The sequence below is a fragment of the Rattus rattus genome, chromosome 10 (assembly GCF_011064425.1).
Source record: "Rattus rattus isolate New Zealand chromosome 10, Rrattus_CSIRO_v1, whole genome shotgun sequence".
In the NCBI taxonomy this organism is placed as follows: Eukaryota; Metazoa; Chordata; class Mammalia; order Rodentia; family Muridae; genus Rattus; species Rattus rattus.
Genome location: NC_046163.1, coordinates 24,356,411 through 24,428,499, shown reverse-complemented (window position 1 = coordinate 24,428,499; position 72,089 = coordinate 24,356,411). Strand labels below are relative to the sequence as shown.

The 72,089-nt window shown below is 35.5% G+C and overlaps 1 protein-coding gene across 1 annotated transcript; it reads left to right on the top strand.

The window, feature by feature from the left end:
• The first annotated feature begins 23,500 nt into the window (after positions 1 to 23,500).
• On the top strand, positions 23,501 to 47,433 carry Rgs21 (regulator of G protein signaling 21). The gene is made up of 4 exons (XM_032915542.1): positions 23,501 to 23,519; positions 27,434 to 27,510; positions 30,684 to 30,850; positions 47,230 to 47,433. The coding sequence occupies exons 1-4, from the start codon at positions 23,509 to 23,511 to the stop codon at positions 47,431 to 47,433; spliced, it is 459 nt and encodes a 152-aa protein (XP_032771433.1). The 5' UTR covers positions 23,501 to 23,508.
• The last annotated feature ends 24,656 nt before the right edge of the window (positions 47,434 to 72,089 follow it).

The following is a 72,089-nucleotide window of genomic DNA, read 5'->3' as shown; positions in this document are numbered from 1 at the left end:
CCTCGCCTTTCTCCACCATAGATTTTGAGATCATATCTCTCACTGAACCTAAAACTTACCAATTTGTCTAGACTGGCTGGCCAGAAAACCTAGAGACCTTTCTGTCTCTACACATTCAGGAATGGAGTATACAGTTCTACCTCAGAGGCCTCTAGACTATTTGTGTGGTTGGTAGAGATCCAAACTCAGGTCCTTATATATTTATATCAAATGATTTACTGTTTAACACATTTTATTAATTCTTGATTTCATAGTTTTACTAACAATAAAACCTGTTGAAAATTAAAAAAATAAATATTCTAGGTTTGTTTGATAATCAAACTGTATTATATTTATTTACTTGTTCATTTGTGTGGACAAAAAAAAATCAACTTGCTAGAGTCAGATCTCTTGTACCTCAATTAAAATTGAGGTTATCAGGCTTAGGAGCAGGTGTCTTTACCCACTGAGCCATCTCACCATCTCATCAGCTGGTTTGTTATGTAGCAGTAACTCGTGCCATAGTGAACCCATTTTGATTTAGTTTGATTTGTCTTCAGTTCATACATAAGACAGTCATTAATGATGATATCACTATAGTAACTGGTATACTGTTGTGTGTGTGTGTGTGTGTGTGTGTGTGTGTGTGTGTGTATCCTTCAAATGGCCTTAGTACTTTGTGTGATAGTATACTTCTATTTTGTATTTCATAATTTCCTATTATGCTAAAACTTATTAGTTTGACAATTTTCTCCAATGTCTTCTCTTAATAAAGATTTAGTTTATATACTGAAAGCCTTTTCAGTATTTTAAGTGTCGTCCAGATGCACTTTGATTGACTGAAACTAAAGAATAAGGTACGCAGATGTAAAATAAAAGACGAATTTCCCATGCAAACATTAGACCATACGAAGCCATGCAAATACAACCTTGAGAAGGAAAAAGTTTGGTCATTATTTTTTTTTCAAATTGATCTCTGTCGTCAGAGTACAATTGCAAAATAAAGATTTACATTTTTTTGACTGAAAAAATAATTTACATACCACAGGGTAAATGATTTCACAGTGTGAAAATTCCAGGATATACATTGAAGCGATAGGTCATTAAACAGAGACCAGAGCAGTTGGGGGTAATGAGTGGATTTGATTTATTACGACTTAATAGAAGCAACAAAATCCTTCAAACTATAATTTAAATATCTTGAGTATGAAATGGGTTCAGTGGTATTCAGAAACTAAGCTAAAGAATAATGTGATTGAAGAGTGTTTAGAAAATAAATATACATGGTAGGGAGCATGTTATAGAAAAGTTACTTGTTGGAAGAGAAACCCATTAAAGAAACAGGATCTTTGCATCAGCCCTCAGATCAAGGACCACATCAAGGGAACAAGAAGTGACTTCCCCTGCAGCACATCTCTGTGAGTATAAAGTCATTTCAACTTTGTTATTTAAAAAAAATGAACCTACTACAAAGAGGAAACTGATATCATTTAAAGATAAAACTTCCATATATTACATCATATTCTTCAAACGTAGCAAGCTGAGAATCATAAAATGAAAGACTCTTACTAGCTAATCATTTGCTAACATTCACACAAAATAATATATTGTCACAGACTGTCAGAGCACTGACAATCTGCCAAATAGTTTGATTCAAATTTGAAAGGGAAAATTGAACAGAAAATAATATCAGACTTCATAGGAGGAAAGAAGAGGCAAGATACAGAATCGTCAAGTCCAGAGAATTATAGAGCAAGGATGAAAGGAAAATATCTTCTTCTCTCTCTTTATTTTGCAAAGACTAGGATGAGTAATAAAACCTTCATCAAGTACATAGGAAAATAATTACCAAACCCCAAAATAATGTATTTTTCAATGTGAAGATGGGGTTACAAATAGGATATAGCATACACTTAGTATTAAATTTTATATATTTATAGATTTTTGTTATTTAGTTGATTTAGACAAAGCTTAAGATGGCAACCATAGTCCTTCTAAAATTTATATATATTTATATTATATTAATATATATATTCTTTTCACCATTTTTTCAGTTTTGTCTTTATTTCACACAAACTAAAATTAAAAACCCAACAGAGTCTAGGTTTTTCTAAATGAGTCAATATATGTTGAATTCTCAGATTATTAAGATTCTGATAGTCAATAAAAGCATTCCTGGCAAAAGATGAAATGGTTTCCGTATCTTTGTCTCTCTTCCTCCATGAATCACATTAGTATTTATGTGCACACAATTACATGTTAGAAGTTTATATCATGTGCCAAATTTCTGACAGTTCATTGAATCTTTTACTAATTTTGTTGTATTCTAAAGTAATAAATATTAATAGCTCTACCATTTACAGTCTGTTTTTAAGATATCAATAGAAAATATTAAGGTATTATATTATCTGAAAAAGAAATACATTCAATAATTAGAAATATAATTATGACTTCAGATATGCCGAGGAGATGCTAACGTTGTCCATATGATTTGAAAATAAAATCAAGCAGCCAAAGTATTCACAAGGTAACAGTATTAATTACGTCTGTTAATTGCTTTTGAGGAATTGGGAAAGGAGTAAAACTTAAGCCTTGGTTTGCTGAGGGACATCAGAAGCTCTCACCCCATCAGCTCACTTATAACTTCCTGTCTCCTGAAGTTGGGCCATGGGTCTCTCAGAGCATAGGAATCTGTCAAAACTTTTATGTGGAGCTCTGCTCTTTGTTTGGGCTGTGCCATGACACTATTCTCTCCTAAGACTTTTCTTCTATGCGAAACAAAGGGACAAAGATGTGACTTAGAGAAACACTCCCAAGTCAGGTATAATTTAGTTCGTAATTAAGCTACTTTGATCTAGGTTATTTCTTTCAAAGGTCATTCCAGTGCTTTATCAGAAATGGATTCATCACTGTTCACACTCATGGAAAAGACTGCCTATTTAAAAGTAAGACTTTTTAAAAATTAAACATTGTTTTGAAAGAGTATTTTATTCAAGAGCTCTTACAGATTTCCAATAATTATATCATCATCATATCATCATCATCATCATCATCATCATCATCATCATCATCTGCCATTACACTTAACATTAACCTGAGGGCAGAAGTAAATTTTGGGTATCTATCTGTATCCAATTAACAAAGAAAGAGAGAGAGAGTTAAATAACTTCTGGAGAAAAATAAACTTAAAATAAATTATGACAATTCATTTCAACTTTATTCATGTAGTTTCAAAATATTTTCCTAGGAAAATCAACTCATGCACAAAGTAAACGAGAAAAATATGTATTTCCACTTTTCTCAATTAATTATTAAAAATAAGAAAATAAACAAACAAAATTACTATTAAAGCTGGACTCCCCATGGAATTCTCACTAAGGCTATGTATACAAGTTAGAGTTAGAGTAACACCTGTGCGATGGGCCGTTCTTGCCTGTTTTTAAGTTTATCTGGTCATGAAAATGAAACACTGTAATTTAGTAACAGAAAAAAAAAATGGAGACAACCATGTTTAAGTAAACACTTAATCTGATTCTGTGACAATCATCACTCACCACTAGTCACATCTTTTTGTGATTTGTTAGAAAGGTGTCCCAGGGCACTTAGCTGGGTAAAAATACACCATTCTGCTACACCACATCATAGGGGTTGATATCTGCTAACTGCTGTTTTCTTCTACTTCAGTTTTGATCAGAAATTTTATCCTTTTATTCCATATTCTGTGGATTATTCTAAGACTAGTGGAATTTAGGTTTCATTCACTAAATTATCCTTCTTAAGCTGTAGACAATGGTCCAAATTGAAACTAGTACAGTTGTTTCAGATCACATCATTTTAATCATACCATGTATACATATATATTAAATTTATTTAATATATGCATTATTATATATTATATATTATATATTATATTATATATTATATATGATCAAACATGTAATGCAATATTATATATGTATATATCATATATTTACATGGACATATGATAAGAGGCATTACTGTGTCCATGGCTACCAAGTCAGAACTATACAGTATGGAAGCCGAAAGAGGGATGGAAACTCTCAGCAGACTCTCAGGCTTCTATCCATTGTTACATAATTACAGTAGGATAACTCATCTTCCCATTGCTTCTACTAAAGCGGTGAAGGAGTGTGTCCACATTTCTTATAGGTTAGGAGAAATGAAATTGTTTGGATAACCAAAAGGTAAAAAGGCATACTCAGCACATTTATATTATAAGACAAACACGGAACATGGATAAACATCATGAGATGCACAAGGGTAGTTGGGACATGCTAAGAAAGCACACTGAAGTTCTTTACATAACGTCACTTATTTAAATTAGTCTATGACCTACTAAACACTAACAAAACACATTTTGCAGAAATATATACATACACAGTACTGATTATTACAATACTGGCTTGGGAAGCCAAGAATCAAGAGTAGCCTATCTTAAAGAGGTTCGGACAATAAAAAATTAGATGGGACTCAGTTTATAAGGCAACGAATTGTATATCTTCATGATTTTCACATTAGAAAACACCTTTGTTTTAACAGAGCTACTGCACACAGACTAACACACTTTGGCACATCATTGTCATGATGCAATATACTGCTCATTTAATTTTCCGTAGAGGCATTAGCAATTCCAGAATAAAATAAAAATAATAAATAACACGAGAGGCAAGAAGACAAGTTTAGAATTAGCAAAATGAATAAAGATACTCAAGAATTCCTTTTCAATTTAGCTGACTTTAATCGTTTGTATTCTTTTGAGTCTGGAGAGAGAAAAAAACCATAAAGACTAATTATAACACTTAAGAATTTACAAAGATTTAATCTCCATGTCATTTTATAAAGCCTTCAATTAGCATATTCTCAAAGAATAGACTATAATATTAACATGACTACCTTTAATTCACCAAATTAAATACCTGTTTTGAAACTTAATTCACATACTAATGAAGAAAAATCCTAATATTTAAATTCTAAATCAAAAACTTCACATATTTAAATACATATTTTAATACTTATTAATAAAATCAAGTTGATATTCATGTTAAAATTACTGTATTCTGTTACAATTAGAATTTTGTCCAGCCCCACTTTTCCATTAACCACTTCTTTGGAAGATAAAAGAACAATATACCTTGATTTTCAAAGAGAAATAAACTCTTTGAAACTGTCCATCAACTAATAAAACCACCAATTTAATTACTTTTCCATTCTTGAGCCTATAAAATGATCTAATTTATAACTGGTATTATGACAAGGACCTAATAAACTTATAATGACTTGACATTCGGGCTGAATTTCCATTGGAAATAGATGGAAGGTTTATGACTTGGGGAATTTCTAATCCCAGGGCACATTGATGAAATACAACTCATGTAAAATTCCTCCTGATCCTCGCTGTTTTCTAATTATAACTTCAGGTACTAAACACTAAAAACACAAATAACTGAGGGAGTTATTAACACTTTATTATAAGAAACAAGTGCTTATTGATTTTATTTTATGCCTTTTAAATTGCTCTTATATAAATTATTTGCATATTCATATAAGGACATGGTGATGAGTAAAAGACTTATTAGTTGGATTTAGAGCAGAATAAATCAAACTACTTCCTAATGAACTCTTAAAAAAAACACCCTGCTTTTGTATCATAACAAGAGCCTGATCAGAAATTAATGAGCATCTGGGATGTAAGTTTTTCATTTCTAATAGTGAAGCTTTTTTTTTATTTCACACTATATCAAAGAGAGAAAGATGTACTTAAAAATAAAGCCAAAATCATAAATACACATTCACACACACCCCAGCCAATGAATTCTGTGTATATCTCATTTTTAAAGACATTTGATGCTGTTTTTTTTTCTTATAATGTACTCATTACTACTTAATATGTTCCCAGGAAATTAAAAGTGGACCTGCTAATCCAATATCCTGAATGTGCAGGGTTTATAGGACATTCTTCCAGGGAAATAGACAGATACACAGATTTTCCCCTCAGGGTGCTAGGGAAATGACTTAGATAAGTGTCCTATTGAAACCTGAGATCTATTTAAACATAGATACCCAGAATTTGAACTATTAAGGGTGAGTATAAATTGAGTATAATCAGAAACAAGACCCTATTGCAAGCCCTTAATCAAACTTAATTGCTCCAAAACTTTGAGTACCAAAGCTCATTCCTATATTAATATGTCACTGAAAAGCCACATAAAGAATCCTTTAAGAAGAAATTTGTAAATGTGGAGCCCTAGTCAATGGTGCATATTTTGTTGTTTTCAAATATTTTCAGAGGTTGGAATCATAGATGTGTTTTTCTTAAAAATAATTAAAAACCCTTCTGTTCTATTGCTCCTTACTTTTGAGATCCCCTAAGTAAAAATTAGCATTATCTATTCCTGGCTTTTCAGAATTCCCAAAAAGAATAAAACTTTCAGGCCAAGAACCCTTTACCCAGCAAATACTCCCACGTTTTAATTCCCAAATTCACCTGTGTTCTATTTCTCAACCTTCTTTTTCTTAACAAACCTTCTAAAGGGCATGTTGAGGTAAATTTTCACTTGCTACAGTCAGTTTTTCCTGCTTTAAAGAATAATACATTTAAACATTCTGGATTAAATATTGAGAGCAAGAAAAATATTATAAGCAAATCAAATGAAATACGGATAAAATATGGAGTAGAGAGTACAGTAATATGCCCCGAGGCTTTCATAACTTGGATAAAGTCCATGATAAAAGAATGCGAATGGAGGTACAGTCAGTACCAGCTTTGCAGATTATATGTGCAACCGAAATTATGCAATTATATTTTTTGTTTTAAAAACGTAAACGTCGTGTTTTGTTCATAGAGAATTCAATTTGTTTATATAAAATTTAGAGATGGAAATATTAGATATAATGGTTTTGGAAATTGAGACATTGGTTTTGGAGAAAAAGGATCTCCCTGCTTCACCTCACAGAGGCAGCTGCCTCTCTGTCTTTGCATAAACATTGGCCATGAAGGAAATTGCATTACTTTGCATGGCATCTGGTCAGGGAATGACATTATCTCAGATTTGTTTTTCAAAAGACGGAAACCTGTTGCATTATTGGGTGTGGTCTTCAGCAAGGGAAGAGAGGGTGCTGGATGCGCAGTTAAGGCTCCATTGTGAAAATGTCAGACAGGGATTTTTACACTGCTAAAGGCAAAGGCAAGGTTGAAATAAGCCATGAGATATGAAAATAAATAGAATATGTCAGAAGGGAGAAAGGGAAGAAAGTGACTCCAAGACCCTTGCTGAGAATACTGAGTAGATGGGGTAAAAACAATAGCTGAAAAGGGCTAAATAAAAAGATGCCATAGTCAAAAGGCACATAACAAAAAAGAAATTACCATTATAAAAGCCAACGCTGTGTTCAATAGATACATGCAAAGTTAACCTGGGGGAGCTACATCCATCGATGGCAAGCTTGATGAGGAAATTAAAGTGCAGAGCCAGTGAAAGTTTTGAAGAATGTGGTACAAAGAAAAAATTATCAAGAGGAACATTTGAGAAACACAGGAAGAACAATCAGCACTCAAGGGAACAAATTTAGTAAAATTAAGTAATTACTGAGACTACCCACAGGAAAAACATACATTCAAAGGGAAAAAAGATGAAGATGTGAGTCAGAAAAAAAACAGAACCAAGAGATTCTTCACTATAGTATTTATTGGAAAATTATAGCACTATATTAAAGAATTTATTAAAAAAACAGGCTCCTGTAAGCAGTAATGCTAGCATTTAATAACCAAAAAGAGGCCCTCAATTTGAGAAGGGATGAGTATGGAACATGGCAGGGGTTGGAGGAAGGACAGGGAAGTGAGAAAGTGATTAGTGTGTTCATATGATGCTGTGATCTTCATCCCCAACACAACTGTAATGGATGAAGCAAATATCTAGGTACAAAGGGAAACATACAGGCTGTTTATACGTGACTTATGCAGGCATGAGTATAGGAACTGAATAAATGGCTCAGTTGGTTAGTAGCATCGCGGTAAAGGCACAGAACCAGAGTTCTTATCCCCACACTCACATAGAAAGACAGGCATGACTATGCAAGCCTGTAGGCAAGCAATGGAGGCAGAGACAGACCCTTAGAGCTTGCTGGCCAGAAAGAGTAGGCAACAGAGCTAATTCTAGAACATTTCTCAAGACAATAAGGGATAGAGACAAAAAGAGCGACAATTTCCTCCTTACCTTCTGCATGTACACACACACACACACACACACACACACACACACACACACACACACACCACAAAAATGTCCAAGGGGAAAAATCTACATAGCTTTGTTTAAAATGAGATGATCACTTAGTCTTGCAAGGGATATCAATTATAGTCCTAATTAAGTCATGGAAACATGAAAAGTCCTATAAGATACTTACAGAATATTCTTATTATATGATATTTTATTTGGGGCTAATTATTGTTCTACAGTTGAGCATGATTTCTCCCTTTCTGAGGATTGTCGTGAAGATTTATTTCCCATAAGGAAATTTATCTCCTTGCTGCGCTTAACTGAGATTTTCTGTTACACTAGTTATAGAACTGAACTGAGAATCAGGAGCATGATTTTTTCCCTAAAGAATAGTATTTTACCTCAGTGCAAGTTTCTTGTGGGGAAAGATGAATAATAACTACATTGCACTCGGAAATCTAATCATAACAAAAGAGCAATATTATGTTTGTATACATACACCTATACACATATTGACATTGTACATAGAAAAAATCCATACCCATACAAGTGTATATTGGCTTACTGTACCTTTAAGTACTGCTCATCTTTTCTAATGCTAATATTAAAATAAACTAAATTATACCTTGCCAAAGGCAAGCATGCACAATCTATTATGTGCCAACAAATATCTCCATTGCACAGAAAATCATTCAAAAGTTAGATAGAAATAATAGGAAACTGATAGGTCTAAAATGGATAGGGAAGGTAAGGCCTCTTTAATGATGATAAAGAATTATTTAATGGTGATAAAAATGAACTTAGATCTTTGCATTTTTGTTTTGTTCTGAGGTAGTATTTTGCTATGTAGGTCTTGGCTGACCTAGATCTCCATGTGTAGTCCAGACTGACTTTCAACTCACAGAGAACTGCTTGCCTTTTCTAAAATTATGTACTTTCTGCCTTTAATTATCCTAATATAAGGATGAAAACAATATAGAATAAATATTTTCCTATTCAAATTTTAGTCTAGTTTGCTATGACTAACTTGGGCAAGCAGATCCTAAAGGAAGAATATGACTCTCTTAAAGTTATTATGTAAAAAGGAGTAGTGCTTTATATGAGACAGTGATAATATCTGATACATTACAGAGATAAAATATGGTGATCCTATGACTAATAATTAATACATCTAAATATGGATTCTGCAATTACTGTACCTGAGTACCAAGATGATGGAATGATTATTGACTTTATTGATTCGCAAGTCTGGATAGTCTTTTTGTTACTGGAATGTGAAAATGCTAAATATGGTATTAAAGTAATGAGATGTCTCTTGGTATTATATCACTTGGAGGAGTGGAATTATTTTAAAATATTTTAATGCTGATGAGTAAGACAAGGATGGACTACCCTGTGTTATTGAACACAACAGAAAAAGAGCAACTTCAGTATAGATTCTCCAGCTGATTAGAATGCTTACCTTCTAATTTTAAGTGCACGGCAGCTAGGTTGATAGCCTGAGTGTGTGACCATTATCACATGTACAGAACCATACGTAATGATGTTTACTTCAAAGTTATTTCACAGCTTTCAAGTAACGATGATAAATAATTTTACAAATTGGAAACCAATGTTCTGATGCTCTAGATACACTGATGTGCTTTGCATTTACAATATGCTCAGTATTCCCCCTGTGAGTCTTGTTCACGTTCTCGGTCATTCTACTCAGTGTAGGCTAGCCTACTGTGATCCTGTTGCTTTTGCTTCCCGTGTGTCAAGGTTACATGCATGCACTGCCACTTTACCTGCCCGCCCCTTAGGCTTTAGAAGTCATCTCTCCACGTATACCCAAACCCCATGTGTCGAGAGAGAGCTGAATTGTGTTAGCCACTTGCTTAGAGTAAGTGGATAATGCCAATCAACTAATGAATTTATCTACACATTTCAAACATAATTGTGAAGCCAAGATTCCTACAAAAAGCCCTCGCCTACTCTCAAAATTCCTCAGTTGCCTGTAGTTCTTTGTGTAAACACAAGGCTGTGTTGGCTTTCCCTCACTGATTTTGGCATGTCTGTTGGCATGACCAACAGTCTTGTTGATGAGGCTTTACATGGCTGTAGCTTTACATGACATGAATAGGAGACCCAACCCTACTGCCAACTCCCCGATCTTCTGGCTCTTACAAGAAGCCAGAATGATAAATGGGAAGAGAAACATGATGTAAGTATGGTGGATGAAAGGGAAGAGAAATATGATTGAATTACAGCATATTCTCAAAAAGATAAGAATAGCAAAGTCTTGGCCTGCTCCAATTCTAGCCTCTTTGGTCCTGCCTCATGTCATGTTTGGAGATGGGAGGAGGACACATTTTGTCTTCTGACAATTATCAGTCACTATATGATGATACATTCAAAACAATAGTCAACGATTTCTTCAAAAATAACAAGAGAATCTCATTACACATACACCTTTAAATGTGCATTTTTGAATCTAATTTAATTGTTGACTTTACTTAAGGTGTTAAGCCTATGGACCAGATTTCACAAAGCCTTAATGCAGAGCTGGATACAGGGATTAACAATTAGCAAAGCAAAACAATTACAAAAGAAAGGACAACATGAGCAGGGCTTAGGAAAAAAATACAAGATTACTATAAAAATTAACACAGATAGCAAAAATATTTCTGCAACCAATGGGATCTAAAATGCCACAGATCATATGAACTCAAGGAAGCAGGAAAATATAAGGACAAAAAATGCTGAGTTTAAATAAATATGTATGCAGTGAAAAATAAATACATTTTACAAAGGAAACAATAAGCATTCTTAAAATATTTTGCCATCTGGAAAGCAAAGGCCTATTAAATAATTAATCGAGCATTTGGTAAATACAGAAGGTTTGTTATACCCAATCACATGCATTAAAAGATTAGAGAAATAATTTATAATGATAAAAAATTGAGGATCTGCATAAACCATCTCTAGCACTTAACTAAGGATGTTTACTATTTTAATTTATATCCCCACTTTACCAATAAGGTTGCCTTTATTTCAAAAACTAAAATCCAAATAACTGCATTAGTAATTGTGCCCCATATCAAAAATCCATATAATAGACTCTATTTTAAAAAAGAAAGGCAGGCATATTTAATGCTACAACCTTATTGGCAATCACACTTAAGTCCTGCTATTTTCAAAACTGGAGGCATTAAAATTAGAAATATAAAAATTAGAGAAAAAACTTAGATAAAGATAAGATAGAATGAGTTGATTTTAAAATTTGTAGTTGAATGATAATTTGCTTTCACAGTTTATCGTCTTTTTCTAAATTAAAGGTATTTTAATTCCAAATAAGATTCTCAGTAAACCATAAAAGTATTATCTCATGGGGGTGTTTTGTCAATTAAAATCATTTTATAATAAAATATAATTGCTAGAAAATTTTAGAGACATGTTCCATATAACAGTACGTATCAATATGGTACTCCTAATGAACAAGTACCAAAGTGTGAATTGCACATAAATTTTACCTGGAAAACTTATTTCTAGGATTTATGTTGACAAAAATATGTGTGTACTATAGAATATCTACCACAATATTATATACAATGGTGAATTATGAGAAACATGTCAAAATTAAATACAGAATTAATAAATTATGAATTTATTTGTAGACATTTCTATCATAATTAAAACTCTATTTACTAGTATAAAACTTTAGAAGCCAATATTATCACTATCTTATGCCATTACATTATAAATATGATTAAAATAAATTAACTCACTTTGTAAAAACATTATGCAACTGGAAATTGTTTCTGACAGATCAACTCTTACAGTTTTATAGGCCATTCATTTTTCTCCTTTGAAATGACAAGGGAAAGTTGACTTCTGTCAAAGTAACACACATAACCTAATCTCATAAATCACAAGGTTAATGTTACTTGTTTTCAGTAGACTTTGAAAATCTTACCACTGTCACTTTCAACTAGAAATAAATTGACAACTCCTGACTAAATTCAGAGAAAATAAATACTGGTCTTCTAAAATATACAGGACTCACCTCTTTAATGTGAACATAAAATTCAAATACCTCTTCCATTTTCTCCCTTGAAGATATGTTAGCTTCACTCTGAGCATAAGAGAAACATCACTCCTTTGCGTTTCCCAAGGCCATTATGCTGAGACGCATCAGATTCCTATAACACTTGCTGAAGTTACCCATAAACATTTCTAGTTCTATAGTGACTATTTCTGAAAGAATGAAGTGTGGGATTTTTTTAAAAATTCATCTTATAATTAAGATAAAAATGCAAACTTCTGGCCGTAAAAAATAAAATTGTTAAACCAGTTATAATTGTGACTTAAAGAAATACCTTTAACATGAATTAAACTGTGATGGCAGTTTCCTAGATCTTATGAAGGAAAAGGATGCTTTCACATGAGGTGTATCATGCAATTAATGTACCCGAAATCTTTGTTCCTAATATCAATGCCTGCAGAAAAATACAGATGAGAAAAAAGAGGTCAGCACAGATAAGATACTGAAAAGTATTAAATCAGCCCCAAAAACCTCTAATGCACATAAAGCCATACATACATCTTTTTCCTTTTGTACATTATGAACAGGATTATGTATAAGAATTTCTCTGCTTAAACAATAATAAATTTTTATCTTGTAGCTCTTTTGTCTACTGAGGAAAATGAAAATATTTTCATTGTAATCTATTAAATTATTTTATGATGCATATTTTATTATGCATATTATTAATACTATATCTAAGCTGATAATATCATCATGTATGGAGTACTGTATTAGATGCGGAGGAGAACTGAACACTGAATGCTTACTTCACTAATCCACACGGACTGAGAAAATCAATAGCAGCAGCTGGATAGACATGTCAGTGGTTAGGAGCACATGCTGCTCTTGCAGAGGATATGAGTTCAGTTTGCAACACCCATATCACATGGATCCAAAGGAACCAAAGCCCTCCTGTGGTCTCCTTTGGCACCTGCATACCCACACATACAAACATGCATGCAGATAATTAAATGATAAATCTATCTTCTTAAGATCCGAATCTAATCTGAAAGACAAGAGAAGACATGGCCGTGGGATAGAAACACATGAGATGGAATGAATAGACATTGTACAGATAACGATAAAAGGTCAGAGGCTGGCGTTCATTCCAGCTCCTCTAGGAGAGTCACAAAAGCATTGAGACCAAAGTTTGAGCATGAGCAGAAATCAGAAGATTGTAGTTGGTCAGGATGAGACAAATACGGAGTGAAATCAGTGTGAGGACGAACGTACAGAATTCCTGTTAACTGTGTCCATCCTACCCTCAGTTGTTTGCCCTACGTGGGACCTACAGTGAAAAGACGAACTTTGAAGAAGAAAATAAAAAAAAGAAGGAACGTTCAAAGATGGTCTATAAAATCAGTTCAGAACCATGGATTGGAGAATGTGAGAAGTCATAAGAGGCTTACATTAAAATGGACAGTCTTAGCGCAGAAAGTGTTGGGATAATAACCCCCTTCAGTATGACTGTCTGAAAGTATGCTGATTGGACCCGAGTAAGAGACAGAGTGGACAGAGAACTTTAGCTACAATAAAATGATGGACAGAAGTGACACTGGTAGAATTCTGATGATAGACAAATACCAAGGATTTCTAAATACAACCTGACAAAGCACTGTTTTTCAGCGTTTTTATCGCTTTGATATTTTATATTAGAATGACTTAATACATACTTTAAACATAAGCGAGGAGAATGTTTGGAAGGAATGGAGGAAGAGAAAAAGAAGAAAGTGATAGAAAAAGGCAAATTCATTTTTAAACATGTTGGGTTTTATGAGCTGAGGAAACTCAGATATGAGTCCCTAGGAATAAAGCAGGGGTTCATGTTAGTGATTGATTGGGTGATTATAATATTATATTATATCTGTGTTCATGTATCCTTAATAGGACTTCATATTTACATCTGATGGGTGTGGCCTGTCTGTGTGTGTCCAGACCACCTTAAGAAAGAGTCTAAGGTACAGCACTCTTTTTTCAGATAGATCTGAATATAACCTTGAGAATTTTGAACACTTTTCTATCTTCTTTATATATGAATGAAAAAGACACTAATATGTCTAGTAAAACAGATTTCTGTTTCAAATATAAGTTTAACATACCATTTATATTTTACAGGATATATAAACATAAGTTTCATTAAATATGTAAACAAAATTGATAACCCAACTTCAAAAATGTTAACAGATTTAAAAGCCACAGAAATATTAAATGTTTAGTATTAATGTACATATTGGGAAAAGTTATGCATTACTGTAATCTCAGCTTTACTTTTGCTGGAAAAGCTAGCCTTGGCTACACTGAGTTTGAAGCAATCTGGGTTATGTAGTTATTTCCTGAATCAAAAACATTACAATAAAACAAAACAAACTAAATTAAAAGGTAGAGGCATTTGGTTAAAAATATCTTGAAATATTGAAATAATCCTGACAGCAGGATTAGAGAAGCATCATTGTAAATTATGAAAATTGTATCAAAACTGTTTTAGATATTGTTTTTTAAATTTTGGATTCAGGAATCTCTTTCTGCTAAATATATGATTGACAACACAGTTGCCTCTTTTCCCTAAAGTACACTTTAAAATAATGTTAAGCACTATATATTATTCAAATCCACAAATAATGAGTACATCTATATGAGAGTCTCAAGTTTTAAAAGTAGTTCTTTTCAAAAATATTTGATGAGACAAACTATATGACAAGGCAAACAGGCAAGACTGCAGCCCCAGGGCTCACTAAATGCTTAGAGTCAGTTTGGTGAAGGTGAGGCCCAGGGAGAAGAAAGAAGTAGAGGTTTAAACAGTAATTGCTGGAATTTTGAAAAGCAAATTCCCAGGTGAAAACACACAACAGTCGACTGAAAGGATATGTCTTGTGTTCAGATCAATAAATAAAAAGAGAGATATAAAAAGAAAATCTTTTTTAAAAACAAATCCATGATACCGACAATAAAGATAAAGAAAGAAAGGCTTGGATCATTCAGCACCATTGAGCACAATTACCAAGGGAGCAGTGTCATCTAAAGACGACAGGCAAGGAATTGCAGAAACACAGAAATAGGCACTGCAAAGGCCGTAGAAAGTAATGGTCTCTTCGTTACGTACTTACCCAGACTCTTAAATATATGTATAGAGAAATACAACAAAAGTTGTATCAAATGATTTAAGTATATATGCATGTATAGCATATACATCTACATCCATATAAGTCCATCAGCGGCTTTAATTTTAATAGATTAAAACTCTAAATAACAGGTGTTCTTCAAAAAAGTGCATGGTATGATGATAGTATAACCATGCTAATAGAACACTACACTGTGAAAAGTAAAAAGACCATCCATATAGAAAACAACACGAGTAATCTTCAGTGTCATGACAGTCAGACACTGTCACATTCTATGTGACACCACTTCCCAAAATTTCTTGAAATGACAAAGTTATATATATATATATATATATATATATATATATATATATATAAATTAATGATTTGAGATGATGTAAAGAGGTGTCTTTAAAGTCACAGCTTGAGGGATATGTTTTTAGCAATGCAATAATTCTCTGACTTGTTACTTTGTTGGCTAAATAAATGTACATGGTAACTGGAAAAACAGACACACATATATCAACATTTATTCTCTGTTTTTGCTACTGTGTATACACTTGGGTACAGAGTGAACCATTAGGAAAGACTGAAGACCCTTTTGTTCCATGCATCTTTCATCCTACAAATCTAGAGTCCTCCAAAAATAAATGTGATAGGGAACTTACCTAACTTCTATGCAACCCAGGGTTTGACCCTAGCACCACAAAATATAAATGAATAGGTATAAATCAAATGCACTGTTAGGGAATAACAGAAAAATATCAATCTGTGTGAGACTAACAAACAAATCTATATCTTTACAGAAATAATTTACAAAACACTGTACTAAGAACTTTGGACACAGCAAATAAACAGTAGGAAACCTGTGAATATATTGTTTAGTGATTGTTCAAGATACACATCATTATAATAGCATCTAGGGTAAGAAATCACACACTATCCTTTCCTGGGGAGCATATTTTTTAAAAACCAATTGATTGAAAATTAATGCATGTATGACATTTCTGAATTTCCTGTACCCAGTCTATAAGTCAAGCTTAAGCACCACTAGCCAGAAGATTAAAGGGCCCAATAGTCAGAGGATGATAGATTCAGTGGGAGACTCACTACTGTCTGCTTCCCGGCAGTGCACTTATTTGATGACTTCCTGCCTTCTTCATAATGCTGAAAAGGGAGTTCCTTCAGCAATAATCTACAAATTAAGAGAAACCCATTTAGCCTGTCAGAAAAGTTACATGATTGAGTGTCCCCAAGCAGCATGCCAGGTATTTAATCAGCTCTTTACAACAGAGGGAATAGTTCTTACTGCTTTTGCTACGCTAGAAAATTTAATTTTTATAATTTTAAACGATAAAAATGTGAATCAAAACTATTCTACGAAGGGAGATAGATAATTGGCTGTGAGCAAAATATGTGAAAATAATCTTCTGTGTTTGGGCAAACAGTAATTTTCTGAGGAAGAAGTTTGTGGACCACTCATTTTACATTAGGGTTACCTAATAAGTAGGATAGGATAAACTATCCATTTGGGAAATACGAATTTGGTTGAAATAAAATAAAATGAGCTGTAATGTATGTCATGGCTTATATATTTTTTAATATTTTATAACAAAGGAATTGGAGTTGCTATCTTATAAAGTAGCAGAACAGACTATATACAGTGCTCTAAGTATATTGGGATGTTATCCTGAGTGTTATTGTGTGTGTGTGTGTGTGTGTGTCTTTCTGTTTCTGTACATTTCAATATGTATCTGTTTCTTTAATGATGTTTTCAAATGAAAGAGAATTTAATCAGCTTTTCATTCATTAATAAATATATTATTAATAGTTTAGAGGGAGTTGCTCTTTTCAATTTATCAAATTTCATTGCAAAAAGTGGAACCAGGAGAAAGTTAACAAAGTAATTTTGGCCAAGTATTTGCACGTTCTAACTAGGAAACTTCTTCTAATATTATATTATTTAGCTTTGTGAATATTTCCCAGGACTATAACCTTGTTTTGCATATTTTTACATTGAATATTAAGCTCTTTACCACAGAGTTTAGAGAGAGGGAAAGTTACCTCAGGAGAAGAGTTAAACAGATGCTGCACATATAAAATGGCAATATAGATATATAAAACCTGCATGGGAGGGAGTCAATTAAGTGTGTGTGTGTGTGTGTGTGTGTGTGTGTGTGTGTGTGTGTGTGTGTGTGCATACTTAGAATATTTAGCAACAAGAAAAAAAATTTCGAATTTAGGGGCCCAATTAATAGCAGATATTATGGGACTTTATAAAATGAAGTTGAAAGTGCTTTCCTCTCCCCCAAAGTGTGAATAGATTGTTATATGAATAATCTTAGCTTTACTAATTTCTATCACTCCATCAATTAAGTTTAAATAATTTGTATCTTAGAATCTATTAAGATTCAAATGTCATTTAACTACTTTAAAAAGACAATGTTTTTATTTACATCAGAAATCTTCTTTCTCTTTTCTGAGGAATATGACTCTCAATGGTAGTACTTGGTACCCTAAGTAAACAATGGGAACATAGACCATGTTACCATGAGGTATGGGTAGATATAATGAAATCTGCGAACAACCTTACCACAATTATATATCAAAGTTAGCATCACATTTCTAATCAGCCAATGTAAGAGATATCTTTTAGCACTATTTTATTGCTTATAAAATTTCTAACGTTTAAGGACTGTTTCCCAAAACATTTGTGAGCCCAACCTGACACTGCCTTATTGTTTCATAAATTACAACTCAGGCAAAGCAGAACCAAAAAAATTTCTTAGTTCTCTATCTGTCTGTCTGTCTGTCTGTCTGTCTATCTATCTATCTCTTGTTTATAAAACAAATTTAAAATCCAAAGTATATAGTCCGAAACTAACTGCTTTGTAGCTCTGTGATAATTCTCTTGAGATCTTTGTGGAAACAATGACTCCTTCCCTCTGTAATTTAAAGAGAGCAAAATATAAACTTATAACCACTGCCAAGGTGCTAGCCACTCCCTCAACTTACTTCTGCTTGCCTTTTTCCTTTCTTTTTTCCTTTTTTTTTCTTTTCTTTTTTTTTTTGTATAATGATCACCTTGCCAATATCACATAATTTGTGGAGCTAATTCTATTTAATCCATCTTTGTCTTCTGACCTCTTTTTGATCCCCTCATCCCCAATCTATGAATCAGTATTAAACAAAATTCCACCAACTCTGTTACTTTGTCCTGCATTGACATTTTGCTAATCTCCTGTTACCCCTGGATCCCTGACTAGACTTTTTTTTTCTGACTAGACTTTTTAATTTGTATCTTTTTGTTCACTTTTCAAGAAGGAAGAAGTGTGATACTTATTAAAATAGGAATTTAAGTGGAGTTCAGTACCCTAAACCATGCCGCTGTGAAGCATGAACGTGGTCTCTGTGAGTGAAATTTGTCTGGTTAATCCATGAACCCAAACCCATAACTCTGACTCTGCTGATTCCTTATGAACTTTAAATTACTTTAATTGAATTTCAAGCCTTCCCTCAACCCTTCCATAAGAGTCCCTGACTTCCGGCCAATATTTGGCTGTGTATCTCTGCACCTGTTTCATTAGCTGCTGGGTAGCACTCCTCAGAGGACACTAGTAGGCTCCTGTCTGTAAGCATAACAGAGTATCATTAATAGTATCGGGGATTGGCCCCACCCTCTCAGAGGAGAAGGGAAAGCAGAATAGGGAGAGAGACTCTAGAAAGGAGGAACCAGAGGGCAGGCAGGGCTTCAGGTGTAACTAAGTGAGGGATAAATAAATCACTTTAATTGATAAATGTATCTATACTTACAGATGATGTTCACTCACTCTTGCCTTTACTATCACACTTTTCCCATTCATCCACATATAATGTAATCATGGAAATTTCCAAAATTATCAACTTCAAATTCGTCATATAAAATCTTGTGTCCCTAAGACATTTAGAGTGTTAAACACTAAAAATTTGTACAGTATGGTTTCTCCTCACAGAAGCTTTCCGTACTTGTGATACCCATATTCTTCCTTACTCTAGCATCTCAACAGTGGATCCATAAAAGTTTTTAAGTTTGGGGGAAAAGAATAAAACGATCATTCATAAATAGTAACATTAAAACACACTGATTTATTATATTTAACTCTCTTTATTCTCATATTAGAACCTTGTGATGTTGGTAGTATTTGATTTCACTGAAATGAGGTTCAAAGAAATCAAGATTAATGTGCCAAACTATTTTTGTATTTTTATAAATATAAATTATATACTTTATTTGTTTTTTGAAGCAAAGTTAGCTTTTATTAAGTTTTTTTTTTTATTTATTCTGAGACAGGCTTGCTCTGTGTTGGCCTGGCTGTCCTAGAATTCACTTATTTATTTTTACACTTCAGATTTAATTCCCCTCCATCCTCCCCCCTCCTCCCACAGTTCCACATCCCATACCTCCTCCCCGCCTTCCCCCGTTTCCACAAGCATGTCCACACCCCACCACCCCACAAGATCTCTAAACTTCCTCTGGCCTCCAGTCTCTTGAGGGTTAGGTGTATCTGCTCTGACTGAACCCAAAGCCGGGAGTCCGGGAGCCCTCTGCTGTATATGTGTTGGGGGCCTCATCTCAGCTGGTGTATGCTGTTTGGTTGGTGGTCCGGTGTCTGAGAGATCTCAGGGTTCCCAGGTCCTCCTACAGGGTTGCCCTCCTCCTCAGCTTCCTCCAGTGTTTCCCTAATACAACCAGAGGGGTAAGCAGATCCTGTTTATTGGTTGGGATATATATATATATATAATTTTCTCTTTCAGCATTGTTGGACCTTTCAGGGCCTTCCTGATAGACCCCTGTTCATAAGCACGACATAGCATCAGTAATAGTGTCAGGCCTTGGGGACTCCTCCTGGTCTGGATCTCAATTTGGGCCTGTAACTGGACCTCCTTTTCCTCTCCATTTCTATCCCTGCAGTTCTTTCAGACAGGAACAATTCTGGGTCAGAGTTTTTGACTGTGGGATGGCAATCCCAACCCTCCACTTGATGCCCTATCTTTCTGCTGGAGTTGGGTTCAATAAGTTCCCTCTCCCCACTGTAAGGCATTTCATCTAGGGTCCTCACCCCCAACTCCCCCGAGAGTCTCTCACTTCCCACGCCTCTGGTACATTCTAGAGCATCCTTCCAGCCTCCTTCTCCCAAGGTCGCCTGTTTCCATTCTTTCTGCTGGCCCTCAAGGCTTCAGTCATTTTTCCCCACCCAATACCAGATCATGTTTCCTCTCTCCCCCCTCCCCCATGCTCTTTCCCTCCCATGTCCCTCTTTCCCTCTCCCCTTGTGATTGTTTTCTTCTACCTCCCACTTGGGACTGAGGTGTCCGCACTTGGGCCCTTCAGCTTGTTGTGGACTGTATCTTGGGTATTCTGTACTATTTTATTTTTCAGCTAATATCCACTTAGTAGTAAGAACATACTGTGCATGTCCTTTGGGTCTGAGTTAACTCACTCAGGACCCAAATATTTTCTAGTTCTATCCATTTGCCTGCAAAACTCAGGATGTCCTCGTTCTTAATTGCTCAGTAGAAATTCATTGTGTAAACGAACCACATTTTCTGTATCCATTCTTCTGTAGTGGGACTTCTGGGTTGTTTCCAGCTTCTGGCTATCACAAATAAGGCCGCTATGAGCATAGTGGAGCATGTGCCCCTATGGAATGGTGGGGCATCTTTTGGATATATTCCCAAGAGTAGTATTTCTGGGTCTTTAGGTAGGTCTATTTCCAATTTTCTGAGAAAAGTCCAAATTGATTTCCAGAGTGGTTGTACCAGTTTGAAATCCCACCAGCAATGGAGGAGTGTTCCTTTTTCTCCACATCTTTGCCACCATGTGTTGTCACCTGAGATTTGACCTTAGTCATTTTGACTGGTGGGAGGTGGAATATCAGGGTCGTTTTGATTTGCATTTCTCTGATCACTAAGGACTTTGAACATTTCTTTAGGTGCTTCTGAGCCATTCACGATTCCTATGCTGTGAATTCTCAATTTAGTTCTATACCCCATTTTTTTTTGACTGGGTTTTTTGTGTGTGTGTGTGTGTGTGTGTGTGTGTGTGTGTGTGTGTGTGTGTGTTTAGCTTCTTGATTCTTTATTTATTTTGGATATTAGTCCTCCAGCAGATGTGGGATTAGTGAAGATATTTTCCCCTATCTGTAGGTTGCCCATTTATCTTATTGATCATGTCCTTTGCCTTACGGAAGCTTTCCAGTTTCATGAGATCCCCTTTATGAATTCTTGATCTTAGAGGGTGATCCATTGGAATTTCCTCCTGTGCCAATGAGTTCAAGGCTTTTTCCCACTTTCTCTTTTTGATTTATTGTATCTCGTTTTATGTTGAGGTTCTCGATCCACTTGGATTTGAGCTTTCTGCATGGTGACAAATATGGGTCTATTTTTATTTTTCTACATACAGTCAGGTAGACCAGCACCATTTATTGAAGATGCTTTCTTTTTTCCGTTGTATATTTTTGGCTTCTTTGTCAAAGATCAAGTGTGTGCAAGTGTGTGGTTTTATTTCTGGGTCTTCAATTCTATTCCATTGATTAGTGTCTTCATTTGAGCAATTGCCTATAAGAATTTATTGAACATTCCCCAAAAGCATTTAAGCTCCAAAGAAAGCTTGTTTTTCCTGTCATCTCAATATAGATCTTCATTTTGATAAACACAATTGTTTTTTAAATTTTTTTCTGAATATCTATCTTTCTACAGCTATTATTATAAAGAAAGGCTAGAGAAAAAAATCATCAGGTTCCCCAAACAGTAAATTCTTTATAATCATAGCTATATAAAGGTAGTTTATCCAGAAATTTATTGTGAATGCACAGAAACTTTTTAAAGGGAACAGAATGTCATAATTAAGTAAATAGTGATTATGATTTATAAGAGAATTCGACAAAATAATTTTATTGAACTCAATTTCGTCTTAGTTTCAATAAAAAATAAGCTTTATTGCCTCCTATTCTTAAATATTTTGACTGACTTTACAAAGAAAAAATCTAAAATTTACATTTATTTTCTAATATAATGTACATTGAAAATAACTTCAAACATAAATTATGAACTTAGTGTTGTATTATCTCTCGCCAGCAGTATAAAAAAATCAAAACATGTTTAATGATTCAGTTTTTGAATATCATAAGAACATTACTTAATGGTGCTTGAACTAACAAAATCAATTGAGTTAATTGGTGATTTCACTGCTGAATAATACGCTGATTGTATAGGTCTTCACTTCTGCTCCCATTCACCTCAGCACTCCATGGTCATTCAAATACTAGGAAGTTTTGTAGAGCCACAAATAGGGATGTGTCAACTTCAAGTTAAAATGAAGCCTGTTTTTACTGCTACCATTGGTATACTACAATCAAAGGTTGACAAAGAATAGGATTACCAAACATTTACTGAAACACTAGCATCTTTATTGTGATAAATATGTTATTATTTTAAGCATCAGTGTTGGATTAAAATGTATGGACATAAATTATATGAGATTCACACTTTAAAGACTAGAGAAATTCATGCCTTTAAGCCACTTGCAGCTGAACAAATTATAGGTAACAGAATAATGTATTTTTGTAGAAGATTTTTGTTTATCGGTAAAATTTTAAACTTGAGTGATTGTTTGAGTGTGCCAAAAGGTAGAGACAGCCTCATGATATCAAAGAGTAAACGAAAACGAATGATCTTTAGACATAATACAAGCCTAAAGGTCATTATTAAGCACATGTTTTAATATTATAACATTGAATATCTTGAGAATAATAATTCTCATAGGAATGGATGCATAGGAAATTTAGCAAATAAACTAGCAGAATTATTATTCTAATGGAAGAGGTTTTTTTTTTATGCCTGACTCAAGAAATGCCACATTTGTTCAAAGAATTATGTGTTCCTTAGAAGTTAAACTGTTTTGATGAGAGAGAACTTAACAAAATGATAAAAGCTGAGATTAGCAAGACTTAAAAAATGCCAGCGTGGAATCCAGGGACAGGTATTTGCATACTAATTGTAATATTCCTGCTGTCATGTACCTTCAGCTTGAAGATCAGTCAGAAAGAGAAACGGCATCATCTGTGACAGGCAGACAGTGGGACGCGAAATGCCAGTGAAGTGAGTTGCTGTTTAAAGCTCTTTTTATCTCAGAAGATGTATACATGAAACTCTCGAGTCTTCAGTAGTCTAGATGACTCGCTGCCTTCATTTATGATAAAAAAAACTTGTTCATTGTTCTTTTTCACCATAACTTTATCTTATTTTTTACCTTTCTCTATTGATGTTTTGCTTTTCTAAAATATGTCCACAATGCACGGCTTGCTTTGGTTCTAAATTCTCTGTTCGATGGTTTAAAAAAAAAACTAAAGTCAACAGAAAGTTGATCTTTCTTTTCATCCTGTTTTTCAAAGCAGTGAGTTAGAGATACATATATGATCTTCTTAAGACGTAGTCATTATCACAGTGCTTATTAAGAAACTTTTACATGGATCTTCAGCGCTGGGTGAGGAAGCAGCTGTCGCTTCCTCAGGCACATGAACTCCTTGCTTGAGTTTTCCATTCTCCAGCACACTGCTAATTGAGTGTGAACAGCTCAGTTGTTGGATTCCACATTTTTTAATGCAATACAACTGGTTCTAGCTGGCTCAATTAGCAAGATAACTGGTAGCTTTCACGCAGTTCCCATCTGGACTGGCTCTTCTCTGGACATATAATATGAGTACTGCCGGCCTTGATGGCACTTGCTTAATGAAGAAAACAGACAGGAAATCAGCCAAAACCCCATGAAATACTAAGTGCAATTTTGGCTCCAGATACACAGTGAATTTTCTGGCAAATCATACACACATGGAAAGTTACCCTGATTAAAGCACCAGAATTTTAGAAAGTCACCCCTCCCCTCTCTCTCTCTTCCCTGTGCGTGCACACGTGAGAACACACACACACACACACACACACACACACACACACACACACACACACACAGAGGAAAAGAAAGAACCACATATACCTCCACTGAGGTTATAATTAAGACACAAATAAAATGAAAAGCACAAAAATAATAATGACCATTTATTTCAGGTAACACAAATTAAAAAAAAAATCAATGAAGCCTCTACAGTTTTAAATTAGCTGCCATTTCCTTATTCTCCAATTTTTATTTAATGAATTTTATTAGTATTTCTATAGCTGCATTTTATAGAACACATGCTTGTGTTTCTCATGCACATCTAACCTAAGAAATTTTCCACATTTATTTTATAATTTAAAAGCTATAAGCATATAGTGCATAAATTTTCTGTTGAGTGATTAATTGTTACAATGTAACTATTGTATAAAATATCTGGGGGATTTGTGTGTTATTCTACCGCAGGAAACCTAATGCATGTGTCCCATAAAGAGGACATATGTGTTAACTTATGTTTTGGGGGAAAATTTTTGAGAAAAGGGTCCTAAGCAGGCTTGAGTTTAAATATTAACTTTACCCACTACCATCTGACTGATACTGTATAAGTCACTAGCATTTCTAGTCCATTTAGTCACTGGTAACAGGTACACTCAATACACTAATATTGTCACTGTTAACTGATGAAAGACATGTGACATGCTGAATGCGATCCAGAGGACATTGTAAGCATCCAAGGCACAGTTGTACTTTTTAGTGTTCTGAAAAATATTAGTTCATTTATTGATACCAAAACTTGTCCTTCCAAAGAATACAAGCACATAAGAAACCTGAATTAAACATTTTTAATAATAGGAGATAGTATTTTTTAAAACAGCTACTCTGTACTTAATTTCTAAGTAGGAAGCACTCCACTTCATCCAGCTCTAACAGTATAATAAATATTCAGAACTGAATCTTGTAGGTGAAAAACAGGTCAGAAAAGTGAGCAATCCGGGAATCTTCTAAAACCACAGGGGTATCCCTTCTGAGAGCTGAAAAGCAGCTTACCCCTTTAGAGCAAAGTCAACATTTCCTGACCTGAATTTATAGTAGGACACTGTAGCAACTTTAATTGTAGGATGTCTAATATTCTGTGTGTATATCTACAGAATACAGAGCACTTTTAAGTACAGCTCTGTAATTCAAAATAACATTCTTCCTTTTGTTCTTAACTCCACGTTCACTTCCGGACTTCTTTTCTTCCCGTTTTTCCTGTTTTCACACAATGATGAAATTAGGAAAGGCCATTGCTTATGGACACGCCTCCAAGCGCAGACTCTCTCTGGCTCTACCAAAAGGCTCCTAGTGGTGCAGTCTTTGCCAATCACTTCCCTCAGGAATGACAGTAAGGCCTGGCTGTTCTGTGGCCCTCCAGGCATCTTGCCACACTCTATCTCTGCTTCCTCTGCCCATAGCACTGAAGGATGTTCCCCCTGAACCATTTACCTGCTCGTTTTAGTGAGCTTTTTCATTGCATTCTTCCAGCATCCTGAAAGCCAAATCTCATTTCCGTCAGTCTTATACCAACCACTGTCTGGATTTTGAGCACTAACTTCTTGGCTTAGCCATATTCTTCTGGGTGCTGGAAAATAACTACTTTTATTCCTTATTAAAGAACCCACATAGAAACGGAGAAGTAGATATTTATGCTAGAATGGATTTGCTATTTCTCTGTTTCTGATAGCTACTTCTCGTTCCAAAGGATATCCTGTTTGTCCAAGCTCCTTTTTGTCCTATGCATTAGAATATACTCTGCACTGATTGAGATTCATATAATTTAAATATTGTATCAACTACTACATTTCAGTCTGCAAAAACTATTTTTATACAAGTGCAATTTAAATGACCTTTATGATTACTTTAGAATTCCACCAAAAGAGTATGAGAGTTGTGTAATACAACATAGTCATAGTGAAGTAACAGCTTAAATATACAGAAGCACTTCAGTGTGAAATTAAATCTAGGATTAAGACTAATACTTAATTTATTAACAATGAAAAATAAACAATGCAAATCTTTTTTATTTGTCCATTTCGATGAGAGAATACCATTGCAAAAGTCTCCTAAACAAACTGTGCCTTCCAGTGTTAAGTTAAAGGAAAAATGGAGGTCTGAAATCTCTCACTGGGACAGGAAATTTGAGCTAGAAAACGTTAGTAAGAGAGGAGAGAGAACTGAATTCCCAGGAGCCTTTCCTCGATTCTCTTATTCTATAAAAATACAACTAATATTAAAACAGTGGTGAAGCACAGTCAATCCTTTAAAAAGCATATAAAATCTACAGTAAATTACAAGCAATAAGACATAAAAACATAATAAGCGCTTCACAAAACCATATTTAGGATTGTCAATACGCAATGCAACAGTACGGTATGCAATGCAACATTTATAAGGATGACTGGAAGTGAGACCGTCTCTATTTATTGTCAATTGTTTAAATATATGATTTAGTTAGCCGTCCCCTTTCTGTCTGTACATCGCAACTACATAATCGAATTCTTTGGCTAAAGTGGCTTCCTGTGGATAGGTGCTTGTTTCATCAGGATTTTTATCTATTAAAAGCATAATACATATACATGGTATATTTGTATCTTACAAGGTTTATATCTTAAAGCTGATTTATTATTTTACATAATATCCCCCAATGTATACCTTCTTCAGAAAACTTTAGCCCAAACATTTTTAAGTTTGTATGCTCAAGAAAATTAAAAAATCATTCATTCATTTTGATTGCTATCAGAAAAAAATTTTGATTAGAACACAGTGACACACAATTAGCAATATAGATGGGAAAATTTGTAATTGCTTCAGAGAACCAATATTTTTCTGATGCCATTAGTAAAACATCATTATTTACAAATATTAACACTGTTGGCTAGATAGATAAATAATTTCCTGATATCAAATTATATTCCACATCATGCTGCTGTTACTGTCCATATTGGAAACTACCATGTGATTTTTGTTGACATTTTCCTGTTTCATCAGTGGCTAATTTTAATGATGTAATTTAAAAAATCCTTTCAGCTCAAATATTACTATAATTTTTCAAAGAAAAAGATCACAATGCTATTGTCAAGGGTAGATGCTGTTTCTACAGGTCTCCAACGACGGAAACACTGGCATGGTCTGAAAATATGGACTCGCTCTTAGCTAACCAAGGTAAGATTCAAGCCAATAGTGCATTTTAAACAATTCATTAAACCTGTAAAATGACAAATATTAAATAAAGTATGATATTGATCAGCATTTCAGGCATAAATTTTAAGATCTTGGAGTCAAAATAGATTTAGTTTAGCCAAAATTAAGTTGGTCAAAAGTTCAAATATGTATACAAGGGAAATTAATTATAAATTAAAATCAAGCAAGAAGCTTTCCATTATTTTAGCCTATAATTACATGAATTTGATCATTGCTTGCCATTAAGAAGAACTTGAAAGAAATGTGCAAATTATCAACAACAGGAATTTAATTTAACCACTTCTTCAATCTCAGAAAGTTATTAGTATGTTTAAAATAAATGGTCTTCATTTTCAATATGAAAAACATTGTTTTATTAATGATGCGTGTTTATATCTAAAAGCATGGTTCAATGTGGCAATTGTGAGCAATTATATATAAAATACTCTAAAATTGACATCCATTTTTATACACGAAATAGTCACAAACTTTCCCACAATTCCTGTTTGTCTTATAAACAGTTTGCTTCACAGTACATCCATCCTGAGAGGAAGAGGCAGGACTATAGAGATTATACAGAACATATTTATAGTATCCATTTTATTAACCAAATGATGTTTCTGTTTTAAACAAATAAAGTATCAGAAAAACATAAAATAATGAAGCTGGGCACATTCTGCATTGCTGTCTGTTCATCTTGAAGTTAGATCAAATTAAATGCATTAAGATACTCTGAATGCTTTACTTTTATTGGCTAAGTCCTAAATCAATCCACCTACTAGCTCAAGTACAACTAAAGACATTCATTGAAAATGCTGTGGATATGAAATAGCTCTCTCTATGTTAGAATGGGACCTTTCTTATGTTCTTCAGTGTGTAACCAAAGGATTAAGTGAAGTTTGGTAAGCGACTCTTGAAGTTCATCTACTGGTTGGCATGTACCTGCTTTCTCCACTGCAGAGGAAATGATTTCTGTTCAACAGCCACGCAGACCAGAAGTGAGGAGGCCCTGAGATGGAGGCAATTGCACTCACATAACCCTCTCTGGGCATTTACTCGCATAAAAAACCAAAGTCAGTGGAACATTGCATAGAGGACAAAGCTTTATGACCTGAAAGTTAATTGTTGATTTTGTTATTTGGGTGCAAATTAAGGTGGGGAAGGAAGCATTATTCAGAGTAGGCCTTTCTAGAAACTAAAGAGAAGCAGAAAATGGGGTCATTTCTTGTTTTCTAATGTCCATATCTCTATGTCCATACATTTATAAAATCCTTGAGGAGAAGAGCATGATATGCCCAAGTGACACCCACAATATTATCACTCAAGAATAGAAGTATTGGGGTTGGGGATTTAGCTCAGTGGTAGAGCGCTTGTCTAGCAAGCGCAAGGCCCTGGGTTCAGTCCCCTGCTCAAAAAAAAAATATATAGAAGTATTACTTCTTTATTAATGAATATTTTATCTTGTATGTTTAGAGTTCAAAAATCAAGTTCAATAATGTTTGGATTATTTTCAGAGAAATTTTACCTTTTTACTACAAATTCAAAAATCTAAATTTGTGACAGATAAGCTTTTTACACAGTTAATTAATTTTCATATGATTAATAGTAATTAATAAAAACAACCACATTCTCTTACATTTATTTAAAGAATTTTAATTAGTATCTGACATTTTTCATAAGGAAATTTCATTTTTACATTACTTCATGTAAGAAAGATATCATGCCACTTTTATGCAGTGTTTTAGATACTTGAGATTTTTGTCCTAGAAGGCTTAATTTTATATTTTTCTTACTAAATTTCACTTCTGTTTCCCACCTGCAGTAACCTATAAAAAATTGACAACTCCCATTCCTTTCATATTTTCGTCTATTTCTAGTCAATTTTTCAACTCCCTGAATTTTCATAAGCTTACTTCTTCCAGATGATGAGACAAGAGGGGATAACTCTCTCAGCCTGCACTGGGAAAACAAGTGCTCAGAGCATAATCGCGGGTGTTTCCAGAAGGTGAATTCCTCAGTGACAAAATCCCGAAGAACATGTTCCTAATCCAATATATAACTTCAATTTACAAGCATATCTTTCCAAATACAAATGAAAAAGCTAAGTACTAGGACTTTAAGATACCAGAAGAGCACAGTCAAAATAGGATATCTGAACATAATCTTTCTAACATGGCATGTAGCTATTGTCATACTCTCAAACATATGTAGTAGAAAACACTGGGCAAGACTCGCCTTTTCAAAATAGCTGTGGATATTTCACAAAAGAACTCTACAAGGCACATTTTATGAGGACTACTGCAAAACAGAAGTCTAGGCAGCAATTTTAAATACATTAATATTTAGTGCTGCATATTTGAGTGCATTGTGATAATGTGTGTTTGTATGTGGTAGGGATTGAGACATGTGGTGTTCTAAGTAAAGGTGGAACTGGGATTATTTTTTTTATAAATCCATATCCTGGTCAAGTTAAAAAGAATGGAGCCTGCAGATAAGTGAGCCCTACTTCAAAGTCGACAGAGAAATATATGTTCACAAGAAAATATGATCATTGTGGCATCTCCCATTGAGTACATTGCTTAAAGCAACATTTGGAAAAAATCCCCCTTTCTTGACTTTCAGAATTAAAATTGTCAAAGGAAGAGTAGAATAAAGACTCAGTCCCAAATACATTGCCAGTTACTTTCTTGGTTTAAGATCATATTTGTCCAATATAGTTAACACATTGTGTCTAATCTTTGTGCCCAAATCAACATATCCTATTCCCTCAGTTTCAAATTATATCCCAAATGCTTATATCAAAAAATCTTCTTATCCTAGTTAATATAACATAGTTAACTTGAGCTAAGAAGATCAAGTTAGTGCCAAGGTACTAGTCACCAAGACATTCTTAAAAATAAGTCAGATCTAGAAATACAAAATATGTATTTTGTTAATAAAATTAATTTTAAAAATAAAAATGAAAATATTTTGGACTTATGATTACTCACAAAAATTAAGTTTTCTAATTTGAAAATGGTAAATACCACATTGTCTGGATGATAAATATATGCCAGTAGTTGTTATATCAATAAATTCTCATTTGATGCAATGAACTTATTTGGGGAATGTTACTATCTTATAGATGACGCAATGCTTTCTTAAATATGTTGTAGCTGGACTGGATGCTTTCCGAACATTTCTAAAATCAGAATTTAGTGAAGAAAATGTTGAGTTCTGGCTTGCCTGTGAAGACTTCAAGAAAACGGAATGTAGAGAAAAGATTGCTACCAAAGCTAAAATGATTTACTCCGAATTCATTGTAGCTGATGCACCAAAAGAGGTGGGTGAGAAATCTCAGAATAATCCAGCTGCATCAGTCAGTGTGTTCACTGTTAGAAATGGAGTTAGCACCATCTAAAGAGTAACCTGATCATTTCCTTTTAAAGATAAGAAATATCATTAGACTCCAATATATAAATATATTCAATGATAGTATAGTTTTAAAAAGTAATACACGTGAAAGGAAACAATCTTACCACTGGAATATCACCAGTTTTCATTTTTAATTTCTTAGAAGTCTCCCTTATAGAATGTAATAATGTTCTATATTCCAAAATGGGGTGTGAAACTCTTGTGTGAAAATGAGCCAGATATCTTTTTAAGAAGTGATTAAGTGGGTTGGGGATTTAGCTCAGTGGTAGGCGCTTACCTAGGGCTTTAAGGCCCTAGGTTCGGGGTCCCCAGCTCCAAAAAAAAAAAAAAAGAACCAAAAAAAAAAAAAAAAGTGATTAAATTCCCTTGTATACCACTTAAGTATCATCAAAATACAAAGCATCTGAAGGGAGAATGTAAAAGTAACTTGTTCACCTGATGTTATTATCATCTTAGGAATACTGTTGAATAAACTCACCCTTTCTAACCTTCTTGAACTCTGGCTGGCTGATTCAATTCAACTGTTCTGGCTCAAGCTTCTCTATAAAGGGACAAATTCAATCTGGTTCATTTTTCTTAGCTTCTCACAGAATTGTTCTGCTTGGCCTTATACTAACTCTGACAACTTGTTCTAATCTTCTGGCTCCTTCTTATTCTCTGGCTTCTGCTGACCTGCACTGTGCTACGTGAACTCACAAACAAATTCAACTCCATTCCATTGCACTCACTGAACGGACTACCAAATGACTGAATTGAACTGCTACAAACTGCACGGATTGAGCTCAACTGACTGAACCGCATTGACTCAAGTCTCTCTTGCTTCTCTGCTCTTAAGTAGTAGACTTTCTTGTCTGTCCTCAAGAGAGTTGGGTATATCCTACCTCTGACTCATTTTTGTCAAATTGTTCTCTGATTTATCACTCTGTCTGACCCTCAGTTAGACGTCACTTCCAAACATGGCTGCTTCCTTTTACAAACTGAGCTTACCTACATTGCTTGGATTAAGAAGTCTAATACCTGCATCTCTTTATTCCAGACAGAGCAGCCATGTTGCGGGATTTAAATTCCTCCGCAGGGAATTCTAGAATGATTCTGATAATATCTCTTGAAATATCATTTATTTTTAATTTTCATTGTGTACACATGTGCATGCTCCTTTGCATGTATGCATAACTATGTATAGATTCACTCAGCTGTGTGTGTATAGGCCAGGCATTAACTTCCAGATATGTTACTATCCAACCATTCATCAAGATTATAATATAATTACATTTCCTAGCCTTTCCCACTCCTCATTCCAAAACCTCCCATATACTCCTCCCTGATATCTTCAAATTCTTGCCTTCCATCTTTCATACATGCCAAAATGGACAGGGAGAAGTCCACAGACCTTACCACTACATGAAGAACTAGAAGTAATCAAAATGGCAGAGAAGAGAGATGGTCTTCCCCAAGAAAGAGTACACCAATTGATTTTCCAGTTTAATTTTTGAGACAAGGTCTCTCATTGTGACTTTTGAGTTTACTGTTTTGGCTAGACTGTCTGCCCAAGTAGCACCCAGAATCTATCTGTCTCCACCCACTCAGCTTTAGGGTTACAATCATGCCCAACCCTACTTGGGGGCTGGAAACCCAAACTCAGACCATTATACTTGGTTAAGAATGTTTTTCACTGAGCCCTTTAATGATATTTCTTACATAGAAAGTTTCATTAGTGTTTGGTTTAATTTTCAGCATAAAGATTGGATACCACATAGTAGAGTATTAATTGTAACCGTTATTTAAATAGTTCACATGTTAAAGTTGATAAAGATACCTTGAAAATATGTAACACGAAGTAAAAATCTCTAAGGAAAGTAGAGGGCAAATGGAAAGCTGTAGTAAACTAGTCATGCCAATGTTTAGCTCATAGCGCCAGTGATCTTTCCTACAAAGGTAAGAAAATCATACACGTGTCGCTAAGAGTTATTATAATTTCTGATTCAACATTAGGATTTGTGCTGAGAGTAAAGTGTCGGTCCTCATAGGTATTGAGTAAGTTAAATAGAATGCAAATATGCTGATTAAAAATCTAGGACACAAAGTTATAGAAAGTTCAACTTTTAGCTGGACATTAATTACTGAAGTTGTTACTAGTTCGGTATAACACTAACAGACACAAGAACTATTGAAGTGTGGCTTGGGATTCACAGGGGGTAGAAAAGAACTTTAACTCATGTAGAGATATTTCAACATTCATTTCCAAGTCACCACCTAAAAATCAATAAATAATTCTGGAAAATTGAAAATGTAGTATTATGGTTTGTCAAGTTGATTAATGTGCCATTTCCTAAAAGTTTGAAAGCAACCCTGAAAAAAAATGTATTTTATTGCAACCTTCATTTCAAAGCCAGTGTTTTCTCTTCCTTACAAATATAATTAGCAGTGGCTACTTCAACATAACAGCAAATATCGTGAAAAAATATAACAAAAATATAATTTTAAAACTACAGCTGAGAGACTGAAGAGATGGCTCAGGGGTAAAGAGCACACAATGCTCTTGCAGAGGATCAGGGTTTAATTCCCAACACCCACAAAACAGAACACAATCTGATATCCTCCTCTGGCATCCAAGGGTTCCAGGCAATATGTGGTACATATTCATATACACAGACAAAAAATCAATACACATGAGTAAAATAAAAATTGAAAATATAAAACAATGCAACTGAAGTCAAAGTTATAATTAACAATTTTGACAAACAGTTGCTTGTTCCCTAACCTTTCCTTCTAAAATAAACATCCTCAGTAATAATTTAGCTACACAATGCAATTACTGTTTCCATATATAAAACTTTTATAGGTGTTAATATTTTACACATCTAATTAACTAAATGAGATACAAATAAATTTATGATCTCTTTTAAAGTAATGGATATATTGTTTCAAAATGACTCTGAAAAACACGACAAAATTCACTGATGTGTGTGTGTGTGTGTGTGTGTGTGTGTGTGTGTGTGTGTGTGTAAAACCACTCTTTGCTATCATTTACCATTAACTCTTTCTAATGCAAATGCCCCAGGGTTACTTGGATGTTTTGTTTTATTTACCAACTAATTTGTCAAATCTTTATTGGCTTTCAATTACATATTAACAATAATATAGCCACTAGTAGGTTTATTTATTAAACAGAATTTTGAGTACTTTTTAAAATAATACATTTAATAAGATAGGAAGAGAGATTGACTTGCAACAAAACTGCACAAATCAAAAGGGATCTTACAATAATAAAACACACTTAAAGTTAATTATTGCCTTAGTAGTACAGAGAGATTATAATCACATCGAAAGGTATAGAATAGATTTCCAGAGTAACTCACTGATTAAGAGACAGATCTTGAAATATAATTCATGTTTTCTGAAAAGAGAAAATGAAGCTAGAGTATTTTCTATTTGGAGACATACTAGAGTTTACCACTGTGGTATAAAAGATTGTGAAGGGGTAGAGCGCTTGCCTAGCAAGCACAAGGCCCTGGGTTCAGTCCCCAGCTCTGAAAAAAAAAACAAAAGAAAAAAAAAGACACAATGGTTTTTGAAAGCAGAAAGTTAATTTTAGAGCAGTTCAGAGGAGACGATTCTCCTTTACTCTACATTCAGCTGATACTCTGCAATTGACTCTAATAAAAAATTAAATTACAACCAAATTTCTTGGCAGAAAGTCCTACACTGAAGCAAAGTGGTAGAGACATGTTGTCTAGGTGTCCACGTAGTCTTCTTTCCTTCCAAACACTCATGTCTTTGGTTTTTAGCTGTAAAAATGCTACTGACTTAATTTAAATTGATTGTTTCTAGACTGTATTAAACTTCATTACTGACCCTTATTTTAACAACTGCACAACTTAGACTAGACATTTTGAATATTTTAGACAACTTTAATTACATATTGCCCTAATTTGTGGAAAGAAATTGAGAGTAGCAAAGAAAAGATGAATGTCACTATTGATTATACTTGGTCATATTTCGGTTTGGACCATTATTACATATTTAGATATTTTGAAGTCAGAATATTAATTGGCTTTGAAAAACCAGTAAATTATAATAGTATCTTAATTTTCACCAATGGTTTTTTTTTTTTTAGATTTCTGCATTTTTTTTATTATTAACCTGACTTATATACATTTTTGAAAAGTTATTCCCTTTCCGGTTTCAGGCAACATCCCCTCCCCCCTCCGTTCTCTATGGGTGTTCCCTCCCCATCCTCCCCCCCCCCCTTGCTGCCCTCCCCCAACAATATAGTTCACTGGGGGTTCAGTCTTAGCAGGACCCAGGGCTTCGCCTTCCACTGGTGCTCTTACTTTGCGACCTATGAGGTCAGAGTCCAGGGTCAGTCCATGTCTAGTCTTTAGGTAGTGGCTTATTCCCTGGAAGCTCTGGTTGCTTGGCAAAATATGGGGTCTAAGCTCTTCCAGTTCTTTCTCTGATTCCTTCAATCCTATTCTCAAATCAGTGGTTGTTTCTCTGTGTTTGCTGTATTCTGGCTGTCTCGGAGAGATCTACATCCGGCTCCTTCGGCCTGCATTTTTGCTTCATCCATCTTGTCTAATTGGATGGCTATGCATGGGACATGTTCTGAATGGGTGTTCTTCTGTGTCTGTTTTAATCTTTGCCTCTCTATTCCTGCCAACTTTAAAGAAGGAGTGAAGCATTCACATTTTGATCATCCGTCTTGAGTTTCATTTGTTCTAGGCATCTAGGGTAATTCAAGCATTTGGGCTAATAGCCACTTATCAATGAGTGCATACCGTGTGTGTTTTTCTGAGATTGGGTTACCTCACTCAGGATGATATTTTCCAGTTCCGACCATTTGCCTATGAATTTCATAAAGTCATTGTTTTTGATAGCTGAGTAATATTCCATTGTGTAGATGTACCACATTTTCTGTATCCATTCCTCTGTTGAAGGGCATCTGGGTTCTTTCCAGCTTCTGGCTATTATAAAAGGCTGCGATGAACATAGTGGAGCACGTGTCTTTTTTATATGTTGGGGCATCTTTTGGGTATATGCCCAAGAGAGGTATAGCTGGATCCTCAGGCAGTTCAGTGTCCAATTTTCTGAGGAACCTCCAGACTGATTTCCAGAATTCACCAATGGTCTTATATGTCATTAATAAGGAAATTATTGGGAGACGGTGAGTTGATTCATCAGTATAAAGTACTTGCAACAGAGTTTGGATCCCAGCATCCTTATGTTAGCTTGAAACCATCTTCTGTTAGCCTAGTTCCAGGGATGTGGTTCCCATATACATATGAAGACAAAACACTTGCATACATAAAATAAAACAAATAAATCTTTTTTTTATAAAAAAATGACAGCAATATTAAGTCTACTGTTATATCCACTAGTACTAGTAGCCAGAGTTCATTCCTATTCTGTAAGATTAGAAAGGTGTTCAGTCAAACCACAATACAGGGTTTATAAATTACATAAATCCAGAGGTATAATCTTCTGTCAGAGGGCATAATAAACTTGCACAAGGTCCTGAGTTCAATTGCTAGATATTGGACTAATTAAACTAATAAGTATTTCCAAGCACAGGTTAATTTTATTACCAACCAAGCAACATTTTCTTATTTTATTGTTTTATTTTATCTTACCGTAAAGTAATTTCATTTAGTGCAATTATAATTACATAATTTCCACCACTTTCTTCTTCTCAACTCCTCTCCTGCCCCCATACTCCCTCTTAAAATCCTCAGTTGTTCTTTAATCATTATTTTTACATATATACATGTATGCACATCCTACCGTGTACCTTTAGTGTTGCTCGTATTTATGTGTGTTTAAAGCTGAACGCTTGAGCCCTTGATGGAGTTACAGAGTCTCATGCCTCCCCTGCCCCTGGGAAAAAAAAACTAATATCCACTGATTAGCTAGGCTTCTTCATCTAAGGGCAGTTCTTTGTGAAATTTCCCCATCCACGTTGGCATGTCAACCAGTGTTGTTATTGGATGCAACTTCCCCTTGTATTGAGAAGGCACTATCTTGCAACAGATGTCCTGTATTCTGTCTCTTACAAACTTTAGTCTGCTGTCCCAGTACTCCCTGAGCCTTACAGTTGGTGCATTATAGTACCCCAGTAAGGAATAAGTATGCCACAGTCATTTATGTTCTGCCTTGTTACCACATGTATGTTTAGATATTATTTTACTGTCAGTTTTCCAATGTGTTGAAATCACTTTGAGAATTACTGTTTAATTTACCAATTTTGATAGCTAACAGTTTACTCCCAAATATAGTCATCTCCAAATATATTCATTTTGTTCATTTCTTAGTTGCCTTCCATTTTATTTATTCTCTGACAGTTATGTGCATATTGCATGCTACACATTATGTTAGTACGTCTAAGAAAAGAGATGATATTGCTTCTTCTGTAGATCAGCTACCCAACTTTTTGGGAAGCCTTGGGATTTAAAGAATTATAGTAGATTTCACAAGCATGATAAAATAGAGTACAGGGAGATAATATAATGGGAAAATCTGAGTCTGGAGATCAGAAAACATGTATCAGAAAGACAAATTAGTACTTGACCAGGATTTGAGGAGAGATGTAAATAAGTGAAAGAAGAAGGTAGGAAGAAAGGACCAGAGAATAAGAGGAACAAGAGTCAAGGGAAGGATCATCCAAACCCTAAGTAGTGACAGCAGCTTGGGGCTGTGTGGGAGGTTGTATAAAACACCCTTCCACATCACCTTGAGTTCTGTACTACCACCTCATCTATCTTCAATTAAAGATCTCTTTAAGATCTCTTTTCATCTCTTTAAAAAATGAGTATCAGAGATAATAGATGACAGAAGACAGATGATAGAGAGAAACAGAGATAATGATAACTACAGAACATGAAATAGTTGCTGAGTGATTTTATGTGGGCTGCCTTGTTTCATCACCACATGTATTTGCTGCATCAGAGAAATGTTAAAAGCATCCACTGTGCAGGAGAATATGACCTGAACTTTAGAGATGCAAGTAAATAAATAAGTAAATAAATAAATAAAAAGAAATCTTAAAAGATGAGCTTCCCACCTACCAGAATCAGTGAGGAATGAGGTCTTCCGCTCATGCTGCTAGCTTTCAAATTCCTTCTCTAGATCTAAGACTCATTTTTAAGTGTTTATGACATAGCCCGGAAGCCTCAATATTTACAGAAAGGCATAAAATGCATAATTAGTCTCATAAAATCTATTTTCATTTCTACAAAACATTTCATTCTTCTTCTTGTATTTGCTCTAATTTCTATGACATCTTGCACTATGAAGTCCAGGCTCAAATATGGTATTAGGAGGCAAAGGGTGACATAAATGTCTTTTCCAATCACACATTTGTTCAAAACAATATATATTTTTCAAATTAAAAATACAAACTTGGTGTGTTCTTTAAACTGCCCTGTAGTCTAGGTTGATGCTGGTAAGATGAATCCGTCTATCTCTTTGCCAGCTCCACTAACAATAAGAAAACATCCCAAGCATGCATATTTAGAAATCTGTGTGCGTCGTGATTTTATGTGTGTCAGCTCCTTTCCCCATAGAAGCTGAAGAGGCATCTGGTTCTTTTTCAATTCCATCTTTGCTTTGACTACTTGTCTAATTAATTAAGGTGCTTTTTAATTCTATTCCCTTTCTTTCTCTTGCCCAATTTAATGTGTTAGCGATGCTTCCCAACTTGTGTCATCTATTTCTGTCACCAAAGCCACTGATAACAAGCAGATACAGTCCTGAGTAGGCACATATTGCTTGCAGATGCCGCAAAAGGCTATGCTTTCTTTAATCGCGACCCCTGTGAATATATTTCGGGATTTTCATTTGCCTTTAATGATGCCAAAAATAAAGTAATACAGGAGGTGTTAGTGGCGATTAAATGGAATTAAGTAACCAAAAACATGATTACAGATGGCTTTGATTTAAATAGTAATTCTTAAGCATTGTTGAGAATGAGGTCTCAGATGCTAAATGCTCAGGTTTGGTAAAGCGTTTTACTTATGCAAGCTTACATCCTTTGCTCAAGGACAATCTCCTGCTACACTCTGCATTCTAAATGGGGAAAGGCCGTCTCATTTGAATTTGGGACCCAAACTGAAAACTTTCCATTCAAGTTACATAGAAGTATATAAAACAAGAGTTTAGAGTTAAAAGAGAGACTAACAGGCAGTCTTTTTTTTCAACTGAAAACATATTTCTTTAATATAACATACTGCTGTGGGTAGCTATAGTGGTACAGTGAAGACCCAAGTCCATTCCCTCCTTCATATATACGTTCACAACACAACGGAGCTTACTCTTTCACAGACATCAAGCGTGACAGGCAGTCTTTAAAATACATTCTTCCTGTGAGAATAATTTCTTGAAAGGTGAAAGAATTCAATACTGCAGGTATACACAGAGAGAGAGAGAGAGAGAGAGAGAGAGAGAGAGAGAGAGAGAGAGAGAGAGAGAAGAGAAATTTGCCTTTTTAACTTTCAGCTAACCAAAATCATGAGCATTAAAATATTCTGGATCTTAAAATAAAAATGTTTTAAAAAAACAGCCACAACATCCATAGAGCTATTTTCTCATTGCTGCAAATTGTTCTTTCCCCCTGTCAACTGTGCAAAAGCTTTTTCAAAAAAATGGCATGATTTAAAAGCCTCAAAATGGTTGTGATAACATAGCAACTTGCATTTCAAAGGATAACAATCTTATGTCCTGCTTTCTTAGACTGCCAGTGGAGTAGTCTGAGTTATAGTGAGATATATATATGATAACCTTTCAAAATATAAGCAAATAAAATGCTATTTCTTGAAACACCTGAAATCTAAGACTACCTATACAAACAATAGCAAATGCTCATTTATATTAATGTGAATTGTTCTATGGTTACTCTCATATAGACAATTTTATATTGTCATTGTGTAATGTATAATAGTTTTATAAATCTGACAATTGAAAGCTGGGTGTTACTTCCCATTCAGAACTTTCACCTGCTGGTGTCCTTTACATTTCTCTTAATGGTATTTCTTGTTTGCCATTGTTTTGACTAGATCATTGTAAGATCTTCTCCTTCTCTAAGAGTCTATATCTAATTGGCTTTGTCTATCATACTTTAGAATTGTCCTCAAAGCCAGCCATTCTTAAGACATGCCCTCAGGTCATAATGATGGATAATAAGTCTTCTTTTCTCTGCCTACTAAATGGGTTTGGAAAATACAAGCTATGTACCTATGACATCCCTCCATAACTACCACCTATTGCTCACCTGTACGATAAGGTTTCTAGATTATCTTCCTCACCTTGCTATTAAGCTCACCCAGAATCAGTGACTACTTAAACACATGTTCACATTATTATCTTACTTCAAATTCTCCTCACCATTCTACAATACATAAAAAGCTGTATAGTGCTACAGGGGCTATTTAACTCAGGTCGTGGCTTTACTCTTTTGAAGCCCAACAGCCTTCTTTCATTAAATCCTCCTATAGGCATGCCCTAGATCTCATATTTCCTACACATGATAATAATTCAAAGCACAGATTCAAATTTCACTTCCTTGGGAGAGACCTGTTTCTAGGAAGCGTTTTTTCCCCCTTTGGGTTGCTTTCTCGAAATCTGTCCTCCTAATGACATCTTGATTTTCTTGCTATCCTCAGATTCTAGCACAGTTCTCTATAACTGTTCACTAAATACTCTAATAAATAGAACTCAGGAAATAGTTTATATAAAATGGCTAGCTTTTAAATATATAGTATTGTTTTCCTAAACAATAATGCAAATAATTGGAATCATCTTACAGGTATATGTAACAGTTAACATTAAAGATCCACATAAACAATTAGCACACTTCTTGAATTCTACTTGAAATTGTTTTCATATTTAAAGACATTTTTATATAACCTTGCAAATTATTTTAGAATTGAATACATTATTCAAAATTTTCAGTCATTGGAAAAGACAGAGTTGCTAAGGAAAATAAAACTAGAAAAAAAATGGGAGAACAAAATCCTGGAAATGTATATCCATTCTACTGATATTTTTGAGAAATGTAGAAAATAAGTAACTAGAAAAATATTGGAAAGATAGCGAATAAAAGACAGGTTAATTCCATCCCTTGAATTGTTGAATGTTTTTGTTATAAGTAATCTGCTTCCTCCGATAATCAAAACTAAACACGTAGCATTAACTACGGATTTTATACCCAAATCTCTTTAAGCATAAACCTAATTTCTTAATGTTTATACACCAAAATTACACACAATAACAAGATAATAACAAAAACATCTTTTCTGTGACACAGGAAGGCTTCGAGGGGCAATACCCATTAAAAAATCAAGCATGCAGAGAAAAAAATGTTATATGAACATACAAGGCAGGAGATTGTGGGAAAACAATTTTAAAAAGATTTATGTGAGATTCACTTTGAACATAGAAAATGTAATGACATGTTTTGGGATATAACCAGGTGTTGCAGGATATTCGATCACATTGTGAACCCCAGGATTGTGCTATTTACTAGAAAAATAAAAATGGCTTCTAATTGTGGCATAACTCACTGTTTAGCACACATATTATTTATCCCAAATAATGAAGGTAAAGTTAGTTTGTAGAGGGAAGCACAAAAGTTTGAAAGTGATGTCTAATTGAGTAGCAGACAAACAGATGATCAGAGAGAGATTTGACAGAATAGGATATGCCCAACTCTTATAAGAGAGAGGAAAGGGAAGTTACTTGAAGGGCCGTGCAGATGGAAAGAGGAGGCAGTTTTAGAGAAACAAAGAATAAGACAGACACATGTGAAGACAGAATGAGGAAGAGAATGAGAAGGAGCCAGAGATCAGACCAGATTGTTAAAGTTATTTTGAGACCACGCACAATTCAGTCAGAGGCCAAGAGAGAAGCCAGATTGAATCGGTCATCTTGGAGAAGAGTTTGAGACAAAACAGCTGCACTGAATCATCCAGACAGAGCTCACAAAGAACTAGAAAGGGTGAACTTATTCATTATTCTCAGAGTCCGAAAACATTCTAGAACAAGATAAGTGTCTGGAGGCTAGAAGCTTCCAGGACTAGGCCTAGATTAGCAGACAGAGACAGTGAGCATCTGAGATGACAATTATATAAGGCAAATAAAACTTACTATTACAACCAGGGACAATTAGGATATTGAAAACAGAGAGTGAGGGACACAGATGTCATGGTAGGAGGGTTCATATACATATCACAGAAAATTATGGACTTCCAGATAAATATTCTTATAAGAAACACTTATGAAATTGATATAGTAATACAGTCCAAAGGATTGAGAGGAAAGGATTTTATAAGAAGTATCATAGAGAAAGGGAAGAGTGTATGTAGTAAGACCTAAACTTTAGGCACAAGACTGAAAATAAAAATAATTCCTGTGAAGCTCTAGGATCAAAGGCACAATTTACTCAGACACACACACACACAGAGAGAGAGAGAGAGAGAGAGAGAGAGAGAGAGAGAGAGAGAGAGAGAGAGAGAGAGAGAGAGAGAGAGAGAGGAGAGGAGACAGACAGACAGACAGACAGAGACCACACTAGACAATGATCAGAAAAGAGAGTCGTCAAAGATAACTCTTCTATGTCAAGCTTGAACAAGTTAAAGAAAAATAATGACATTTATATAAATATGTGGGTGTGATGTTTTTGTCACTGACATTAAGTAGAATTGCCAAGACACATCTTCATACATCTACTGATTATCTCCTGGGAACAAAGATCTATTCATCACTGAGATGTCAATAGCTGAGGGTGGCAGTTCCTTGGAAAGGAGGCAAGCAAGTCGAAATGTTTTTGATAGTAATCTTAATTAACAGTAACGCATTTAAATGAAATTCTTTTTCATTTAGAATGATTTTGAATAAATATCCAACCATTTCTTCACTTGAATATTTACATTATGTATTTATTGGGTCCTTAGCCTTGTGAAGAATGCAAAGAGTGCAACTATCTGACAGATTTTCTGTGACAGAAAACCTTTTGTGAAGTCATCATTTTTTTTAATCCCACAAAGAAAATGTGACTTGAATTTAACCTTTAACACAGAAAGTCTTGTGAAAGACTTATATGAAAAAGTGATTTAGTCAAGCAAGATAATATAAAAAGAAAAACTTCAGAAGCAGCAAACTGTAAAGAAGACCCTGGGAGTTTTAGTTTTGTGGTAATAAACAGTGTACATAGGAGCAGAGAAGATACATCTCAGTGATGGTGCCATTGGCTACAGAGTGGACGTAGAACCAAAGAAATGAGTAACTCAGGACTACATAGCAAGGATCATGAATGCCTAAATCGAGCATGACTGTGATCATGAGAATGGTGTCGGTGACAGAGAAGGTGATGAAAATGACGTGGTAACAGTATACGTGACTACGTAATAGGCACTGATGAGTGCTATTGTCAGTCAAACCTCTTCTGGAGAATGTCTGAATATAATAGGATGAGTTGTTCCACGTATCGTTAGGAGAACACAAATCACTAGTGATGCTGCTGAAGAATTTCTACATCTCTAAGTGAAGAAACAAAGGGAAGAAAGCTTGTATTCACATATTCCTATAATATATTTATTTTTTAAATGGGTTAGCATGGGTATTCACAAAACAAGACAGGTTCCTGATAGTAGTCAGTGTTGTTTCATTCTACTATGAAGAAGGCTAAATTCCGTTTTGTAGCACATAAGACATTTTAGACCTCACTGGGTCTCTCCTTCAAAGCTCACTCACACTTCTCCGACTTCAGTTTCTTCTACATATTACACCCTGGACATCCAAGGAAGATGCTCATTTGAACCTAAAAATCTTTCCTGTATTATCTGCATAAATCTTTCTCCAAATTTTTAGATATCTTACTTTTGTTATTTTAACTATGATTAATCTAATTTCATCAGATATCTTTCCCTAAAATAGAGACAGCATATGGCATATAATAGACACCTCCAATCATGAACTGAAATCAATTAGTGTATTTCTCTGCACGTGTTACTTTTCTTTCTTGTAATGAAGGTATGAGATGAGACTTGTATCCAAGCTTTAGGAATACCTAGCTTGGGCTGATCCTAGAGTATTTCTAACTACCCCTAGGACAAGGCCTAGAAGCTTCTAGCCTCTGTACAGTCTAATCTTCTGCAAGCCCAGACTTTCAAGGCTTTACCTTCCATCCCCACCTGATAACCTAGGCCTGAAATATTTCAGCCTCCGAGACTTACTGCTCAATAAATTCACCTTTTCTAGCTCTTTCTGACCTCTGCCTGGTTGGTTCAGCTCAGCTGTTTTGGCCCAAACTCCTCTCCAAGCTGACTAATTCAAGTTGGATAGTTTTTTGGCCTCTGGTTAAACTGTTCTGCCTGGCCTCATACTAACTTTGGCAATATGTTCTAATTATATAACTCCTTCTCATACAGTGGCTATTCTTTTTTTTGAATATTTATATTTACATTTTAAATGTTATCCCCTTTCCTGGTTTCCCCTCCAGAAACCTGCTATCCCATACCCCCTCTCCCTGCTTCTATAAGGGTGGTGCTCCCCAACCCACCCACCCACTCCCTCTTAACTCCCCGTCCAGACATTCCCCTTCACAGGACCAAAAGCCTCTCCTCCCATAGATGCCCGGCAACGCCATCCTCTGCTACATATGTGGCTGGAGCCATGGCATGGGCTCATCCTGTATACTCTTTGGATGGTGGTTTAGTCCCTGGAAGCTCTGGGGATATGGTTGGTTGATATTGTTGTTTTTCTTATGGCTATTCTTAGTTCACCTATATTTACCTTGTTCTCTTTGTAACCTGGATCCATAGAACTGTCCACGAAAAACTGTCATAAACACATAACACCCATCACACACCACATCATTTTTCTTTCTTGCTACTCTTTTTGTTTGTTTGTTTTAAAATTATTTTTAATTGGATATATTTTTAATTTACACTTCAAGTGTTATCCTCTTTCCCTCTTTCCCCTCCATAAACCCCCATTCCAACCCCCTTCTCCCTTCTTCTATGAGGGTGCTCCCCCACCCACCCACCTACCCCTTCCTGCCACCCCGCCCTGACATTCCCCTATACTGGGGCATCGACTCTTGGCAGGACCAAGGGTCTTTCTTCCCATTGGTGCCCAACAAAGCCATCCTTTGCTATGTATGCAACTGGAGCCATGGGTCTGTCCATGTGAAGTCTTTGGATGATGGTTCAATCCCTGGAAGCTCTGGTTAGTTGATATTGTTGTTCTTATGGGATTGCAAATCCCTTCAGCTCCTTCAATTCTTGCTACTCTAAAGTAGCCTCTCTTGCTCTACTGGTCTCATGTGAGCCAGGTGTATCCTATCTGTGACTCATTCTGTCAAATCTTTTTCTGATTCATCACTTTGCTCTCAATTAAAGATCACTTTCAAGCCTGACTGCTTTCCTCTACAAAGTAACCTTACTTTCATAGATAAGGATTAAAGGTTTATATATACTAGGAGCATGCTGTTATTTCAGTCAGATCATACAGTAGTCCAGGGCATGTCTGCATGCCAGCGGGATCATATTTTTGGGTGTGATCCCTTGCCAAAGCAGCTAGTGCTGGATTAAAACTCTTTTACATTTCACTTCAGTGACATCATCTGGTTCCGACTATAAATAGACTAAAGTAGGAAAACAGAAACTCAGCAGTATCAAGGTTTAAGGTCACCGAGGCATTAGATTTGAAAATGACCATGTGACTTATTATATAAAGAAGGGGCAATAGAAGGTTTGGGGAATGTTTACAGAAGTCTCAACATTTTATGTGGACCTTTGAGGAAGTGCAAAAGGAACTAATCAAAAGAATAAAATCTGAAATCCTCATCAAAGGAAATATAGGAAGCCTAATCATGTACTTTTAATGACGTCTTCAATTTAATTATATTTTATTATTGTTTTCCCTAAACTAATATTAACTAAAATATTTTATAATATTAATTCATTAGAAAATAAAACACTTTAAGGTAAGAGCCCTTATTGTTCACTTTTCTGTCTTGGAAATTGAAACTACAAATTCGATTTTCTTATGCACATAGCAAGTTAGGAGCTGAATTAGACTTAATTGCAGCTCAATGTACCTGTCATTTACCTTCACGTCAATACTGTGTAAGTTATATTTATGAATTTTCTTTTACTAAATCTTTGAAATGTACCACTCTATCAACTTTCACATCTTCTCCTGAGATGTTCTCATTCTATTCCATAAACATCTACTGATTTCTTATTTTGTGGTAGGTATTCAACTAAGTACTAAAAATGATGACAAATGAGATATGGTGCCTGCCTTTGGGGAGCTTACAATAGTAAAATTCAAATACATTTTAGACATCATGAGTATTTTTAGTTTAATTCAGTTGCCTTGAATAAGATTTTGCTGTTGAAATATTCTGAAATATGGATAGAGATGAGCAGGTATCTGCTGAAAATGTTAATGTACATTTCATCGGTTTTTCAGGTGAATGGGTATCACAGTGTAATAGATCATTATTAGTACCTTCTTGGTGTGTTTTTGTTGCGGTTATTGTTGTTGTTGTTGGTGGTGGTGGTGTGTGTGTGTGTGTGTGTGTGTGTGTATAAACAGTTCAACATATGTGCATTTTCAACTGCAGAAGGCATGATGGCAATGTCAAAAAGATATAATTTGTTTCATTTTTGTCAAAGAAACAGAATAGAAGGGAACCCACAAGGTTTACTGAGTATATGGAGAATGAATGAAACACGGTCTAGGATATTATAGCTATTCCTATATACATGCACACTTGGAGTTCAGATCAAAGTTTTAGAAGACAGGCATTTTGAATTATTATGTGTTTTCTTTGCATTTTCCCTTTGCCCTTGTAAAATATTGGGTGGGGTGTGGGGTGGGGACATCCTCTTGGAGACAGTAGTTGAGAGGGAGGAGAAAAATGGGTGTGGAACTGTGGGAGGGTGAACCAGGAGTGAATAGCAACTAGACTGCAAAAAAAATAATAATAATAAAAATCAAAGGAATAAAAACTAAAATAAAATAAAAAACAAAATGGTTGGCCTCCAAAAGAAAAAAGTAAATGTCAGCTTTAGCTGTTGCCTGTCAATGCCACCCACCCCTCTCAAGCTAGAATACATTGTAAAACCAAGAATGTACTCATGGTGTCAAAAAATAAATGACCTTGCTGCTATTTTCCATCAAATAACTGTTTGAAAATTTTTCAGCAGTAAGTATATCTAGTATCCTGATAAGGCATGCATGGTTTGAATCTCACTTAATGACATGAAACCTTGTTTTCTACAGATTAACATTGACTTCAGTACCAGAGACCTCATCTCAAGGAATATTGCTGAACCAACTCCAAAATGCTTTGATGAGGCTCAGAAATTAATCTATAGTCTCATGGCCAAGGATTCCTTCCCTCGTTTTCTAAAGTCAGAAATTTATAAGAAATTGATAAATACCCAACAGGTTGGAAGTCATAAAAGATGGCTGCCTTTCCTGTGAAAAAGGTAAATAAAATAGTATATGAAAGTACAAATACAAAACGTATCAGGGTTTGGAAAATGTTTACTTCATAAATATATATATATACATATATATGCATATAAGTCACACATTATGATTTTATTCATTTTATCAGGTACTTAACAATCTACTGGAAGAATACAGAGTGAGTTGATGGAGATAAACTTTTCAACCATAAGTGAATATTTTTATATATTATAATTTTAAGAAAGTATACATGTCTTCATGACACAGAGTTGAGGACTGCCTAGCATTATATACAACATTTAAAATACTATTTGCATTACTCAGGAACCTCACTTCTGTAAAAAGAACATTCTTAACCTAAACATAATTTTTCATTTGCTGGAGTCGGCTGTCCCTTGTGAACTATAACTGATAATGAGATGAGTATCTGAACTACTGTGGCTTTAAAGTTAAAAGGGAAAAGTCATGGATGTGTGCACACTTGTACATAAGCCTGACCATGCCAGAGACCAAGTTTTTCAAAATCTATTTCTTGACTCAGTAACAGCCTGCTATTGATGTGTGTATGGAAAGGGTTTTGTGAGTGATGGACTTTATATTCTCCTACTAGGAGGAACCAAGAGAAAGGAGGCACAATCAACTGCAGATGATGAATAAGAATGTGGCCGTGACTGTCCCATAAAGTAAAAAGTTACTACAACAACGCCTATCTGTTGTGGGTTAAGAGTCTACTTTCTTACTCGGTGCTGGAATTGGATCATAAAACCGAAATAAAATTTAAAATCTTTATTCTACAAAATTATTTACTGATGTAAATGTAACAAATATGAGTTGTTTCCTGTGCCTACGAAGTTATAATAACTCAACAGATCATTTGTGCTTCCATTTTATTTTCACAGATTTATTCCTATTCTTTGCCATTATCGATTTGAGACTGAAAATGTTTTAAATGAAGGGAAAACACTGGTGACTTATTTTGCTTCTATCAGTGATTCCTTTGGTAGACAAGAATCTTGCTGCCTACTCCTGAAAAATCAACACTTAAACACATGCAAATGGATGGACTATTCCCTGTGCACTTGCAAATTCTACCAAGCCTGGCATAATACAATTGAACTGACGTGTTTGCGGGGAGGGGGATTGTCCAGTAATTGTAAAATATCTATCCTATACCAGCATTTATTATAGAGGTTCCAGCTTTAGTGTCTTTTAAAAAGGGGACATTTTATTTATTCCAGTAAATGTATGGACAAGAGGCATCCAGAATCATTAAATCATACTCTTACTTCTAAATAGGGAAAAGAAATGTTAAAACTCAGTTGTTTCTTGAGTTCACACATCTGGTGAGTGACAGAGCTATAACTGCAGTGGATGTCACCACTTTGTCACCACGCTGGTGCTTGATCCAAGAAAACAGTGTAGTCCCTCCCAACTTGAGTTGCATGGAAGTGTGGAATCTAAGCTCCAACAAACCTCCCACGCTCTGGCAAGGTGCCACAAATGTTTGAATTATCTCTACATTATACAGTTTATAAATTATTATCACACACCAAAACTTTTATCATTGGCTCCCAGAAAGTGAAGGGGACTCTGATCCAACGTGGTAAGCTTGAGGCCATGGGAGTCTGATACATTGCACAGGAAGATCCTGAGATCAGCGTGGTTTTGTTTAAAAGTGGATGTTAAATGACCTCTTATGGAATACTAACCTAAGATTTGCCACAGTAGAACCCCCCCTTCTACTGCCTCTACTCACTTTCCACCATGAGATATAATTCTAGGCTTTCCAAATAAATAGATCAGAAAACAAATCAATGACAGGATTTTGAAATGTGAGGATTTTAGAAAAATACCATGAATACCTCCTACATGCAATATTCTATATTCCATTCATACATCTTCACACTACATGTTATTTTAATCCATAGTTATCATACACAACTTGATAAATATAAATGCAAGCAGAATATTGTAAAAAATGGGAAAAACATGTAACCATCTTGATTATGGAATTAAGTTCTCAATCATACTCTACTGTCATTTTTAAACATCTTAATTGACTTAAAAAAATGAAGTTATCAAAATTTAAAACTATGTAGTAACTGGCTAATAAATTAAAAATAATGGACCAAAAAATTACTTACATATTATAAGAAGAGGATTCTTTGCATTGTCTTAGTTTTTATGTTTGTTCTTTACTCTTTTGAGATAAGATCTCTGGATCTACCAATCTGACCTTGAACTCAATCTTCCGACTTCAATCTCTGACTCCCGGGATTATAGGCATGAGATGTCTCTCCCACCCGTTTGCCTTTTCTGTTTTCTAACACCCATCACAAAGACAAACTGAAGAAAATTAGATGATCTATTTTCTCAAAGAATCTTAGACTCTAACAATTTTCTGTGTTGCAACAAGCATAAATTTAGTTTATCCTCTTTGAATTGTTTGCATATCAAATATTAATACTTTGAACAACACAGATTTTCTACTTATACAAATGTACTTTCTTAGATTTGCCTAGAAAATGTCCATTTCGATTTCAAGATGTAATCGACAGACATTTTTCTGATAACTATTAAATTCTTTTTTCCATTAGAATACTTTTTAATTTTTTACAGCTATTAAATTCTAAACCCCGTAGACATTAAAAATGTGATCTAGCCTCGAGCTTTACCTTTCCAAACTTGTTTTTATAGTCTGCCTGCTGTAGAAAGAAGGAATTCCCTACCTTGCTTTTTTCCACTTTCTCTATAGTAGTTCTTAACCTGTGTGGTCTAGCAACTCTGGGTTTCCCAGTACTCTTGATAAGAGTATGTGTTGCTTAATAAAAAGCAAAGGAATATTCTTGTTGTTTCTTTTGTAATACCCTTTTCAAAAAGGTATTAGCAGCGTTCTGGATTTTTAAATGATAGTAACATTAAGGGTTACCACACTGAGAAGGGGTTTTTTGTTTGTTTGTTTCTGTTTTATTTTGTTGTTGTTGTTACTCTAAAAGTTTAGGAAGCATTCATGTCAATGATCCTGGAATTAAAGTTTAGAATAATTTCCCATTTATTCTTATTGGAAAATTCCAGGCATCAATATAGTGAGCCTTCCCTCACTTCCACTGAATTGGGAATTTAACAATCAGAAAAGAAAACCATATAATCTTTTAAAAAATATTTCTCAGATAGTACTCCCAGTCATGAAAGCTACACTGTACCATGACTGTGACATAAACTGTCAGTTTGAATCACTACAGGAAAACCAGACATTCAGGCAAAAAGAGGGAGCAATGCCAAAAGAGAGTAAGAGGTGGGGGAGAATTTTCTTTGAAAACTAAAGAGAGTGTGTGGTCCCTGCACCACTAGTCTTCTAACATTTACTCCCATGCAAATCATTCTGGCTCTAGCCTTCACCCACACAAGCCCTATATAGCAATTTGAATACAATTATGTCTGATGTTCATATGCTTTACTCTCTAGCCACATAGTAAAGCAATTTATTCCGTACTGTTGTCAATTAATTTAAAATGAACTCTTTTTACAGCCATGTAAAAAGGTGGGGTGTTGTTAGAACAGTAATCAATTATTATATGAATAAAGAGTCACTCAGACCATGTGCCTCTTTCTGTCAGATTTCCCCATTGCATTTTAATGGTAAAGTATCAGAAATGAATGTTAAGTGGTAGCTACTTAAAGAATGCCATTTAAAAAAAAAAAGAAAAAAGAAAAGGAAGTGTGTTTTTATAATTGCTGTTCATAGATTATATTAGAATACAAAATATATGCATAATGACTTTTAATTGTAATTGAGAAGACACTAGGATGTTTACAAGTGAAACAAAGGCTGTTTTCCTCTTTGAGAATAGTGTCATTAACTGGAGAGGGTGCTGTGTTTTCCTGTGATATTTCCAGGCGTATGTATCACATATCTTGATTACATTCACCATCTACTCTACTCTCCTGTCCTCTACTCACTGGTGTCCTCCTCCTCCCCAAAATCTTCTGTTTTCACCAAAGATCTTAATTTTTAAAAGCACGCTACTTTTTCTCTTTGAAAAATAAGATTAGCTGTAAACTATGTTATAATGGCACGTGCCATGAATGCTACAACTGTGACAGGAAGTGCTGAAGTTTGATGACCACCTGAACTTTGTGTGTGTGTGTGTGTGTGTGTGTGTGTGTGTGTGTGTGTATTCCTGGATATATTGTAACAAGAAAAACGTTCTAATGACATTTAATCGGTTTATTATTTTGCCATTGAATAGCTATGTTAAGTTTTATATCTAAATTAAATGCTTTGAATGTTTGTAAGAAATAAAGTTATCATTGTGTGTATTTGTACACAGATGTACATATAGGAACATGAGTGTGTTTGTGTATATGGAGGTCAGAAGTGATGCCTGGTATCTTCTGTGAAAAGTTCTCACTTTACCTTTTGAGAAGGTGATCCATAGCTGAAACAGCACTCCAGTTAGCTGGACTGACTGGGGCTGCTTCATTACTGCCCCTGCACATCTAAGGGATGCTGAGTAACTGAGCTCTAGTCCTCATACTTCTGTGGCAGGCACATTTATGAACTGACTTATCTCCACAACCCTGGAAATTATCATATTCAATTATTTCCCTTATATACTATTAAACATTTATTTCTATTTTCAAAAGTAAGACTTTTTAATATTTAGTTCTTTTCAAAAACCCAGTGACTTATTAGTTCAAATAACTGTACTTCTTTATGTATTTGGAAAGAGAGTTTATGCCAGGCAGTGGTGGCATAGCCTTTATTCCCAGCACTAGAGAGGGAGAGGTAAGTGAATCTCTCAGTTTGAGACCTCCCTATTCTACAGAGTCAACTCCAGGATAGCCAAGCCTACAAGAAATACCATGTCTTAAAAAATCAGAAGAAAGAAAGAAAGAAAGAAAGAAAGAAAGAAAGAAAGGAAGGAAGGAAGGAAGAAAGAAAGAAAGAAAGAAAGAAAGAAAGAAAGAAAGAAAGGAAAAGAAAAAGAGTTTATACTACTTGAAACATTAATGGTGGAAATGATAACTTAGACATAAGATATAATAAATGGTTGGTTCATTTAATAAAATTAATACAAAATATTACAGTTATAATTTAGATACATTTATTCCTGTAGTTTTCAATAATAGAGTTATTTTTACAGTGTCAGTATAGGCCTCTAAAAATAAATATTTTTATGAATAATACCTTTGAATTATTCCCTTCATGCTACTTTCCAAACATGTAATATTTATTCTATATGTATAATTATGAGTTCAAAATCATGTGCTTTACATGAAAGTCTTGAAAAGGATATTAATAAATAAGAAAAAGTAAGTTTCCATATTGTTCATTCAAATAATTTGAGTGTAAACCTTCTATGCAAATATGCCACATATGTAGGGTAAAATATGGATCACATTAGAAAAGATTTATGTTGTTGAATACACAATTGATCTACTCAAATTTTGACTTTAAAATATTGTTTCATGTAAAATAAATCCATTGATTCTTTTGCAGGTTTCTCTTCTAGAAGCTGTCTCTTCAAAAGTTAAATAAATTCTAACAGTTGAAGGTTACAGATTGTACTCCAACAACATTTTAAGCAGATAAAATTCATTTATCCAATTTGGCTTTTATACTACATAGAGAATTGACTTCAAAACATAATGTCTTTAAAAATCTGAAAACTCGTTGAAAAATCTAAAAACATATGTACTTAGGAACAACATATATTCAGTTAATGATTCATTTCTGCTTAATTTTCCATTTTTGTGAAAGTATAAATGACCTAAATCTTTATAAATTTTAATTGAAACAGGAATAAGCTTTAGAAAATCATAAAATGGAACAATCTTAGTCATGTTCAGAAGATCTATTTTCCTGATCGATATCTTTCTTAAAAGACACTAAATAAGAATACAAGGCACTCATTCCCTCATTCTATGAATAATTAAAAATAATCATGAATTATAAAACATGAGATCATTTCTTGTCAATATTTAATTTCTTGTCAGTATTTAATACTACTGTCTAAATAATCTTAAGAATTTCTTACCAAATTAGCAATTTTGAGGTAAGATATAGAAATCACAAAAAAATATTTTAAAAATTTTAAATTATACCACAAATTTTAAAAAGGCACGTTTATACTTCACTATACCTCCTCAAAGAAAAATATCACTAAAATGACTAAAACAAAAATAGTTACACAATATGTATGGATATAAATTTTGAAACTAATGTGGCTACCTCTCAGTATATAATAATTAAGATCTGAACTCATTTAAGTTAGATGAGCTGATAACGGAATTAATGAGTCAATTTGCTGTAAATAGAGTGGTTACCTAGCAAAAAACAAAAACAAAAACATAAAGAAAGAATTCAAGAACAAAATATGGGAAGTTATAAGGAAAAGTGTACAGAACACAGGAAACCGGATATAGAACATAGGAAGTAAATTAGAGAGCACAGGAAACAAAAGCACAGGAAACAGAATAGAGAGCACAGGAAGCATGATAGAGAGCACAGGAAACAGGATAAAGAGCAGAGTAAGCAGAGAATAGAGTATAGAAAGATGGCAGTCTTAAGATGAAATAATGTGAATGAGAAAAAAAAAAAAACATGCTGTAAAAAAACAAGGAAGCCATTCTCTAGCTCTTCTTTTGGGGATCCTGTTTCAAGTCCAATGGTTGACTGTGAGCATCTGCCTCTGTATTTGTCAGGCTCTGGCAGAGTTTCTCAGGTGACAGCTATATAAGGCTCCTGTCAAGAAGGATGATATTTTCTAGTTCCATCCATTTGCCTAAGAATTTCATGAAGTCATTGTTTTTGATAGCTGAGTAGTACTCCATTGTGTAAATGTATCACATTTTCTTTATCCATTCCTCTGGTGAAGGACACCTGGGTTCTTTGCAGCTTCTAGCTATTCTAAATAAGGCTGCTATGAACATAGTGAGAGTATGTCCTTGTTATATGTTGGTTTGCAACCCATAGGAAGAACAACAATATTAACCAACCAGTCACCCCAGGGCTCTCAGGGACTAAACCACCAACCAAAGAGTATATATGGAGTGACTCATGGCTCCAGCTGCATATGTAGCAGAGGATGGCATTGTCCAGCCTCAATGGGAGAAGAGGCCCTCGGTCCTGTGATGGCTTGATGCACCAGTATAGGGGAATGCCAGCGTGAGGAGGCAGGAGGGATTGGGTGGGTAGGTGGGGGAGCACCTCCATGGAAGCAGTGGGTGGGGGAATGGGATAGGGGTTTTCCAGAAGGGAAATGTAGAAGGGGGATAAGATTGAAATATAGATAAAGAAAATATCCAGTTTCTAAAAAATGGAAAAAACAAAAAACAAGGAAGTTAAGCAATCGTTGATTCCTAGATGCTGTCCCTGGATGAATGGAAGAATGATGCTAGCAGTATAAAGAAAACTCTTGGTAGGGATCAGTGTTACAGAAGCAAAGTGGTGATATTACCTGGCAGGAAGAGTATTGAACTTAGTATGTGCATTTGAGCCAGGGCGAGAAGGAGTTGTGTGCTGCAGTTAGTACATCCAGCTTCTGTCAGCAGTTAGAAATACATAACTGAGCTACTTTTGAGTAAAGAGGCCTCCTCCTCTTATAAAATGCTCACTGTTCTATAACCACCCTAGCTAATAGTTCTCATAACAAACATCATGAAAAGTTCATGTATATTTGGTATTCTCTTGTTCATTATGAATTCATTTTTTAACTTAATGCATGTTAGCCTCTTTTCATTGACTCACTCCTTTTTGGTTTGTTTCTGTTTCTTTTTACTTTTTTTTTCATTGAAAATGCTATATCTTTGGGGGAATAAAACTACTAGCAAATGTTTTGTGATCCCATTATGAGCATTATGGGATTTTTAACATATGTTACTTCCTTCTGAGATTTCCATTAACTTTGTGGTCCACTTTTGTCCTTGCATTCTCCTTATTCTCCTCATTTTAGATTTCCATTCTTATTCTCATGTTGCTTTCAGAACACAGATGCTCTCTAAACACATATGTATGTTTTTACTCCTAGAACACTTTAGGGCCTTATACAACATAAAGGGAACTTTTATAAAAGGAGTACAAGGTTCTGAGCCTAAAACTAGGGTTTGGAAGTTGAAAACACTTAGGAATAAATTTCAATAGTGGAATAATAGTCTACTGTGTATGAGACCATGCATTCTGCCCCCAACACTAAACAAAGTAAACAAATACAGAATTTTTGATGATGACATATGTTTTCAATCCTAGAAGACAGAAGGATGAGATAAGAAAAAATTTCCACAACCTAGTTTCTCTTGCATATAATTCAAACTTCACTTTTCTTTCACTACCCAGATATTTCCTTTATAGGTGTCATAGGACAGCTGGCCCTGCAGCCTGCAGCTTCACATTACAATGCCAGGTGAGCTGACATGAGGAATATATTTGTCTTGGAGGGCATTTCTGAAATAGGCTGGCTAGCAGAAACTCTATTATCAAAGGAAATCTCTAAAACAGCAGAACTTTATCACAGACCTAAAATGATATAACATCATCAGTTAGCTGCATTATAAAAACACCCCCAGCCTTTGTGAAGTGGGAGGAAATCAGCCCATAGAGACATCCAACTTCAATGCTTGTATTAAATCATAACTTTTTAAATCTTAAAAAAAGTGAAAATATCTAAAAGACTTCTTGTAAGCACACAATTTGAAGGCTAAAGTTTTCTTAGCCAGATGGGCAGCAACACCAAGCAATTACTCCAACACTTTTGGTTGTGAATGATCAAAAGTGACTTACCATCTTGCTTCCAGTCCAGAACGTGTATGATATTCTCTAGTATCCCTTCTGTTATCGGCAACCAATCAAGTAGATTCCTAAGCTTAGCATGAATAGTCACTTTTACGTGGTTCTTCAATGTTATTTGTAATGAACGACATAACCACTGCATCCTTATCTTCCTCCAATGTGCAATGGACATTCCCACTGCAACAGTCCTGCCTCATAGCTCTGCTTTTCTAAAGACTTTCTTAACTAGCTCTTTCTTTGCCACACTTTGGATGTTTCTTACCTTCTCTTCTTCTTAGGGAAATGGATGGAAGTAGAAAAGATAATCCTGAGTGAGGTAACCCAATCACAAAGAACACATATGGTATTTACTCACTGATAAATGAATATTAGCCCAAAAGCTTAGAATACCCAAGATACAGTTTACAGACCACATGAAGCTCAAGAAGAAAGACCAAAGTGTGAATGCTTCAGTCCTTCTTAGAAGAGGGAACCAGATACTCACAAGAGGAAATATGGAGACAAAGTGTGGAGCAGAGACTGAAGGAAAGGCCATCCAGAGACTGCCACACATGGGGATCCATTCCATGTACAGTCACCAAATCCAGACACTATTGTGGATTCCAAGAAGTGTTTGCTGACAGGAGCCTGAGACAGCTGTCTCCTGAGAGGCTCTGCCAAAGCCTGACAAATACAGAGGCAGATGTTCACAGTCAATCACTGGACTGAGAATGGGGTCTACAATGGAGGACATAGACAAAGGACTGAAGTAGCTAAAAGGGTTTGCAAATCCATAGGAAAAGCTACAATATCAACCAACCAGACACTCCAGAGCACCAAGTGATTAAACTACCAACCAAATTGTTCCCAGGGACTAAAGCACCAACCATGGAGTGACCCATGGCTCCAGCCACGTATGTAGCAGAGGATGACCTTGTTGGGCATCAATGGGAGGAGAGGTCCTTGGTCCTGTGAAGGCTCGATGCCCCAGTGTAGGCAGGCAGAGAGGCAGGAGGGAGTGGATGGGGACGTGGGGGAGCACCCTCATGGAAGCAAGAGGTAGGGGACGGGATAGTGGGCTTCTGGAGGGGAAACCAGGAAAGAGGATAACATTTGAAATGTAAATAAAGAAAACATCCAATAAAAATATTATGTTCAGAACTGAAAATGTTATCAGGTCTTCTCTCTTGAACTCTTAAGTGGACACTCTGTTCTCAAGATAATTCCTAAGCCTTTAATTGTGAAATGTGCAATAATATTTCCATAATCCAAGCCCCACTCATCTTACCCTCAGCTTCTGGCCTTGCCTCCACTATTCCTCCTCAGCACCATAGAACATTTCACTGATACTGAAATATGACCTTTATCATTGGCAAAACCATTTCAAGTATTGATGTCTACTGCTCCTTTAATATCACTGTTCCCCACTTCCCTTCTTAAATCATTATGGCCATTATGAGTTCTAAAGCATTTTTTTTTTCTGTGACAACAGCATGCTGACCTGGATAAAGGCTTGGTAAATGAACCCTTTCTGCATCTTAATAATTGGCAATAACTAGGACTGAATTCTGTGTTTATATTAAAATCTTTGGTACACAAAGGAAACTGTCATGGTTCAATTCAATTATTTTTTTCTTTTTTTTGAAAGCATTCATTGTCTTGCCAACTATAGCATGGGGGATGATGTTAATGAGATCTTCTTATTAAGAAGATACCAGGTAATTGTCAGAAAACCAATGATTAAAAGGAGGTCACAAAATATCTATTCTGATACCTTTACTTTCTTTAGTAATTCTCTTTCTTATCAGCCTGTAAGACCCGTTATTAAACCAGTTCAGCCCTGTGGTAGATTAGGAAGTGATAACAATTAGTGTATCATTGGTACCACTTAAACATAATTCTCATGAGGTGAATCTGTGCCTTCAGGTTCAGCATCACAGTATTTATCTCCTGATTCCATGTTGATTTTTTTTGATGCTCTAATTTATGTTAATAACTTATTTTAAGAGAATTAGAATTTAAAGAAATGATCGGAATGTAGAAAGCCATTACAGTTCTTGTTTTCCAAACCTGACAACCCAACCTAGTGTCGGTTACTCATGGCAATCATCTATGTTCTCAACTTCAGAAAGGACAATACTTCAGGCCTTCAGACCACTCTCTCCCCCATACCTTCTCAATCCTCCTAAGTTCAAACAGTTCCTTGACTTAATAAATCATAGTAGAGAAGCATTTCTGTGATAAAATTTTGATCTCACTAAACCCCAGTTATTTCTGGACTCTTTCTTAGAAAAACGTAACTTCCTGTTGTCATAATACAGAAAGCAATTAAGCTCTCTAGCTGCTACTCATTCATAAAAATGAACATTTAATATTTTGTATTTAGTAAGGGAGTGTTAAGTATAATACAGGTGCTTTTTAAATAAATTCTCCCAAACACATGCGTGGCTCCAGCCCAGCATACCAATCTTCTGCAAAGGCTCCACTCAGATTTAATTGCACAGCAATTGTTAAACAATTCGCCTTTATTGAGTCTTCCAAAAGTAGTTTAATCTTTATTAAATTAAATTCCTGTGTTCACTAATTTTATCTACCAGTACATTATTTAATTAAAGCATGCAGTAACAATAAAAATTAAAACCTGAGACACAGTTAACCGTGCCCGTCTCTTGACAGACAGACACATCCATTGGCATGAGCATGGGCACTGACTGTGAGCTCTGCACTCCTCCTGCACTCGCAGCATCTCCTTAAGTAATGAGAACATCAAAGTGAGCCCAAAGGTAAACTCTGAACTTTCTGTCTTGGTTCTACATTAATATAAGCTCACAAACTGCAATAAATGTACCACACGAGTGGGGAACGAGAATGGCTGACCTTGGGAAATGCTGTGTATGTATAGGAACAGGGAGTCCATGGACAATCTTTATAATGCTCTGATAATTTTGCTATCAAACTCAATTGGTCTGAAAAACAGTCTTTAGAAATATTGATGAAAATCAGAGAACATGGAGACCTTAATTCAAATTCTATTAAGGAAATGCTTAGAATTCGAGATGAGCAATATGTGAAAATTTACACTTATTTGTCTAAAGAAATGCTGTATTACAATGCTGAAAGGCTGACTCCTGGGTAGAATGGAGTGAGGTTGCTCATTTATATCATGCTTAAATTTTGAAGAGTTAAGACCATGATTCCAGTGCAAATACGAAAACATCAGCAAAATTGTTTTACTCATTAATGGTGTAAAGCTATTTAAAAAGAAAATAAGAAATACTGAATGATTTATACACAAGTTGAAAAATGCAGGTGAAACTGGTAAATGTTTTGAGAGTAATGCAACTTTAACCTTCAGGTTTAGCTCACGGGCTTATCTAGTTGGTAAAAGTTTATAGCTTATCAGTCCACATGTTACCCTGAGTAACATCTGGTCCAGAATGCACAGTAAAGACTAGTTCATTCCTGTCTGTCAAATGTCGGGGAATGCCTACAGAGTCAGATGACAAATATTTCAGTATTTAGAGGCCACATGAAATCTCTAACATTCCTTTTTATGTATTTATCTTTTAAAAAGCTGTACAAAACTGTAAAACTCATCCTTTCCCGTGAACTAACCAAACTGGATTTGGTTGGATTTCAACTTCTACTCACAATTAGTGAAATTCAACCCTAGACAATACCATTATCCTTGAAGAGGCAGTCACATAGTGCTCTATCTAGTACGGTTACAAAAAGATGTACATTCTTCACTTCCTTGTTCTCAAGTATTGAAAAATGTGCTAACTGCAAACATGAAAGAGGAGACAAAAAGAGTTACTTCAAGTCCCAAAGCAAGATGAAAAAGCAAGAAGTGAGCTTGAGGTTAAACGCTTTAGGTCCACATTTCTCTTTAAATGATGTGTATCTATATACAGATACATACATAAGTATATGCAATTTTAACGAGTTAAAACAGACATGTATTTCTAATTGTTTCTTTCATAATGCAGTACACAACACGCTTTATGAGCAGCTCAACAATATCACTCTGTACACTGCACATCGGACAATAAGTCAGGGGCTGTTCTTGCAAAGTTGATGCTGAAGGAAGATTTAAACGGCTAGGGAAGAAGAGAGAAGATAAACAGAAAGATGAGTAAAAGGAAACAGACAAAGTAAATATAAAGGAAAAGATAGGAAGAGCAAAGAACCAAAAGGAACTGAGAAGACCAGGCACAACATACGGCGATTCTTTTTTTTTTTTTTTTTATTATTATTAACTTGAGTATTTCTTATATACATTTCGAGTGTTATTCCCTTTTCCTGTTTCGGCAAACATCCCCTCCCCCCCCCCCTTCCTTATGGGTGTTCCCTCCCAACCCTCCCCCATTGCTGCCCTCTCCCAACAGTCTAGTTCACTAGGGGTTCAGTCTTAGCAGGACCCAGGGCTTCCCCTTCCACTGGTGCTCTTACTAGGATATTCATTGCAACCTACGAGGTCAGAGTCCAGGGTCAGTCCATGTATAGTCTTTGGGTAGTGGCTTAGTCCCTGGAAGCTCTGGTTGGTTGGCATTGCTGTACATATGGGGTCTCGAGCTCCTTCAAGCTCTTCCAGTTCTTTCTCTGATTCCTTCAACAGGGTCCTGTTCTCATTCTTAACACTATCTGTGGTTTCTACACACTGGAAGTTGGCAGTCCCTGATAAAGCATCTATGAAAGGTGATACAGTCAGAAATATTAAAAAAAACTATAAAATACATGTACCTTACCTAACTCAAATATTCTCCCAATATTTAATAATACAATTATCATAGAAAATGTTGTAAATTAATATTAAAATATGCTAGGTTTATAGAATGAAAATCATTGTAACACACTATATCTCTCAAATAATTCAAAATCTTAAGTATAATATAAAATTATTGTGAAGAATTTATTTTCCTTAATCTAGACTCTAAAATGAAGCATTATTAAGTTGTCCTTTTAGTGACAAATAAAGTTTTGATTTACAAAATATATTCATTCAAAATACTTGAATTATTTAACGATGTTGCTTAAATTAAACTTCTTGATAACTAAAAGATTACCTAGTTGTTAAAACAGTTTACAACTTTGAATTTGAAGTAATAATTAGTAGTAAGCCATTTTGATAATTGTTACTTTTTAAAATATAATCACATGTGAACTAAACAAACATAAATTTTTATTAAGCATGACTATTTCAGATGCATACTTGGGGAAAGTATAATTTTTTCTAGAGGTGCGATAGAAGAATATGATTAAAGAACTTAGCAGTAGAAACTATTTGAAAATTGTTAACTGCAAAACCCGAGGTTATTTTTTCCTTATAATTTAAATATGGAACTTCGAAAAGTGCCAACTTCTTTAACAAAAAAGAAGCAGTATCCTGATTTTAAAGTGTGATGCAGTGCATTACGCAGATGGCATTTTGCCCTTACTGCAACACTGAATAAATGCACATGCCATATCAGAAGGAAGCATTCCTCAATGATAATCTAATCTAACCATACAGCAATCTGCCATCAGCAGAGGACTGCAACATATGCTCCATGAAGTATGAGTCAAAATGAAAGCATTTACTGATTAATTGCACATCACAGAACTTGACATGTTGCATCAAGTTGTCGCAGCTCTCACGGCGAAGGGCATGAGAGGCTGCACAATCTTCAGTCTAACAAATTAATCGACTCTGATTTGGGGATACCAGAAATCCAAATTATTAGCCCAAAGACAACAAATCACTACTGTGAATAATAGGTATTACCAGCATTGTGCACCAGAGCATTGGTATTTTTGACCCCTATCTCCTAGAGTGATAGGGGCCAAGGTGACATCTGCCTACTAAGTCTGTTATGGTAAGGGTAAACACTGTTAGCATAGAATTAGGTTAAAACAAAAGTACTCAATGCTTCTGCTTGCATGACTGAGATGTGAGAGACCTAAGGCGGACTGTCCATTAACAAGCACACAAAGAGGAGAAACCGTCTTATCTAAAAGACGCTGTGAGGAATACTCGTGTATTGTAAATTTGACCTTGCCAAAAGCCTTTTTCAGAGCAGTGTGTAACAGGCAACAAATAAAAGGCAGTTGCCTTTTGCTGGAGAAGAAATTCTCTATATTAATATGTCAAGATACATTATTTTGTAAGATAGTATTTATTCTTCAATAAGCTGTGTACAAGTGGCTAAGAGAAATATCCTGGAAGAGGCATGTATTTTTTGTTTAAAGGCAGTCATGCTTTAGTTGAAACAGATTGCATTTAAAATGTGTCACGGGAGTGATTATTCAACTGAAATATCACTGTTCACACACCAACCGTTTGCTGTCTTCTCACAAGAAACCATCATTATAAATTCTAAATTTGTCCTGTAAAAACATATCAGTACCACATCATTTTCAGCTCCATATAGTGGTTAGGCAATGTCGCAGTTGTGCAAGGTTGCCCATTTGAAAGCCACCTTCAACCACCAAGTTACTAAGATCTAAGCAGTGAGACGTTGAAGCTAGATTCTATATCAATTTAAATCAGTTTGTGTAAATAGAATGTGATAGAACATTCAGATGTTATAAAAAATGGTCAAGATAATCATATTTCCTACTCTAGGCAGGGGAAAACAGCTCCTTACCAATCACTCATTCATAAGGACACAAACCCAGTTCATATGTGGATCAAGCGCATTAAATAGCAAAAGCAAAAATCTTTAAGGAAAGTGACTCTTAGAAACACACAGAAACCGTGCTGACCTTTCTTCTTAATAATTGCTCTTGTAAAAATTAAGCTATCTGTGCTCCATCCCTAGTGATAATCTCCAACAAATTGGAAATGGCTTCAGTAATTTTAGAAATTGGTGTGTAAGATGAATATCTAAGAATGAATAATAGAAAGCTTAGAGTAAATTTTTCTTTTATTTTGTTTAGTATTTTGACATTATTGTCTTCCTTCAGAGTTTCAAGATTTCCTAACCATTTAATCATTTAATTTAACAATACTAAATAACAAAGTTGCTGAGATCATGGAATGAGGCGATCATGTCTCCAACTCAAACATCTATGAACCCACCATCTATCTATCTAATCATTTTTTGGAAAGTAGGTCAAATACAGCAGTGATGAGTTTGAAAGGAGAATGTTTGAAAAAGGATTGTGTACCTTTCTGCTCCTGCTGCATGTGTGTGTGTGTGTGTGTGTGTGTGTGTGTGTGTGTGTGTGTGTGTGTGTGGGGGAAATCACCAGAGGTTAAGAGATATCCGGGTCTGAACACCAACATGTTCAAGTGAATGGTTCAGGTGTATTCTGTCCTCAGAGGCATTCACTGGTCTCATTATTACAGCTGACTCTGAAGGCATATGGTGTCTTTTAAATTTTACTGCTCCTTTCCCCAAGCAGTACATGATCAGCCAAGATGATAGACACCCACACAAAAGACAGACAGAACTTCTCCTTTTGGCTTTGCTTTATTGCCTGCTGATGAGCCTCCAGTTACAGATATTAATATTCACACACTCTGGGAACCCTTATTTAAAACTTGTTATGAGACATACAATGAGTGAATTTCTAAGGGACTCAAAGATGAATAGCATGGATAGAATACCTGTTCTTTGTATAGTACAGTTTAGCAACGCAGAGAAAATTAAACAAGCCCAAGAGATATATCCTTCTAAAAGAAGAGGGCAGAGTTCAAGGAAGAATACATCAAGCTCCTAGACAGAGATGGAGAGCTCAGATAAAGCTTCATAAAATAGCATCAAACATTCTGTGTGCTGGGATAAGAAGTGAAGTATTGAAGGGTCTAAGCACAAGAGTAACGTTAAAATTCTGTGCTAGGAAGGTAAATGTCTGTAATGTTGAAATGCTTTAGAAATCAACCAAATGTCTGCTTCTAGATGTTAATTAAAGCATTCACTTACTATTGCAAACAGACATATTTACAAAAATATTGTATTTCTTTGGTCTCATTTCTATATATGAGCTATGAACATGCCCAAAGCAGAAAGTTTATACAGAGCTGCAGGACAGGGCTACAGAAACACTAAATAAAACTAAACTGGAAGTGTCTTTTGCATCTGGAAACACAAACTACCCTAAAAGAGGTTATGGTTAGCATACTTAAAAAGCATTGTTTATTATCTGCTATGGTGTGAGTGTAGTTTGAGAATCTGCCAAGGGCACACTGTGAGTGAAGGCTACACCTGAGGAGTGGTATTACTGAAAGATAGTGATACACTTGAGAGATGGGCTTATGAAAGGGCCACTGGGTCACTGGGAATGCACTAAGAGGAGACTAAAGAACATTGGTCTCTCATTTACTTCTTTTACTTTCTGTTTGTCAATAAACACACATGTGCATACACATACATGCATGCAAAGACGTATGTAGGCATGCACACACACACAACACACACACATCACCTGTGCAATGTGCTACAATCAGCCCTCAGAGAACCCTCAGCATCAGAGAGTAAACCACAGCACACTGGATTACTACCAAACATTGGACTTTGAAACTTCAAAACTGTTATCTGGATTTTTGTATGTAGTCATGTCAAATAGTTCACCACATTGCTGTAAACTGGTCTAATTCCCTTTATAAATGTTGCTTATCATCCCTTCTGACTATCCCTTTGTTTGAGAAAGTGAAGGCATGATTGGGGCAGGGATAACAAAAAGCAAACAAACTCTTCCAGTTAACCTCCAGACTAGATTCCCAGTGGAAATACCATGTGTGTTTTAAAATGTATTAGCACAACTGAGCTGTACAAAATAGAAGACCCTCCTACCCAATTGTTCTGGATCAAAATTCTTACTACTAGAAGGAAAATTCACCTCTAAACATTCATCCAGTTCAAAGTTTCAATATGGGAGGAAGGGAAAGAGAATCCTGGTGGAAAAATCAACCACATACTGCTAATTAGATGTCTTCACGATCCTCCCAGGAAGACCAGCTAGCCAATTAAGCCTAATTGCTGAACAGGAGGGCCTTGGGGTCCACCCCCTACAGAGCTCACAGCAGTAGCTGCAGGGACAGCTATGCCCAGAGCAGGGCTTCAGCCCCACACTTCTTAAACTAATTTCAGTGACACTTTATCCTAATACACTCAAGAGGAGAGAGGGCATATTCTACTCTTCAAGCAATGCTATATCATTTAGGATTGATTTCTAATTAATTTTGTTCTCTGAATTTCAATATATTCCCAAGCCTTAGCTACTTGGGTTAGTTTATGAAAATTGAGAGGAATGCTGGAACAATTACCCTTGAGGGGAAAATGAGTGTAACATTGTCATTACAAACTCTAAGATGTGCATTTTAATGCAAACTAGAACTCACCATAATTTTTAGATTGCATGCTAGATGATTTACTCGAAGAAAACAATCTAGAAAATGTCAGTTGTAGGGATCCTTTCCTTTGTTTATTCCTTTTCAGCATCTGTACAGCTAAGGTTTACCAGTTTTGTGCTCTTTATCTCCCACTGACAGAAGTCAAAAGGCAAAACCGTGCCTGCCTCCTTTTCTGATTGATTTTAATAAACTAGTAGACGCTCATCCTCCCAGGCCCCATGCCAGCTTTCTGCTGTGCCCAGAAACACACCCCTCCACCCTGACATGCCTGTCCTACTTAGTTTGCAATATTTGCATTTAAAATGAACGAATGCTGGATTTCATTCTTATTCACGGCCTTCTGCAAAGGAGTTTGCATCCAGGTTGCTGCTGGAGTGTGAAATTTTTCCACACTGCATTCATTAGTCATAGAAATGAGCAAATAGGATTTATAGGAAATGACTGAGGCCAGGGGCTATTAGTTTTCTTTTCTGGCAGTATTATTCATTTCTTCTTTCCACTTTCCTTTAGTTCTAGGAATACAAGTGACAGATGAGAAATTTACTAAGTGTAATTAAATAATTACTATCGTTCAAGAAATAAAATAAGTAAATTTGGGTGGGGGGAGAGTGCCAATGAGGCAAATATATGGAAAATGAAAAGGAAGTGGGGAGAAAGGCAGATGAGACAGAGAGAGAGAGAGAGAGAGAGAGAGAGAGAGAGAGAGACAGAGACAGAGACAGAGACAGAGACAGAGACAGAGACAGAGAGACAGAGAGACAGAGAGAGACAGAGACAGAGAGAGACAGAGAGAAAGAAAGTTAGGAGAAAAGCATCAGTGACTAGACAAAAGTAAAACAGAAAGAACCCTCAGAAAAGAAAAACCTTATCCTTATCCTTTCTTAACTAAGGAAAATGCCAGACACAAATATAAGGAATATAACATACTATATTTTCACCTACTTTTGTAAATATTGCCACTATGATTTGGCTTAACATTATATTCATATATCCTGATGTTGAAGAGTCTTCCCTATAATAATCAAGTTAGTCCTATGGTTTTAATTCTCTAAAATTACATTCCAAAAAGAAATTGAAGAAGAAAATAATGAAGACAGTTTTAGATCAGATACTTCTAGCTATGGATAGTTGAAGTTATATTATAATCTGTAAACCCAGAGAACAACCGTAAATGTTGCTTGGGATTTGACTGTAGAGTTCATTAGTTTACATTTAGTTGTAGATATATAAAGTACTTGTACAAAAACAGTGGTGTCTTCACATGGGTTTGCAAATTCACAAAAGTAGGATAAGAACCTGACATACTTCCCTTCCTTTTACATCTGCCTCCTTTACTTTGGACCAGATTTTGGCTAAAGTTCACACACAGGCATTTTAATCATTCAAGCGCTGTCGAAAACTGATGATACCTAACCTATCAGAGCCCACTTCAAGGCTGAAGGCACAAAGATAAGAGTATCTAACTTATTGGACTGTCAACTTTTAAAATGTCCTGTTCAAGACCCCGTAAAAAGCACCTAGAAGTTTCTACTCATTGTTCTAAACCTTGGTCACCTTGAATTCAAGAGACAGTAGAGCCTGGAAAGATCAGGCATTGATGAAGTAATCTGTAAACAGAAGCATTCATCTTGAGGGAATTAGATGGCTCTCTCAGGTAATGAGGACTTCTCTAGAGTCATATTGCAGAACAAGGATTCAGACAATTACCACCTACTGTTTGAGGAAACCTGATAAATGGGAAAGTGCTTAACCTGCCCCGTCCTTCATAGATGAAGCATTTGGCTGTATTCTGGGTGCAGACTGAAATACTTAATCTCCATCTTCTCTAAATGGACATGTTGATTAAAATTCTTTCTTCCCTTCTCTCCATTACTTCTGATTGCCTTAAGTAAGGCCAGTAGCCAGAACTTAGAGCTTTCAGAGTCAGGTCTCTGGCCTAGAACTCTGATTATATTGGTTTAGAAATACAAATGCAGATGGAAGGATGGCTCATTAGTCAAAGTTTTGATGCTCTTCCTGATGACTCAGGTTAAGTTTCCAATACTCTCTTCTGCCTGTGCAGAAGAGACACCAGACAGATAATGATGCACAAGCAGATATGCAGGCATACATTAATATGCATAAATAATAAAATACACAAAATAATAATAGAAAATACAATTCTTTTTCTACCAAAGGAATTAATTGCATTAAGAAGCTTTTAGAACATTAGATAATGTGAAAAAAAGGCTATATATTCCCAATAACTTCATTCAAGTATTCTATTAGGTTACTACAATAAGTACCACTGATTAGATGACAACATTAATTTATTATTTCACAGTACTCTCAAGCAGAAATCTGAAGTCAAGATGTTCATAGGGCCTGGAATCAAAAGAAAGACCCTTTTCTGGACCTGGTCATTCTCTCTGACAAGCAAATTTTTTTGTCTGATATGTCATGCTCTCACCAAACACATGCCTCATTTGAAATATCCCCTTTTCTATAGTCACAGTTCAGACTGAATTAGGGACCTTCCATTTCATTATGACCTTCACTGATCATATCTTCCACAGGCATATTTCCAGGCAATATCACACTTTAAGAGACTGTGGGTCAACACTTCAACATGTAGATTTTGTAGAAATGTAGAATACAATGTATACTTGTAAGTCACTATTAAAGGCAGAAACATGTGGACAGATAACCAATATTAATAAAGTATCTTTATTATGATATTGCTTGAGTGAAAAAATAAAATTCATGGATTCTTAAATTCAGAAAATCTAGCCAAATTTATATACAAGGAAGAAATATTAAATTGACATCATGAGTTTATTATCACAGAAAATAAAACTCCACCAAAGCCAAGTTGTTATTCAGAATGAAAACAAGCCTTTGGAGACTAACATACTATTCCGTTTAGTTTCAGCATATGCCATGGATGAGTCTATTGTCGTCCCAGATTTCTCTAAAGTAAAGTTGAACATTTGTTTGGAAAGCATGCTGCATGAATATGAGTCCAGTAAATAAGAAAGATAAATATGTAGAGAGTGGCTTACTTTAAAGTATTATAGGCAGAATGAAGTTTTTATGAAGAGAAAAAACAGCAATGTGTGAAAAGAGAAGACTGAAATAAATAAAGTAGTTTCCCCTTAGGAAATGTTTTCAATAATTATTTTATGTATTCACTTTACATATTGATCACAGCACCCTCCTTCCTCTCCTCCTAGTTCCAACCTTACAAATTCCTCCCCACATTAGCCCCTCCACAGAAAAGGGTACGCTCCCTTGAATATCACCAGCCTGGGACATCATGTCCTACCAGGACTAAGCACATTCTTTCCTACTGAGGCCCAACCAGGCAGTCGGGTTAGGAGAAGGGTATCCAATGGGAGGCAACAGAATCAGAAACAACCTCCTCTCCAATTGTTAGGGGATGGCATTAGTACCAAGCTACACATTGCTACAAAAGTGTTGGAGCTCTGGGTCCAGCTCTTTCAAGTTCTTTGGTTGGTGGTTCAATCTACGACAGGTTAGTTGACTCTGTAGGTCTTCTTGTGGTGTCCTTGACCACTCAGCTCACTCAGTTCTGCCTGCTACTCTTCTACAAGACTGCATGAGCTCTGCCTGATATTTGGCTGTGGTTTTCTGCATCTGTTTTCATCTGCTGCTAGATGAAGTCTCTCTGGTCCCAGTTATGCTACATTCCTGTCTGCAAGCATAGCAGAGTATCATTCGTGGTGTCAAGGGTTGGCTCTCTTGCGTTGGATGGGTTTCAAGTTGGGGCAGACATTGGTTGGCCATTCACACAGTTTCTCCTCTATCTTTATCCCTGAACATCTTGTAGGCAGGACAAAATTGGGGTTAAAGGCTTTGAGCGTGGGTTGATGTCCCCTCCCTCCACTGGAAGTCCTGGCTGGCTAAAAGAGATAGCCAGTTCAGACTCCATACCCTCACGGTAGGAATCTCAGCTAGGGTTACCCCCAAGAGCAATTCTCAACTTCATAAGGAAAAACAAAAAGCCTAGGATAGCTAAAACAATCCTGTACAATAAATGAACTTCTGGAGGCATTACCAACCCTCATTTCAAGCTGTACTACTGAGCAATAGTAATAAAAAGTGCATGGAATTGGCATAGAAAAAGACAAGTTGATCAATGAAATAAAATTGAAGATCCAGAAATAAACCCATGCACCTATGGACACTTGATATTTGATGAGCCCAAACAATACAATAGAAAATGGACCCATTTTTAACAAATGGTGCTGGTTTAACTGATGTCTGTCTGAATGTAGAAGAATGCAAATAGACCCATATCTATCAAAGACCTCAAGATAAAACCAGACACAGCAAATCTAATACAAGAGAAATTGGGGAGCTGCCTTGAATGATATTACCGGAGGAGATAAATTCGTGCACAGAACACCAATATCTCAGGCACTAGGGTCAACAATAAATAACTAGAACACATTTGCAAGGCTAAACATATTATTTTGTCTTTGGGTAAGGTATTCCATACATATCTCTTAGGTCCCTTTCATTCTTAATGTTAGTTTCATTATTTCTCTCTTTATTTTCTGTCTGAATGACCTGTCCATTGGTGAGTGTGGGGTGTTGAAGTCTCTCACTATTAATGTGAAATGTGAAAGTCTATTTTGTTAGGTATCAGAATGTCTACTCCATCTTGCTTCTTAAGCTAATTTGCTTGGAAAATCTTTTTCGAGCCCTTTACACTAAGGCGATTTTACATTCATTGCTGACATATGTTGCTTGCAGATAGCAGAATAATAGATCCTACTTTCACAACCATTCTGTTAGCCTGTGTCTTTTTATTTGGAATGAGTCTATTTATGTTAAGAGATATAAATGAGCAATGATTGTTAATTCCTCTTATTTTGATGATGGTGGTGGTGGTGGTGGTGGTAGTTTCTCTCTCTGTCTCTCTGTCTCTCTCCTCTCTGTCTCTGTCTCTCTGGGTGTCTCTGTCTCTCTGGGTGTCTCTGTCTCTCTACCTCTCTGTCTCTGTCTCTGTCTCTCTCTGTCTCTCTCTCTCTCTCTCTCTCTCTCTGTCTCTCTCTCTCTCTCTCTGTGTGTGTGTGTGTGTGTGTGTGTGTGTGTGTGTGTGTGTGTGTTTTTTGCTGGTGTATAGTTATTTATTTCCTATGTTTTCTTGGGTATAGTTAATCTTCTGTAGAGCTGGATTTATGGAAAGATACTGTTTCAATTTGTTTTTGTCATGGAATATTTTGCTTTTTCCATTTATGGTGATTGAAAGTTTTGCTGGGTATAGTAGTGTGTGCTGGCATCTCAGGTCTCTTAGAGACAAAGAAACATCTGTGTAGGCTTTTCTGGCTTTTAGAGTTACTCTTGAGAAGTTGGGTATAATTCTAATATGTCTGTCTTTATATGTTACTAGACCTTTTTTCTTAGAGCTTTTAACATCCTTTTTTCTGTATGTTTAATGTTGTATTATGTGGCAGGAAGATTTTCTTTTCTCATCTAATTTCCTTTGTGTTCTATATGGTTCTTGTATGTTGATAGGCATCTCTATCTTTAGGTTACAGAAATTTTCTTCAATGACTTGTTTGAAAATATTTTCTAGACCTTTAAGTTAGAAATCTCTTTCTTTAAAGGCCTTTATCATCTTTATAATATTGGTTTTAAGATCATTTTCTTACGCTCTACCTGTTGTAATATCCACAGCTTACTTGCTGTAGTAGGATCGCTGACCTCTCTGGTGGTGCCGTAGTGCCCTGGCTATTGTTGAGATTTTCCTGACTTTTAGATATTTGGGTTTTGTAATTATGATAGGTTTAAATGTGATTTCTGAGTTTATCTTGTTGGATGGGTGATTTGGATGTTTTTCTCCTGGTATCTGTTTCATCTCTGTCTACTGGTCTGAGTGGCCTGAAATTCTGCAGACTAGAGTTCAGATCCAGTATGGTATCTCCCCTGGGAATTTTGTGGGCTGTGTGGCCTCTGAGCTTTTGGGTGCTACCTTTGCATCTAGGTTCCCTAGTACCAGCACGGCCCGGGGCTGCTAGTGCTGGTGGGCCTCCAGGAAAGCAAGCTAGGTCGTGGGCTAAAAAATGGAGTGAAGGGGTCAGAGTACAATTTAAAGCTGATGGGTTTGTTTTATGGAAATGTGGTGGGCAAAGGAGGGAGCAGGGTCAGACTTGGCTGTTCTTGGTGACTGCATGCCTGCAGGAATGTAGGCAGAGTAGGAGGACAAGAAATGGAGCAAATGTTTATTGTAATGAGTCATTGGCCTTTGAGACACTATCAATATTGGATCCTCACTGGGACTCATTGCTGCCTTGTGTCATAGAATCCTTGCAGATTTGGATCAGCAGGACTGGCCCTTTAATGTTTCCCAACAGTTAGGAAATGATACAGATTTGGGAGTAGGGCAATTCAGAGCCCCAGAACAGGGCCTGAGTGGCAGAGAACTCTCCAGCTCTCCCTTATCTGCACCACCAGGGTAAGCTTTCTGGCATGGCTCCATCTAGGTCACCCAATGCCGCCATTAACAGGAGACAGGGTCAGCTCTACAGCTTTCTTGCCCTAGGGACAGCTCAC

Bases quoted from the DNA above. Each gene is read 5' to 3' on its own strand.
- Rgs21 (XM_032915542.1), top strand. The intron at 27,511-30,683 runs GTAAGATTCAAG...AATATGTTGTAG, and splicing joins CTCGCTCTTAGCTAACCAAG to CTGGACTGGATGCTTTCCGA. The intron at 30,851-47,229 runs GTGGGTGAGAAA...TGTTTTCTACAG, and splicing joins TAGCTGATGCACCAAAAGAG to ATTAACATTGACTTCAGTAC.